Here is a 72,089-nt window from a genome sequence, read left to right on the forward strand (position 1 = left end):
TAGGCGCACTCTCCTTGCTTTACATTCCTCTCTCGTCCTGTCTAAGCTCGATTATGGTTGCCCTGCTTACTCGTCTGCTTCTCCTTCTACTCTTCGCCGTCTTGATGCTTTGCACCATACTGGGTTGCGCCTCAGTTCTGGTGCCTTTCGTTCGACTCCCATCCTTAGCTTGTATGTTGACACTGGCTTCCTGTCTCTCCAGGACCGCCGTGATCGCTACTGTCTTCGCTATCTTGCGCGGTCCTTGCAACATCCTTAATCTCGCCTCTGTCGTGCTTTAACTTTTACCACTCCTGCGGTTCCTGTTCCTCTTCACCACCTCCCTCTTTCTGTCCAGTTATCTCGCCTACAGGATTCTCTTTCCGTTCGTATTTCTGATGTTTCTCCTCGTGTTGTTCCTTCTTTGCCCCTGTGGAGGGTCCCTCTTCCACTGTTTTGTACATCCTTGACCCGTATCACTAAAGCTTTTACCCCTCCTACGGTTCTAAAACGCCTTTTCCTCGAGCACTTTTCTTCACACTCCCGCTCCGTTTCTGTCTTCACCGATGGGTCTAAGTCAGCGGACGGTGTTGGCTACTCTGTTGTTTTTCCTGATCGCACTTATATGTGTCGCTTACCTCCGGAGACTAGCGTCTTTACAGCGGAACTTTATGCTATTCTCTATGCTCTTCGTCTCCTGCTTTCTCGTTGTCAGTCTTCCTTTGTAGTTGTTGTTGACTCTCGTAGTGCCCTCATGGCTCTCGGGTCCTTTAATCCGGTTCATCCAGTAGTTGTCGAGATCCAGCATTGGATGTTTCTTGTTCACAGTAAATTTAAGTCGGTTGAGTTTTGTTGAGTTCCCAGCCATATTGGTGTGTCTTTAAATGAGCGTGTGGATGCTGCCGCCAAGGAAGCTGTCCGCTCTTGTCCCATCTCTCGTAAAGGCATTCCGTATTCCGACTTTTACCCGGTTATCCATTCCTCAGTCCTTACCCGTTGGCAGGCTTCTTGGTTGTCTGTTACTGGTAACAAGCTACGTACTCTTAAATGTTGTGTTTCCTCGTGGCCGTCCTCCTTCCACCGTAACCGGCGGTGGGAAACAGCTCTGGCGAGGTTGCGTATTGGCCATACTCGCTTAACCCATGGTCACTTGATGGAGCGCCGCCCTGCTCCTTATTGTCCTAGTTGCATTGTCCCTCTTACGGTCGTGCAGGTCCTTCTTGAATGTCTTGACTTCCAGGACAAGCGTGTGTCTTGCTTTCCGACCGCCCCTCGCGGTCGCCTGTCCCTCGATAGAATTCTTGGTGACTCGGATACTTTTGATATCGTTCGCCTTATGCGTTTTTGTTCTCGTATTGGCATCCTTGGTGATATTTAGCGCCCTCTGATTATTTTGCGTATTTGATGGTGCTACATAGCCTTCCCAGTTTGGTGCCTTCTTTTGATAATTACTTACTTACTTCAGTAAGATTTTGCCGAAGCTATCCAAGTTACACAGATGTTCCAGGTGTCTCAAACCACATAATACTAACAGCTGTGAGACCCCACTGAACACATGCAATAGGTGTAGAAGGGAACAGCATCATGCTGCACCGTGCAAATTTATTAAATCAAATTATTCAAACCCCAAGGTAAGAGATAGAAATCTTACACAAGTACAGTGCTGCAAGGTGCGAGAAGTTTACAGCATACAATCACCAGCATCTCAAGTTAATGCAACATTGCCCACTGCCCAACTCCAAGTTAAGAATAAAGGGGCCCAAGAATGCAATTCGTGGCCTATTCGATCAAGGGTGCCAGAAAACATTCATTACACAGAAAGCGGCAGAGGCACTTAAATTAAAATCAGTAACATAGGTAAAATTAAACCTGTCAGGGTTCATGATAAATAGAGAACCCCAAGAATATACAGTAGCACAACCGCTCATGCGCCTAGGTGGTTATGTCAGGCCTGTCCAGGCTATAGTAGTCGATCAAATCTCATTTGACCTAAATATTAAGGGCCTAGGGTACACAGCCAGATTCCTACTGGAAAATGTAGTTAAATTGGCTGACAACACGTTAATGCCTGACCGCTTCACCTATGCGAATCTACTAGTAGGAACAGAGTACTACTGCCAGTTTATTACTGGTCAAGATAAACAACAGGGCATGAATTTGCTCAAATCAGCAGGAGGCTATTTACTTACAGGTAAAGTTTTAAACCCGAACAAGCCTATGCCTGCTAACAATCAATGTTAATAGAAATTAATCATCAGCTGAAAATAATTCTCCAGCAACAAGCCTAAAGCCTAAAAAGGTAAACAGCTGGGTAAATAAATCCAGATTGAGTCTGGTACAATTAATATTAGCCAAGATTTTTTTATGGATCTCAGTGGATTATCAGTGGTCAGCAGCCTAAACCGGTGCAAGTCATAGCGACCAAGCCTCTGAACCCCACCGTAGACCCAGAACTATTCTCGACAGTAATAAGTGACCACACTCAGTCCCCTATATAAATCAACAAAAGTAAGCTAGAAAACTCTAGTACCCAATGAATCTCGTGGGAACATGAAGTCATCAAGAAACTTCTATACCTGCAAATTTACTGGGACCAAGGTTCAAATTAACCTGGCACCTAAGGTCTGCCATGAAAACCTTAAATTAGTCTTAAGCAGACAACCACATTTAATCAAGTTTCTCTGAACTAGGATTCTCGTAATTTACCTAATGAATTTCCACTTCCCGTGTTGCATCAGTTTTGCTTGAGCCGCTTCTGCCTTTAAGCAACTTTAGAAACGTTTTTGAAGAAGTACTAGCACAAGCAAAATTTAAAACTTGCAAATCTGTAAGTGAACATATAACAGAGAACTATAAACCGTGAAACGTATAGGTTGGGATAATCCATTAAATTTATCTTCCAGGCATGATTGGTCGTAGTAACAATTAATTTATTCTGTCCAGCAATCTTAGGTTTCCCTCAATCTAATGAATTAACATTAAACATTATATTGCTGTGCTTCGTTACATCTTACGAGGACTATAGTACTCTAACTTAACATACCTAATACGAGTAGGCATTACTGCTCGCCCATGAATCTTCAATTTATTTTGTGCTTAGTTTTCCCTCAAGAAGGATCTTGCACTAATTTAACCTGAATAAAACGAGCAGACTCAACGGCTCACCTATGAATTAACGTGATAATTAGAGCACATTATTGTACACATGATAATTAGAGCACATTATTGTTCACATGATAATTAGAGCACATTATCGTTCACATGATAATTAGAGCACATTATTGTACACATGATAATTAGAGCACATTATTGTTCACATGATAATTAGAGCACATTATCGTTCACATGATAATTAGAGCACATTATTGTTCACCATGATAATTAGAGCACATTATTGTTCACCATGATAATTCGAGCACATTATTTCTCCCCATGATAATTCAAACACAATTTTGCTCAACATGATAATTCAAACGCATTATTGCTCACCACCATAATTTGAGCCCATTATTGCTCACCATGATAATTTGAGCACATTATTGCTCACTGTGATAATTCGAGCCCATTATTGCTCCCCACGATAATTCGAGCCCATTATTTCTCACCATGAAAGTAGGGAAGATGAGGACTACGACCGCGCGCGCCACCTGCCAGGTGGCACTCAGGTGAGTGCCACCCGACAGGTGGCGCGCAGGGGTGTAGTCCTCAAGGGTTTTGGGGGATTTTCCCGGAAGTTTGGCGCGTTTCGGACGCGTATGAGCGTCTGGTGTTATGGTATGTGGTCAGGAAAGAGGGGAGATCATGTTGTTGGATGGCAGGTGGTGCGCGTCATTGCCGTCGCGGCGCGTCGTCGTCGTCGCAGAGGGTTTGGGAGGGGGATTTCCCGGAAGTTTGGCGCGTGTCGGAGGTAATTGGAGCGCGCGCGGATCAAGTCCTCGGGATAGGGTATGTGGTCAGGAAAGATGGGAGTTGTGTGAGAGTAAGTGGTAGAGTAAGTGATAGAGTAAGAAAATAGAAGGAAGAGAGGAAGGAGTAAATGAATATGTATGTGTGTTTGTCATAGACTTAATCCTGTGTGATGATGATAATAGTTTGATGATCGTGAGTAGAGGATGAGAGGGGATCCAACATAGTGGATATGTTGTTTGGGGAGGGGGGAGGGAGAGGAGAACCCCCATACCTGAGAGGAACGCCAGGAGGTCCATTAGCTTCCCCTCTACAGGAAGTCGTAAGTGTCGATGGGTAAGAGAGCGAGAGAGCACCCTCCTGTGGAAGTGGGGCCATTTGTCTAAAGGGTTTTCGTTGTCTTCAGAGTGGCGATGTTCGTCCCACGACGACTCCCCATACACTGTGGATTCGTTAAGGAGGGGCGAGGTACATACTCCTGCCGACAGACAGACCCACACCTGTCAGCCATCAATCACTCCCACCCCTCATCCCCACCCGCTCCCCATACCATCAACCATTGTTCCGTGCAACTCCCTTTAGTATTATTTCTGTTAATATGTGTAAGCTATATCGTAACGTGATCAACATGGTGAGAGCAATAACGAGGGAAAAGTAAACACATTATATAAATTTATTTCTTTATTAAACACTTAAGCGATTTACAACGATAATAATAATAATAATAATAATAAGACTTCTTCTTGGTGGTTTAGCTAGCAGACAGATGGAGAAAGGCTTTCATTCAGTTCATCGAACCTTCCCACCACGCTAGTCAACCAGTCAATCTGTAGAAAGGGTTTAGGTAGTAGACAGACCGATTGGGAGTCATTCATCCGCTCCACCGAACCTTCCCGACACGCTAGTCAATCAGTCAATCTGTAGAGAGGGGAAAAGGTTATAAGTTTTGTTGTTGTTGTCAATGTTGTAAACATAAATACAGACATTATTATGTTCATCATTCAATCCTAACATAAAGTATTACTCACCGCAGTATCATCCTAACCAACTTCGTCACACAGCGTTTCACACTCAGCATCACTACCGTTTAAGCAGAATGTTTGCTTACACACAGGCATTTTCATCTGAGCGTAATTGAATTTCAACACTTTTTCATCATTCTTGCGAAAATGACCATATTTAAACGCTTCATCAAAGTGAAGCAGGGCGGACTCTAAGCCTAGTCTGCAAAAATGATATGCAAAATAAACGGCGTAATTCCCACAGAAGTAACTATTCAAGGATTGAATCCTTTTCTTCATAATATATAGGGTATAGTCTTGGAAGTAAGACATAAACTCTTCGAAATATCTTGAATAAGATCCTATTGCAGGATTGGCATAGCTGTCTAGTATAACTATCTCGCTTCTACCTTCATCCTTATTTACATAGAATGTTATCCAAAGGCCCATTTTATTACGAGAACCCGACTCCAGAGTGTTCATTATGAACACCACAGGTCTTTTTTTATGTATTTTTATCCATATTTTCTGTACGTCATCAGCTAGGAAACATCCTAGATAGTCTCCCCTAGCACCTAAATTACTTCTGATAGCCTCATTTATTTCCAAACAATTCATATTAGTATTTTATCCTCGCGTATCGCAAATAACGCGACGATCCGCGTTAATGCTGATCACACCTGTTGTAGAGCCGTAAACTAGAATGACTTTATTTCTAGCCACTCCGCGTTTAAATTCCAAAGCGATCCGCAGATTACCACTTTTTTCAATCGGGATGGTGTCATCGATATCCTCGGGTTGTAAATTAAAGGCCAGTATGGTTCCACCATTCACATATGTGTCATAAGATAATATATTGTCTTTATCGAAGCCTAAGGCTTGTAATGCTGTGTAATACAACTTGGCGCAGTTATGAGGGAAGTCACACCCAATATTGACAATATTAGTGCTATTCTGCGATATTAATACTTTACTAAGCTCGCAGTTTTCCAAATAAAGCGGGTGGCGATTATATGCACCAGACACTGCCTCCATATCAAGGATGATCATATATAAATGTTCTGGTATAACAGTCCCCCACGGCTGGTCCATTGTTATAGAGCGCTGACCTGTGCCCAATATATACGTTTTGTATAAAGTTTTATTAAAAGTATACGTAATAGGAGAGTTGTTCTGCACCATGGCTTTATTAATGGCTACTAATCCTTCAGGGTATGGCAATACCCGATCCACCCATAGACGTGTAGACTTGATATTATATTTAAAATTAGCGTGTTCATTATCGCTGAGTATAAGCCACTTATCAGGTTGAAGTTCGAGCCTCACCCTGATGTCCACATTATCCAAAACGTATTCACTAACGGATGTGACATCCAGCATTAGTTTAAAACAAGTATTCACGCCACTCGTTTTCATATCAGTCATCCGCTGCTTCTCACCAGCCGAGGCGTTAGTGAAATAACCAGCTTCAATTTTACCAGGATCGACTCGGTTAAAAAACTGTGACAGTTTATCATAGCGGTTAGCCTTACACCCAGAAATCGTAGATAATAACTTTACGTATGACCAGAATGAGAATAATGAGCTGGTTTCAACTACTGTTTCGTTTAAATACACAATAGCGGATTTGAATAGAGTTTGCGATAATCCATTCACCAACGATGCGTTTTTAGCATCTCCTAAAGGCGTTATTCCATCTTCTTCGGTTAGATCAATAGACAACTCCAAAGCTATAGATGATAAATCCACCAGTTGGCCATTCACTCCCTTGATAATGAATTCCAGATAAGTGTCTGTAAACTTATTATTGACCCCAGAATTCACAGGTAATACATCCACCGTTTGTCTGCTGGCAATTGTTGATTCTACCAATCGAGGGGAAAATACTTTAGGAAAGGCTTCACTAACAGCAGCTGTATAATGTTCTAATGGCACCTGGAGGCCCAGAGCGTTATATCCGGCCATGTTCGCGCTTTAGACAACACCAACCGAGTGAGAAGAAGTTATGACAACACATCATTATATTTCGCTTTAGTATAACGTTTGATGTTTACTAATTTTTTTGTTTGTTTATTCTTTTTCTGCACTCTTCCGCCTATCATTTGCTTCCCTACTCCTTTCAATGTTTCAATTCCGCGTTTCTTAAGAGATTGTTTGAAAGTTTGTTTGTCATTATTAATATCGTCTAATACGTTCTGCCCCAAGCTAAGCGCAGCCGGGGCCAGAGTCCTCATGATAAAGGGCGCAGCTCGACGCGCTATCCCGCTTAAAAAGGAAAATATTCCTCCTCGCGTATAACGTCTACTGGTGTTGAAAATCCGTATATCATCAGTCCCACCACCTCTAGGAGGGGTTAACAGAATGTATAATTCCTCAACAGAGGGGGGAATAAAGTGGACACGCATTTCTCCACTTGTTTCAGACGAATGAGGAGTGGCGGGAAAGCATTGGTGTTATATACCTCCTGCAACGGGGCGTACATGCAAGACTGCTATGGTGCACCCACGTTCATCGAAATGTATTGGGTTACCATCTTGATCCCTAATAGTGATGCTGACGCTGTCTATCATGTTAGTGTTAAGACGCACATATAGTTTTTTATTGTTGCTGTTATCACTTCCATTTAGGGAGATTACATCCAAAATATTTACAGACTGGTTTCCATATCTAGTAGAAGAGATTCTATCGCAATAAACACACAGAATATCAACTCCTCCTTTAGGCATTGGCGGGAATAGGCATGTGTTAACTACACTCGAGGCATACTGCCGTTTTGCAAATATGTCATATTCTATTTCTAGAACTACGCCCAACACTTTCCCAAAAGCGGTTCCAAATGATAATGTAACTCTACTGATGTTTTTATGCCCCGTTGCAGAGCTAATATTCTCATCACTAATCACAGTAGTGAACTTGTTTCGATTGGAGGAAGAATCATATTTAATAAAATGCGTTCCATATTTAGCTGAAAATTGTTTTAATGACTTTCCTAAAAAACTCAGTTTAGCATTACTTGAAAATATGAACTCTATTTCTGTATTAATCGTGGTATTAATTTCTTTTATAGTTCTGGCTAAAACATCAGATGATAATAAATGCTTTGAATGCATGTATTTCCCCTCGCTCACTTTCTCATACGTAACGCCTACACGTATATATGCCTCGGGATTATCACGCTTAATAACGTAATGGGAAGTGGGGAGGAGTAATTTTTGTTGACACATTTCATAACTCCTCCTGGGATCTAATTCTAGTTGGTTAAACAATCGATTTTGGAAAGATGCGGGGATGTTATTGGGGAATAAATGCGTATCTGATACGCTGGTGGCGTATATCACGTGAGTGTCCATCGCTCTATCTCCTTAGACTGCTTTTTGCCTAGTAAAGCCATCTACACATTACACGCTCATTTATATACACTTACCTGTTAATATACGATCCAGGAAGCATTCCTTTTACTGTGAGGATCAATCTTGACAGTTGCCTTTCTCTTAACAGATGGAGGCTCATACACTTGACTGCTTGCCGTAGTATTACGGAATAAATCTCGCGATGTAGATGTTAGTGTGAAAAACAGTTGAGCAATGGGGAGTTTATCCGGTTAAAAAAACAGATTTAAGCACAGTCATTTTATGTATAATGTCATTAATTATATGTATGCCAGATACTGGAGCCAATACATTTCCATTCAGATCCCAACGAACGATTCCAGTAGCATCATAATGGTTTAGCAAGGATCTCGCATATTCGTGATCTCGCACTTTCAACTTCAAATCTATTAAATGTTTTATGGAAGGGTTGGTATGCAACTGAGGAGGAGGAGGTGGTGGTTTGACAGTAAGATGACGAGCAACAGCTTTCACAGTGGGGTAAGCAGGGCTGTGTGCAGCTTTCCGGTTGTCCACTATTTTACGCGATACAAGATAAAAGGCTTTCATTTTACTTACTTACTGAACAACCGTGTAATTAAACTAGCTGCTATTGGTAAAATAATGGATAAAATACTGCCTCCTCGTTTGCTGGTTAATATCCGTTTCTTAGTTGTCACAGAAGGTTTCTTACAGGCTAGTGACCGAATAAGCAATTTATATTTTTTCAACTTTTTAACGTCCTTGTCAGGCACGGGCAATTTTTTTTTTTAAAAGTTATTAAAAATTTCTGATAAACAATTTATATGTGGTTTCTTCAATTTTTCAATCAACTGCTTTCTCGAGGTATACTGAAGTTTTGATAATAGTTGGATCAATTCCTTGTATTTATAAACTAAGGGCTTCTTCATTATAAATGTAATATCTCAGCATAATCAATCCATTGATCGAATGATCGATCATAACCTGCGTACCGAACTTTATACTGGAGTTTGCCGGAGACTCTGCGTTGTCCCAATACCTTCTCAATATTAAAGGTTTGAGGCAAATGTGTTGGTGTTAATTCTTGTTTATAGAAGCCACCATCAATTTCTTCCCCATTCAGATCTTTTAGAAAGTATAAAGGGATGTGCTGTCTCCGATCAATACGTGTAACTGTAAAGATCTCTCGGGTGTTCTGCTGCTTAAACCCTTTCTTAAACTTGGAAATGCGATTAGATAGAGTGATGCGTACTGTATCACCAACACTCAATCGAGGAATGACAGCTCTCTTTGATTTGCTCGGGCTTTTATACATTAAATCAAATTGTTTGGCGTGTTCGCTGGGCGAGGATAGAGCGTGCACCTCCGCAGGTGTCTTCCCCTTCAATCCTCTGTGTGGGGTTAAATTATATGTTTTCACAATATCTGGTAGAGCCTGCGTGTATTTTAAAGTGTTGTGCGCCGTCATAAGCTTGTAAAGTTTACCTTTTAAAGTACGTATGAACCGCTCAGCGATTGAAGCTTTAGTCTCCTGAGAAAATACGCTATATAACTGTACTTTCCTTGCTGCCAGCATTTTTTTCATAGTGGCGTTATAAAATTCGCATCCTCGATCAGAATTAATTTTGCGCACTCCCTGAGAATGAGGTGAATCTAGAATTAAAGCTAGAGCATTAGTGGTGCTTTTCCCATCCTTAGCGCGTAAGGGTACTACTTGGGCGTACCTGGAGAAAATATCTACACATACGAGTAAATATTTCACTCCATCATTATGTTTGTCCAATAAACTCATCTCGGCCAAGTCTATAGCTTGAAATAGTCGTGGTTTAGGGCTTAACACCCGACGCCGAGGGAATTTATGTGGTTGTAAATAATGCAACGTATAGGAGTCAGAGCTTTTCAGATAGTCCTTTACATCGGCAAGAGTTATACTAGAGTTAATTAATTTGGCGGCCTTATACAATCTCTGTACCCCTCCAAGCCCTCCGCTAGATGAGGGGTCGTTATATACTCGTTCCAGTACATCTTTCTTGCTTACCATTGGTAAACTATCTCATAGGGCGGTTCGTGAACAATATTACCGCGTAATGTTATCGTAGATGGAGTCTTCGAGCCCAGATCTACTAGCAAATAGCCGTAGGGCTGGCTAATAACTTGCTTATATAACTCTACAAATTTCTTTGAATCCACTTTCCCAAATATTTGTCGTCCGAGTGTTTCAATTTGTGACAGGTCTCGTGATTTAACCAATATGAAATGAGAAACATTTAAACTAATATTCCTCGAATATTTACCAGGAAAAAATATATTTTGAGTAATCAATATGACAGAAACCGTGAAATGTCTGCCCCTAGTAAACATGTCTGATACGATTTTTGAATTCGCAGACTCTGTAAAAAGGTCGTCTTAGATTACTAAGATATGCGAGTCATTATCTACTCGCTCTTCCACAGGATCAATAATGGTTGAATGCTCGATCAGCTTCCCTTTAATTTGTGGATCTGATCGTAATTCAGAGTAACCTCCTCCGCATATGATTATTGAGGAGAACTTGTGTTGATACTTCCTTACAAGTTTACTGCACAAGTAGGATTTTCCGCTGTTTGAATAACCAGCAATAATAACACGAGATGGTTCTCTGAAAATATCTAGATGTTCCGCATGGATTATATCATAGGAACTGTCCATGATTAATGCTTCGTTAGGACTGCTAAAAACTAAGGAACTGAGGTGGTATTTATACAAACATAGTCATTTACAGGTGTTTATTCACATATTTTATGTACAGCAGCATCATTTTTTTTTAAAACTAAACATAGTTCTTACAGTTCACAAACAATAATATTAAACATCATATTTTTTAAAACTAATCATAGTTCTTACAGTTCACAAACAATAATATTAAACATCCTATTCATTTAGTATACAAAGTTCTAGTCATATGGGGCATCCATCTTAATACTACCTAACAATTGTACAACATAAAATCTAGCGAGGGTTGAATAGTTTCTGAGCTGTGGCATCGCGTTTGCTCCAGGGACGGAATATTGGGTAGAGTCTCTGTGCTTGCTCCACTTCCTCCTCCTCCATAAACACTTCTTCCAGCTCCTCCCCCTCTCTCACTTCTACATCCATCTCATCATCATTGTTATTGGGAATATCAGGATGCCCATACGCTAGGGACTGTGTGGGGCTTAAAATGTAGCGTTTATCGTCAAATGCTGACAATCCTCTGCAGGTACTGCAACATGTACAAATCTTTCCTTGCACGTTGCGTATAGATCTCGACACATACCTGATTGAAGTGTTTGTTTCAAGAGTGTGTTGAAATGAGTCATGTGAGAGTTTCTCTTGTAGATGGTATGGTACGCCCTTACACTTACAAGTGTACTCCCCATCATGTGTGGTGAACGAATATGTTTTAGGTCTGAGAGCAATTAACTGGTTAATAATCTTAGAGCCTATTTCAGACTTGAGCAATCCTAGTTCACCTTCTCGCGCTTTAGAGTAGGATGGATGTGTGTCATTAAAATTACTAAAATCCATACAGTCGAAGAGCGGAGACTTATTCAACTCTTCAAACACATCCTGACAGTCCAGTTTAATGATGAAAGAGTCTGTGTCTTTATATAACAGACTCGCTTTATCTCCATACGCAGGTTTGACAACATCATACCAGTACTCATAGAGTCGCCTCTTAGCAATTTGAAGTATATGATAGCCCAGATAGGTAGGAGTGTTGACTAGGAGAGACTTCTGCTTGATAGTACATATCACACGATCCTTACTTAACAAAAGACTCCGCTTGAAGAATGGGTTTCGAGCATGTTTCAGGAAATGACTACGATCTGTGACCAAATAGTGTTTGTTCCCATATTTAGATACATCTGTGAGACTCTTTCCATATATAGAGTTTGATACGAGTTTGAAAGCCTTTTTTTTTTATCGCGCATTTGGTACTGGCACGTTCACGAACATTGGTTTAAATGAAGTCTTTAAGGTAACTCTCCTGCTCGAATTCGTAGATGTCATGAACTTTAGCTACTTCTAATCCAATGCGCATGAGCAACTGTAACAAGTCCAGACTAACGAGGTAGTCTTTCTGAGGAAGGAGAGAAGCAATTAATTTAGTGTTGTTTTTAGGCAGACCGCGACTTTCTTCTGTAAGAATATTCTTACTGTAGGGTGAAATGTGTTCCTCAGTAATGCATGTATGTGAAAGAACAAGGGGCAGTTCATCTGTATACCTAGCTACCTCAGGTCGGACCTGCAGTGTATCACACAACACCCAATATCCCTTGGTCCCGTCACATGGGATATTCTCCAAGCCTTGCTCCAGCAGTACGTCACGCTCATCATGTGTCAGTTTCCGGATCCCACCCCGAGGGAGTAGTTCAGTCATACACGCCCCGTAAAGACTATTAAAATCTAAGTAAATGATGTAGCTACTATCTTCCCCTAGATCTAAGCCTGTGTGCCTGTTCTCCACATTCGTGTACTGTCTCGTTACACTGGTGAACCCACCTCGGAGATTCCGACGAAGTAAATCATATAACAATGGGTCTGACACAACATCGAGTTCAACTTTCGATTTAAGCAAGAATGCATCCCAAGCAAATGAGGGTAACGAAATGTAGTGTGAAATGTCTAATTTGTAGAGAGCAAGCATGGTATCTCGCCAGACTGTGAACACATCGGCTAGCAATCCTGTGTCCACTTTGAGGTAAAGGAGCAGATACTCCCCTATGTTGCGACATTTAGCCAAATCAAAAATTTCTAAGGCTTGTTTATAATCTGTTTCTGACAACTCTTCGTCTTTTAGTGTATTGTAAAACTTATCGCGAGAAGGAAGGTGTGGTTCATCCAACACACTCATAGAGGATAAATAATCATAGCAGAATGATTGTTTACCCGTGAGCAGTTTTGGGATGGCTGCTTTATTTACCCCTTTTAACATAGCCGAAGTGAATGTGGTAGGTTTCCCACTATCGATGTGATCCTTGGCTATTCTTCCTAGCGAGCCGTTGAGAAGGGCTAAACTATCCAAAAATCTTAAGTTGTTCACATCAACTTTCATAAATTTAAATCCATCCTTAGCTAATATATCTATTTCACTCCCTTGTCGATCTCTCATCTCGTTTAGGATTACTCCTAAATCATAGGAAGCGTTGTGGGAAAAAGTGTATAGGAACTTGTATGAATTTATACATTGCAAATTACATCTATCACAGTAAGCTGCTTGATAATTGTGGAATCTTACTGTGTGGTCGTGATGACGGACTTTGATTACATCTTCTCCGTTAAAAGGTTCATCACAGAGTTCACAGGCTGTTTTTGTCTCAAATAGCGCCTGCTGTTGCTGGGACATGTGAAGTTCATAGGATACTAACCCCTTCTTGATTCTAGCCCATGACGCTTCTAGCGTGGTTACAAAGTGATTGACCGCATCTTTACCCAAATAAGTATCTTTCTCAACAATATTCATCTGTCTGTCAATGATGATGTACGCATACGCCACTGCGTTGTGACGTGATTCTATCATTCCCTTAGGGTTCGAGCGGTCTAACATGCACTCAAAGTCATAAAAGCACATGTGACTAGGACCATATCCCCGTCCATAGTTACGGAAAGTAAGCTTCCTCTCTGGTGGGTAGAATTTGAGAGTCTGATGTACTTTGCATGTACTTTCATGACTCTGCATGCTATCTGCTGGGAGTGATATCAAACAACAGTGACAGAAGCTGTGATGACTTGGGATGCGATCTGGATTGCTGCGCATATTACGTACATATTGGTTAAAATCCTTAATTAATACTAAGTGTTGAGCTTCCAACATCAGCAACGGTATGACATCTGTATATCCCCCTCTTCCCTTCCCAGCTAGTGTAATGTAGTGTCGTTGTCGTCGTCTAGCATTTTCATCTCTTTCTAGTGAATAGATGAATATACTGACTTTATTTATTTTCTCTACCTTGTGAATATCCTCGAATGTTACTGCAGAATTGACATCTGCTGGCCAATTCGTGTTTCTGAGACACCAACTAGCATTCACAGATCTAGCGCGAATATTATCTAGATGCATCCCCTTAGCTAAACATTTATAAGCGGCAACACACTGCATAAGGCAAATATCAGCCTCTCCCTCTGGATTGAAAACCAACTGCTTTCCACGCAAGCCTTCCGGATAGTCTACATGCGAGCCTAATCTTATCGGATGTTCAATCTGACCACAGTTAATGTAAAACCCGGTGAGCCGCTCAACCAAGACATTGGAGCCTTCCTTCGCTTCCAGGTACTGGGATATTTTCTCTGTCAATTCATCAGCCCAAAAATCAATAAGAGTTTCTACTTCCTCTAGAGTAATTCTTCGCCCCTCACCTCGTATGGGAAAGCCGTCGTTATTTATAGGATACAATAGATTATCCTCCCTGTCTTGTTGTACATTTAAATTCCGCACAATTAGAGTGACGTCTGGGTAAATTAGGAGGAATGGGTGTTGTGGAGAGAAGAGGGTGCGTATCTCATTAATGAAAAAATCCCTGTATGTTCTCAGATATACTCCTGGGGAGGTATTAACATGTTCTGGTATGGAGAATGAAAGCCGGACATAACTGCCGTTATAGTTATCAATTCGATCCAGCAGCTGAGGTTGAATTTCTAGGGCATGTGGAGGAGAGGGGGAAAGAGGTGGCGGGGGTGATGGGATAGGGCTGGGAGGGGTGGGGGGTGGTGATAACCCTCCCCCTCCGAGATGAATGGGGGAGGCCGCAGGGTCAGCTATTATGCCAGACGGTGCTAACAAGTCAGAATTGACAGACGCTTGCGGGTCAAGGTCACGGTCTGCTGAGCTGTCGTCTGAGTCACTGTCTGAGATGAAAATGGTACGATTCTCACCACTGCTGCTGCTGCTGCTGCTGCTGCTGCTGATGCTGTTGCTGCTGCTGTTGCTGTCATAGCTGTCGCTGATTGATTGGGGTATGGGGCTGGGGGAGGAACGGGGGGTTGAGTGAGCGCGTGAACGAGTCCTCCCCTCCCTGTGAGAGCCGGAAGTGGGCACTGTCCGCCCTGCTGTGTCACTCTCACAACCACTGCTGCTGCTGCTGCCGCTGGATGCCAAATCTATGCACAGCAGTGTGTCGTCTGTAAAAAAAAAGAAAAACATATTATCTCTAGAAAGAATGAAGCATATATATCTCTAGAAAGAATGAAAGTGTATATATATATATATATATATATATATATATATATATATATATATATATATATATATATATATATATATATATATATATATATATATATATATATATATATATATATATATATATATATATATATATATATATATATATATATATATATATATATATATATATATTATGAGGTAAGGGAGCAGTCTAGTGGGAATTAATATGTTTAGGAAATAGACTGAAATAGGACAGTATTAACTTACTTATGTCCTGGTGAAGGGGTTTGGCAGGTGAGTGGGTATGAATTCGTAACATCGTGTTAACAGGATGAGATACGGTCTCGTAGCCCCCCATCTGTCGGGGTGGCTGACCTTGATGAAGGGGCTGTGACTCTTGGCGAGTGAGATGTGCTCTCCTTAGCTCAGTGTGTGAGGAATGGGGTATAGGCTCGATGACGTTGATCTGTTCACTCTGTCGATTGAGGTATGGATTATAACCTGAAATGGAACAAAATGATATTCAGCACGGGTGAATGGGGAAAAAATATGTTTATTATGCATGTGTGTTCGCTTGCAACGGGATGAAATACAGATACGAGAAGTATATTTTTATATGCTACCTACGTTTATGTGAAGTTTCATTCCGACGATGACCTCCTCGCGGGGCGGGTGAGCAATAAGGACACTTCACGGTTTTGTAAACTGAAATTGGAAAGAACATATTTAACTGTGTGGAATGTAATAGCCCGAATGAGAAAATATTCTCACACTATAGTAGTTTACACGCGATATTTCACCTGTGGATGCCATAAAATGAACTGTGGAATATTAAATATGAATAACACTCACGGTTATCACAGAAAATCTGCTGACATCGCTTGCATTTGATGTCGTAATGTCCTAGGGGCGGTTTTTCACAGCTTGCGCATTGCAGCCGACACAGTTGATTCGGTGATGGAATATAAAACACTCCGCATTTCATGCATGCTGTAGAGCTTCGCCTTTCCATGACATGGAGCTGTATGACGCGTGTGTAGCGGATGAAGTCTCGCAGGGAACTGGCAGTGCATTTGTGTGTGAGGGGAGTGAAACGACCCAGGTCAAATGAGAAGTGATTGATGGGTGACAGGTGTGGGTCTGTCTGTCGGCAGGAGTATGTACCTCGCCCCTCCTTAACGAATCCACAGTGTATGGGGAGTCGTCGTGGGACGAACATCGCCACTCTGAAGACAACGAAAACCCTTTAGACAAATGGCCCCACTTCCGCAGGAGGGTGCTCTCTCGCTCTCTTACCCATCGACACTTACGACTTCCTGTAGGGGGGAAGCTAATGGACCTCCTGGCGTTCCTCTCAGGTATGGGGGTTCTCCTCTCCCTCCCCCCTCCCCAAACAACATATCCACTATGTTGGATCCCCTCTCATCCTCTACTCACGATCATCAAACTATTATCATCATCACACAGGATTAAGTCTATGACAAACACACATACATATTCATTTACTCCTTCCTCTCTTCCTTCTATTTTCTTACTCTATCACTTACTCTACCACTTACTCTCACACAACTCCCATCTTTCCTGACCACATACCCTATCCCGAGGACTAGATCCGCGCGCGCTCCAATTACCTCCGACACGCGCCAAACTTCCGGGAAATCCCCCTCCCAAACCCTCTGCGATGTCGACGACGCGCCGCGACGGCAACGACGCGCACCACCTGCCATCCAACAACATGATCTCCCCTCTTTCCTGACCACATACCATAACACCAGACGCTCATACGCGTCCGAAACGCGCCAAACTTCTGGGAAAATCCCCCAAAACCCTTGTGGACTACACCCCTGCGCGCCACCTGTCGGGTGGCACTCACCTGAGTGCCACCTGGCAGGTGGCGCGCGCGGTCGTAGTCCTCATCTTCCCTACTCATGAAAACCTGAGCAACCATTATTGCTCACCATGAAAACCTGAGTAACCATTATTGCTCACCATGAAAACCTGAGTAACCATTATTGCTCACCATGAAAACCTGAGTAACCATTATTGCTCACTATGAAAACCTGAGTAACCATTATTGCTCACTATGAAAACCTGAACAACCATTATTGCTCACTATGAAATTCTTAAGGTATGTGCTTGATTAAGTCTCAAGAGGACTATAGCATTGTAGCGTAATACATATATAAACCAAATAGGCACTACTACTCATAAGTAATTCTGTTAAGCTAGGTGCTTCGTTAAGTCTCTAGAGGCCTATAGCACTGTAGCCTAACACATCAGTACACGAGCAGGTTAACTGCTCACAATTTAGCTAGGGTGACACTACCAAAGAAATAGTAAGTTGTCACAATTAGCATAGCCCTCTACATAGGTAGGATTAGGGAAATTAAACCCTCTGTTTAAGTAGATATTAGGGAAATTAGTTAGTCAACAGAGTATCAGCTGAGTCTGTGCTCACAAATAAATATAAATGACTATTAATAAAGACTGATTTAAATGAAGTTATTATTCCTCATTTAAAGTTGAGGTTGAATTAATGAGTCTTCAGTGAATTCAATTAACTACAAGTCATAATGACTAAATTATTAATCTCACTGTCGACTCAGAATCTTCCTTGATTTTAATGAATGAGCATTGAGAGAATGAGGAGGGTGGGGGAGACCGTGGGAGGAGGGTGTAGGAGATCGTGAGAGGAGAGTGTCTGAGATCGTGGGAGGAGGGTGTGTGGGACCATGGGAGGAGGGGATAGGGGACCTAAGGAGGAGGGTGTGGGTGACCGTTGGAGGAGGGTGGGAGACCGTGGGAGGAGAGTGGTGGAAACCATGGGAGGAGGGCGAGGGACTGTGGGAGGAGGGTGAGGGAGACCGTGGGAGGAGGGTGTGGTGGGACCGTGAGAAGAGGGTGTGGGTGACTATTGGAGGGTGGGAGACCCCCCTGGGAGGAGGGTGTGGAGGACCGTGGGAGGAGGGTGTGTAGGACCGTGGGAGGAGGGTGTGGGTGACCGTTGGAGGGTGGCAGACCCCCTGGGAGGAGGGTGTGGAGGACCGTGGGAGGAGGATGTGTGTTTACTAGTTGTGTTTTTGCGGGGGTTGAGCTTTGCTCTTTCGGCCCGCCTCTCAACTGTCAATCAACTGTTTACTAACTATTTTTTTTTTTTTTTTCCCACACCACACACACACACCCCAGGAAGCAGCCCGTGACAGCTGACTAACTCCCTGGTACCTATTTACTGCTAGGTAACAGGGGCACTTAGGGTGAAAGAAACTTTGCCCATTTGTTTCTGCCTCGTGCGGGAATCGAACCCGCGCCACAGAATTACGAGTCCTGCGCGCTATCCACCAGGCTACGAGGCCCCTAGCCTCGTAGTTTGGGTGACCATTGGAGGGTGGGAGACCCCCCTGGGAGCAGGGTGTGGAGGACCGTGGGAGGAGGGTGTGGGTGACCATTGGAGGGTGGGAGACCCCCCCTGGGAGCAGGGTGTGAAGGACCCTGGCAGGAGGGTGTGGAGGACCGTGGCAGGAGGGTGTGGAGGACCGTGGGTGGAGGGTGTGGGTGACCGTTGGAGGGGTGGGAGACCCCCCCTGGGAGCAGGGTGTGAGTAGTAGGGACGACCCCATACAGACGATTTTTGTTTTTTGGGGGGGGAGGGGGGGGGGAGGGGGGGGGGAAGGAAATCGCGTGTGAGTCACAGGGTTTCCGGGTCAAAAGTCGTCCATATGTCACAGGTAAAAATCGTGTTTGTGTCAGAGGGTTTCCAGGTAAACTCTACGGACAATTTTTGTTTTCAAATCAGTCAATTTCGGAGTTAAAGACTGAAATTTTCAAAGATCATTTTCAGATAAAGTATTCAAAGAAGTTTGTTAAGAGTTCTTATGGGGTAAAATAATTTCAGAATTCTTACCGAGAATAAACAGATTTTTTTAGACTTTATTCTTTTAAGTAGAAATTCTTACGTACAAACAAATATGTCTATATAACTAAAACTGTAGCATTACCCAGCTACATAAGACATCATTAATTACTCGGCCTGCCTCTCCCACATCCCCCCCCCCGGCGTCACCTGTTCCGACCTTACACCCCCCCCCTCCCTCTTTCCTGCCAACCCCAGCATCACCTGTTCTGACCTCACACACCAAGTCACCGCCGTAATCTTATCCCAGTGTCGCCGTAATATATGTACCATCCCTCCCCCTCTATTCCTGTTACCTTACCCCTCTCCTTCTTCATTATCTTGATATTGTTTGTTCATAATTCCGTACAGTTCTTTTAGACATCGTAATGTTAATTCCTTTACATTAAACGAGACAATTTTAGACAAATCAACAGAGGCATCTCAATTTAACCTTTAATACTTAAGTTGCCCCGAAGCTATCTCAGCTGCCGCCAGCTACCTGCCCTGAGGTGTTCAACACCTGATTATCTGCCTGCCATCTGTCAGTCATTGCCAGTGTTCACTACCATAATAATATATATATATATATATATATATATATATATATATATATATATATATATATATATATATATATATATATATATATATATATATATATATATATATATATATATATATATATATATATATGTCGTACCTAGTAGCCAGAACGCACTTCTCAGCCTACTATGCAAGGCTCGATTTGCTTAACAAGCCAAGTTTTCCTGAATTAATATATTTTCTCTAATTTTTTTCTTATGAAATGATAAAGCTACCCAATTTCATTACGTATGAGGTCAATTTTTTTTTATTGGAGTTAAAATTAACGTAGATATATGACCGAACCTAACCAACCCTACCTAACCTAACCTAACCTATCTTTATAGGTTAGGTTAGGTTATGTAGCCGAAAAAGTTAGGTTAGGTTAGGTTAGGTAGGTTAGGTAGTCGAAAAAACATTAATTCATGAAAACTTGGCTTATTAAGCAAATCGGGCCTTGCATAGTAGGCTGAGAAGTGCGTTCTGGCTATTAGGTACGACACATATATATATATATATATATATATATATATATATATATATATATATATATATATATATATATATATATATATATATATATATATATATATATATATATACATATATATATATATATATTAAATATGACCGAAAAAGTAAGATTAATAATTCTAACACGAATCTTCTCTATCTTTCTTACGTTTCTTTTCACTATTGATGGTAATTCAAAGATCAATTCTCCAAAATTCATTTTTATTTCTAGTCGGACGCAACACTTGAGAGCGTTTCGTAAAACTTATTACATTTTCCCTTTGGTCTCCACCTTCTCATCAGAAGTTGATCCTTGAAAAAGAAACCCGTCCCTTCCTCCAATGCATCAACATTATCAGGTGCCTCAGAAATACACTCAATTAAACTAGGATCAGTAGTCTGTATAACACTTAAGAGCAATGACTCAGACTCAGTAGCGAGCGGGCAAGAACCTAGTAGCTTGATCTCTTTTCCTGATTGATCAGAATAAAATGGAGCCATAGCTACTTCGGCTTCACACCACCTTCCTTACTCTTCACCATCTTACCTTTCCTTCACCACCTTCTCCAGTCTTCACCATCTTCCCTAACCTTCACCACCTTGCCTGCCCTTCACTAACTTCTCTACCTTTCACCCCCTTCACTACTCTTTACCACATTCCCTACCCTTCACCAGCTTCCCTACCCTTCACCACTAATCAACCCATCACTACATTCCCTACCCTTCACCACCTTCCCTACCCTTCACCACCTTCCCTACCCTTCACCACATTCCCTACCCTTCACCCCCTTCACCACCTTCCCTACCCTTCACCACATTCTCTACCCTTCACCACCTTCCCTACCCTTTACCATATTCCCTTTTCTTCACCAACATCCCTATCCTTCACCACCTTTCCTACCCTTCACAACCTTCCCTACCCCTTCACAAACTTTCCTGCTTTTCACAACCTTCCTTACTCTTAACCACAATCCCTACCCATCATAACCTACCTTTCCCTTAACTTCCTTCCCTACCCTTCACCATCTTTCCAACCCTTCACCACCTTCCCTACCTTTTACCACTTTCCCTGCCCTTCACCACCTTCCCTACCCTTCAAAACATTCTCTACCCTTCACCATCTTCCCAACCCTTCAACCCTTTCCCCTACCCTTACCAACCTTCTGTACCTTTCACCAGCTTCCCTACCAATCACTAACTTCACTACCTTTCACCATCTTCCTTGCACTTCACCACCCTACCCGTCACCACCTTCCCTACCCTTCACCACGTGCTCTACCCTTCACCACCTAATATACCCCTCACCACTTACCTTGCTCTTCACAATCTTCCCTACCTTTCACTAACTTTCCTACAATTCACCCCCTTCCCCACCCCTCACCACCTAATAAACCCTTCACCACCATCTCTATCCTTCATTACCTTCTCTACCTTTCATCACATTCCCTACACTTCACCACGTTCCCAACCCATCACCATCTTCCCTACTCTTCACCACCTAATCAACCCTTCACCACCTTACTTACTCCTCACCATCTTACCTTCCCTTCACTACCTTCTCTAGTCTTCATCATCTTCCCTAACCTTCACCATCTTGCCTACTCTTCACCACGTTCCCAACCCTTCACCATCTTCCCTATCCTTCATCACCTTCCCAACTCTTCACCATATTCCCTACCCTCACTACCTTCCTTACACTTCACCACCTTTCCTATCCCTCACTAACTTCCCTACCCAATGCCATCTTCCCTTCCCTTCACCATCTTCCCTACCCTTCACCACCTTCTTTAAACTTCACTACAATCTCTACCCTTCACCATCTTCCCTACCCTTCACCACCTTCCATACCCTTCATATCATTCACTACCCTTCATCACCTTCCCTTCCCTTCATCAACTTCCCTTCCCTTCACCATCTTCTCTACCCTTCTCCACCTACCTCACCCTTCACCACCTTCTCTACCCTTCAACACCTTCCCTTCCCTTCACCACCTAATCAACCCTTCACCACCTAATCAACCCTTCACCATCTTCCTTACTCTTCAGTATCTTACCTTCCCTTCACCACCTTCTGTAGTCTTCACTATCTTCACTTATCTTCACCACCTTGCCTACCCTTCACCACCTTCTCTAGTCTTCACCATCTTCCCTAACCATCACTATATTACCTACCCTTCACCACCATCCCAACACTTCACCACCTTACGTACCATTCACCACCTAATCAACCGTTCAATACCTTTCCTACCTTTCACCACCTGCACTACACTTCACCACCTTCTCTATCCTTCACTACCTTCCCTACCCTTAACCACCTTCCCTATTCTTCGCCATCTTCCCTACCCTTCACAACCTTCCCTACTCTTCACTGCTTTCCCTTCCATTCAACTCCTTCCCTACCCTTCACCACCTTCCCTATTCTTCGCCATCTTCCCTACCCTTCACAACCTTCCCTACTCTTCACTGCTTTCCCTTCCATTCAACTCCTTCCCTACCCTTCAACATCTTCCCTAACCTTCACAACTTTCCCTACCCTTCACAACCTTCCCTACTCCTCACTACCTTCCCTTCCCTTCAACTCCTTCCCTACCCTTCACATTCTCCCCTACCCTTTATCATCTTCCCTACCCCTACTACATTCCCTACAGTCACTACCATCTCTTCCCTTTGCAACCATCCCTACCCTCCACCACCTTCCCAACTTTCCCTATCTTTCAGAATCAGCCCTACCCATCACTACCTTCCCAACCCATGACCACCTATCCTAACCTTCACAACCTTCCCATCTCTACACGACCTTCCTTCTCTGCCCTTCAAAACTTTCCCTCCCATTCTCCACCTTCCCTACCCTTCACATGCTTTCCCACCAATCACCACCTATAATTCCCTTCACAATACCTACCCTTCATCATCTTCCTCACCCTTCGCCACCTTCCCTACACTTCACCACCTTGTCTACCCCTCAACACCTTTCCAACCCATCACTTTTTTATGAACCCTTCACCACCTTCCCTGCCCTTTACCATAGGCCCAATTGGGTCGACTTCGTCCAGTCTATGTCTGTCTCTTTCCCCATACCCAGGCGACTGCCCTTCAACCGTGAATAGATAAAGAGATACAGACATCCTTATGAATAAAGATATTTCACTCAGCAGTAATAGGAATCTTCCTTGACTTTGTAGGTGATGAACATGTCCAAGTTTCACAAAGCACTTGTGCCGTGCATCAACACGTCCAACCCAACTATGAAACACTGCCAACCTCGCTATATTTTATCCATCTGTGATATTGACTTTATTTTAATTTGTTCACCCTTCACGGTATTTATAATTGTTTCTATATTTTGGTGTATTATAATTTATTTATTCAAAAGTTTCTGATTCAAAATGAAATAGAAAATGAATAAGATCGTTAATTTATTGATGTTGATGACTGGGTTGGTGATGGTAGGGATGGTGCAAGTGTGGATGACAAGCCAGGAAGCGGAGAGACATACCCACCTGCATCTCCTTCGGCTACAAGTTATTGAGTGGCACAAGAACTAATATAGCCTCCTTCACCTGCTGAGGCAGCTGGCCGTCTTCCTCCACCTCCTCCCGCCTGCGATTGGCTGTGATGAATCGCTGCTCGACGGTGACGTGGAGCTGGAGCCTTTCTGGGATAGTGTGCCCTTCGTGGGCACATTTCTGCGGCACCAGCAGACTCTCCGGCTGGTGAGGGGTCTGAAGGACTTCCTGGTGCAGGTTGGAGAGGTGCCTGCAGCGCAGCCTATTGCAATCTGGAGTCGTTGGGAAATTCTGCCAATTTCTTTGGGTATCTTAATATTTTTGTTTATTAATGCCTGGCCGCGACATGTGCCCCGTCGTCGGGACCGTGACTGCATCGGTGTACAGCACAAATTGGCTCTCACTGCTCCTACAACCCTCTGAGCCACGACATGATGCCACAACCCTGGGAACAACCCTCTGAGCCACGACATGATGCCACAACCCTGGAAACAACCCTCTGAGCCACGATCTTAGGAGAGAGAACCATCAGGAGAAAGTGCCAAGTAATTAGGACAATATAGCATTGAAAGGAATCAGGATAAGAATTTGGGATGGGACTGAAGGATGGAATGGTGCCCAACCTCTTGGGGGGTCGGGGATTGAACGCCGACCTGCATGAAAGGAGACCGTCGCTCTACCGTCCATCCCAAGTGGTTGGGCATGCAGCGAGGAAGAAGCACGAGTGATTGACAATGAGTGGAGCAGCGGTGACGGCTGCCTCGGTGCTGTGTCATGATGAAAAGTGATGTTGTCGATGGTTTCATTTGGCCAAAGTGGACTGTGTGTGTGTGTGTGTGTGTGTGTACTCATCTAGTTGTGCTTGCGGGGGATGAACTCTGGGTCTTTGGACCCGCATCTCAACTGTCACTCAACTGGTGAACAGGTTCCTGGGCCTACAGGGCTCTATCAAATCTACATTTGAAACTGTGTATGGAGTCAGCCTCCACCACATCACTGCCAGCATATCACTCTTGGGTCCTCAGCTTCGACCTGTGTCCCCTTGATCGTGTTCCACCCGTGCTAATTAGTTTGTCTTTAACCACCCTATCAATTCCTCTGAGAATTTTGTTGGTGTTGATCACGTCTCCCCTTACTCTTCTGTCTTCTAGGGACGTGTGGTTTAGCTTCCGTAGCCTTTCCTCGTAGATCATTCCTCTCAGTTCTGGGACTAATCTGGAGGCATATCTCTGAACCTTTTCTCTCTTTGTCTTGAGTTTAACTAGGTATGGACTCCAGGCTGAAGCTGCCTATTCCAAGATTCGTCTGACATGTGTGGTATACAAGGTCCTGAACAAATTCATTGCACTTGTTTCTAAAAGCAGTTCTTATATTTGCTAACCAGCATATGCCGCTGATGATATCCTTTTGATGTGGGCTTCTGGGGACAGGTTCGGTGTGATATCATCTCGACAACTGGTTTAGTGGAGACAAGCGGGCAAGGTACAGATAGTTCAGCCTCCTCACCTTCACTTTCCTTGTGGTTTAGGTTCGGCGGGGCTTCTACTACTGCCTCACTCTCATCATCCTGTCGAGTCATAAAAGAATCTTCAAGATCCACCTTCCACTCCTTTACTGAAGGGGTCCTGGTCTCGAGAACCTTAGTGAAGACAGGATTACTCTCACCTGTTTTTCTCATTGATCTAGTTACAACACAAGCAGGGTAAATAATGCCATCATCTGCTTCTGGTTGATCTAGTACATTATTGGGACTAATAAACATTATGGGGCACTTGGTCCCTTCAACCTTTCGGTTGCCAAAATCATTACCAAGAATAACATCTACCCCTGGAATGGGCAATTGTTTACTTACACCATCCTAAAGTAAAATTAGAATCAAGGTTAATTTGCATTAAAGACACCTGTTGCACACTACCTGCTAATACCTTGGAGAAGCACAACTTCACCAAGATCTCGGGTGTCAACATCAGCAAGTACATTCTGGGCAATAAGAGACTGTGAAGCTCCAGTATCACGGAGTAATTGAACAGTCTTACTACTACCATCTTTACTCAATAATGCACCTGTAGAAATGTAGGGTTTAAATTCAGCCATCCAATGGGGATTGACTGTAGTACATGGATAATTATTAGTTTGCAATCCTCTACTCATAATAAGACCAGTTGGCCGTAATTCAGGATGCAAACTATAGCAAGAAGCAATCACATGTCCTCTTCTCTTACAATGTGTACAATGCCTGACAGTGGACACACCTGTGGAACCAACTGCAGGTTTAGAATTAGCATTACTAGGATTAGATGGTTCTGGCAATGGAGTAACAACTTTAGGTTTAATAAGAGAAGAGTTCATGGGAGTAACTGGAGCACTAGGATTGGATTGATACTGATAAGGAGTTCGGTGAGCATTATAATTTACTCTACAGTTAAACTTAGGTGGTTGGGCCTTAAACTGGGTCTTAGTCAACAACTCTTTCTCATCCGCGAGCTTAGACAGCTCATAAATGTCTGTTATATTTTTCTGTTCTGCCATAAAAGTAGACAATTTGTCTGGGAGACATGACATCACTTCTTCTGTTATAAAAAAAATTCTTAAGAGCATCATACTCGGTTATTGAAAGTGATTTTAGCCATCTGTTGCAGTAATTAACTTTTAGACGGGTGAAGTCTGCTATTGTCTGATCACTTACCCTCTTTAGGTTCCTAAACTTTTGTCTGTGTGCTTCTGGATTTAATTGGAAAGCATTTAAGATGTTTTTCTTAACAAACTCAGTCAAAATTATTCTCATCAGGCAAGGATGCAAAAACCTCCTGACTACGTCCTTTTAACTGACTTTGCATGATTGCGACCCATTGATCCCTTGGCCAGTTCATACTGACTGCAATCTTAGAAAAATGTGAGAAAAAACCTCAGGATCCTACCTTGAGGCTACCTTGAGGTGCTTCCGGGGCTTAGTGTCCCTGCAGCCCGGTCGTCGACCAGGCCTCCTGGTTGCTGGACTGATCAACCAGGCTGTTAGACGCGGCTGCTCGCAGCCTGACGTATGAGTCACAGCCTGGTTGATCAGGTATCCTTTGGAGGTGCTTATCCAGTTCTCTCTTGAACACTGTGAGGGGTTTGCCAGTTATGCCCCTTATGTGTAGTGGAAGCGTGTTGAACAGTCTCGGGCCTCTGATGTTGATAGAGTTCTCTCTCAGAGTACCTGTTGCACCTCTGCTTTTCAACGGGGGTATTCTGCACATCCTGCCATGTCTTCTGGTCTCATGTGGTGTTATTTCTGTGTGCAGGTTTGGGACCAGCCCCTCAATTATTTTCCACGTGTAAATTATTATGTATCTCTCCCGCCTGCGCTCAAGGGAGTACAGATTTAGGCTCCTTAGTCGGTCCCAGTAATTTAGATGTTTTACTGAGTGGATTCTAGCAGTATAGGATCTCTGCACGCTCTCTAGGTCAGCAATTTCTCCAGCTTTGAAAGGGGCTGTCATTGTGCAGCAGTACTCCACTCTAGAGAGCACAAGCGTTTTGAAAAGTATCATCATCGGTATAGCATCTCTAGTGTGAAAAGTTCTTGTTATCCAACCTGTCATTTTTCTTGCAGTTGTGACGGCTACTTTATTGTGTTCTTTAAAGGTAAGGTCTTCCGACATGAGTACACCCAGGTCCTTTACATTGCCTTTTCGTTCTATGTTATGATTTGCCTGAGTTTTGTACGTGGTTTCTGTTTTTATATTTTCAATTTTTCCGTAGCGCATGAGCTGAAACTTATCCTCGTTGAACAGCATATTATTTTCTGTAGCCCATAGAAAGACCTGATCTACATCTGATTGGAGGTTTGCCGTGTCCTCTATGTTGCCAACTCTCATGAAAATCCTAGTGTCATCTGCAAAGGATGATATAGTGCTATAGGTTGTGTTCTGGTCTATGTCCGATATGAGGATGAGAAAAAGTACTGGAGCAAGCACAGTACCCTGGGGGACTGAGCTCTTCACGGTTGATGGGCTGGATTTTATTTTGTTGACTATTACACATTGGGTTCTGTCAGTCAGGAAATTGTAGATCCATCTGACTATTTTCTCGGTAATTCCTTTTGAACGCATTTTATGTGCAATAACACCATGGTCACATTTATCAAAAGCTTTTGCGAAATCTGTGTAAATTACATCAGCGTTTTGTTTGTCTTCCATAACATCTAATGCCATATCATAGTGGTCCAGCAACTGCGACAGGCAAGAGCGCCCTGTTCTGAAACCATGTTGTCCGGGGTTATGGAGATGCTGTGATTCCATGTATTTTGTGATCTTACTTCTTAGCACTCTCTCAAAAAAATTTATGATGTGCGATGTTAGTGCTATCGGTCTGTAATTTTTTGCCTCTGCCTTATTTCCTCCTTTATGGAGTGGTGCTATCTCTGCTGTTTTTAGTATGTCAGGGATAACGCCAGTATCTAGGCTTTGTCTCCACAGAATGTGAAAGGCCTGCGATAGTGGTTTTTTACAGTTCTTGATGAATATGGAGTTCCAAGAATCCGGGCCTGGTGCAGAGTGCATAGGCATACTGTTTATGGCTTCTTCAAAATCTAGTGGGGATAGGGCGACGTCTGATATATGATTTGATGTTGGTATCATATCCATGAAAAATTCATTTGGGTTATCAATCTTTAGTGCATTTAATGGCTCACTGAAAACAGAGTCGTACTGCTTCCTCAGTAACTCGCTCATTTCTTTGTTGTCATCTGTGAAAGTTCCATCTCCCTTTTGCAGGGGTCCGATACTAGATGTGGTTTTTGATCTTGATTTTGCATAGGAGAAAAAATATTTCGGATTTCTCTCTCGATTTCACTGATGGCCTTTTGCTCTCTTTGCCTCTCCTGGGTTTTGTATGATTCTTGTAGCTTGAGTTCAATTGTTTCTATTTCTCTACCTAACCTTCTTCGCCGTTCTTGAGATAGGGTGCGACTCTCAAGTTGTTCCGCGATTCGTTTTCTTCGCCTATATAGGGAACGATGTTCCCGTTCCAATCTGCATCTCTTTCTCTTTTTTCTTAGGGGTATGCGGTTTGAACATATTTCTAGTGCTACTGAGCTTATTTTTTTCCAGGCACTGGTTCAGGTTTGCATTTCCTAGCTGTTCTACCCAGTTTATTTCTGTGAAGTCCTGGTTTATTTGCTCCCAGTTTATCCGTTTATTATTGAAGTTGAATTTGCTGAAATCTCCTCCACCGGGAATCTGGACTGGTTTTGAAGGTCCATTCCCCATGGTTGTCAGAACTTCAATTAAGTTGTGATCTGAATAACAGGTATTTGTAATCATTATGTTCCCGATCAACTCATCATTATTAGTGAAAATGAGGTCCAGCGTGTTCTCCTTCCTAGTTGGTTCTACTATTTGCTGGTTTAAGGCAAACCTATCGCACATCCGTAGCAGGTCATTTGCATGTGCCTCCTCATTTAGGCTACTTCCTGGTATTCTTTCTGATATTACTGTATTAGCCAGGTGCTTCCATTTCAGGTGCCGTAGGTTGAAGTCCCCAAGCAGGATGATGTTCGGAGCTGGATTTGTGAGGTTTTCCAAGCAGTGCTCTATTTTCATTAGTTGGTCTTTAAACTGCTGAGGGTTTGCCTCCGGTGACTTATATACAAGGACAACAACTACATTTAGGATCTCTATTTTGACTATCAGCACTTCCACCATATCATTTGAGGTGTTTAGCAGCTCAGTACAGATGAGTGTGTCTTTGATGTAGAGGCTGACCCCACCCTGAAGCCGGTGTTTCCTATCACATCTGAAGAGATTGTATTCTGAGATCCATATTTCACCATCAAGGTAGTCCTTTGTGTGAGTTTCCGTTAGGGCTGCAAACACTGCATTTGCCTCATGAAGGAGACCATCTATAAAATGAACTTTGTTGCATTTGCGTGTTTTTATACCCTGGATGTTGGCAAATATAAATGATGTTATCGTGTTAGTGGAAGTGCTGGATGCTTTAATTGGTGTTAATATCTGAGGCTCTGGTAAGGAGGCCACTGTGTTTGCGTCCTCTCTAGCATTTGACCGAGTTGGTGGTAGAGTCTGGTCATTTTTAGCCATTCTTCTCCTCCTCCTCTTGCTAAAAAATTATCCCGGTTGATGGAGTAGTGGCTGTTTTCATAGTGGTAGTCTGTCGGTTTTATTCGCCTGGTACCTCTTATATGAAAAGCTGGGCATTCAGCATTGAAGCACTCTTTCCTGTCCAAAGAGTTCTTGCAAATTTCTGGGTGAAAGAATTCACAGCTTTTGGTACATTTACCTGTATTGAGGAGGTTTCTGCACTTTCTAGGGTGATCGTGTGTACATGTTCCATTTATTCTTCCCGATTCCCCATGCTTACAGGTAGCCCATCTGTAATACCAACAGATTTTGGGGCCTTGTTTTGTTTGTGTCCCTCTGCCAGGGACCGCACTCTGCTGCGGCGCCCCCGACACTGTGCCCTGCTCCGGTGCCTGTGTGTTATGATCTCAGCCTGCAGGAGAAACGAGTCTCCCTTCTTGAGAGTTATTCAGCAAGCCTGACCTAACTAGAAGGTCTAGCAAATATTGAGGTGATAACCCATATGAAAAATGGCTGGTTGGATATGTAAAACAATTTAAGATTATGGGCAGTAAGTAAGGAAATAGATAAATGACTGGCTAGGAGATGTGGACATTTTGCTGGAGGCGTGAGGCTCGCTTCCGGAGGACCTTGACCTCACTTGAGTGCCAGACATCGCAGGGGGAAGCCGCGCTCCGTTTGAGCTCCCGCCAGAAGGGAACCCCTAGTGATATATCTCTAAGAGAAGAGAAGTGTGCAGACGTACCAGCTGTGGAATCGAGCTGGGAACGTTGTGGTCTCAAGTCCGGGTCGACGAGCAGATATTAAATCGCCCAGAAGCATTATTGTGGGCCGTGGGAGCGCCCTGACCAAGCCTCGTCAGAGGAAGAAGCGCCCTCGACCAGACGTTCTGTGGTAAGCACGATATACGCCAGTTCATAGTGATTGCATTGTAGTTGGTCGTGTGCCCAGCGACAGTAGCGATGTTTATTTATAAGTTAGACATGTTTTAATAAGGCAGAAGGCCTGAAATAGGAGAGTGAAGAGGGAGGAACACGGAGCGACGTCCGTCCTCTCTGAGCGCTGGCGGACGACTGAGGGAGCCTGGCTCCGGATGGAGGAAGACCCTCCCAGCGAGTGAGGACGCCGCCAGGCGAGGTGGAGTATGGACCCGCCCAAAACGGGGGAGTCCACTCTCACTGTATGTAGAGGACAGATAGAGGTTTGAGGCAAGCATATTGTGTGGTTATTTTTGTTTATGTGTTAAAGGGGAACATTTTATTGGAACGTCGATGGGTTGCAGGTTTGTCTTTGGGGAAGAAGTTGCTGAGAACTTCGAAGCCAGCAGATGATGTAGCTGATGAGACTCCAAGGTAGTGGAGCAGAGGACCTCGAGCTGTGAGGAGAAGCAGCAGTGAAGAGGAGTGTCACGCGCTTCTGTAGAGGTGGTGTAGCAGCCAAGAGAGCTGTGGAAGAACCTAACAGAAGGGTGAAGCACCGTAGTTGCACAAGGAAACTTCATGATAGCAGCCTGGAGGAGCTGCAGAGGATCCTGGTAGTGAAGCCTGGAAGAACCTAAGGATATTAGGGTTGTGAACTTCCAGAGGTGGAAGGGGAAGTTCTGGTGGATTACTAGTAGGGAGTTGATAGTGTTTGGTTGTCATTAGCGTGCAAGACGCAGTGAGAGGTGAGTGACTGTTGGCATTCTTATGTCAAGGAGTTTTTTATACTGAAGTATCAATGAACATTTATACTGGTATATGTTATTGCATTCAAATGCTGATTTTCTATATATATATGTTATCTTGCTGATGGTGCAACAGTGTGTAGGCTTGACCAACTTGAGGAAGTTAATAGTATCAGGTGGTGAACCAGGAGGTAGGATACCACTTGATAAGCTGATAATAGAGCTCTGATGGTGTTGGAGTGCAACCTGATTGTGATATTATAGAGTATAGGATTCATTATTATTATATGTGTGTATGTATCGTGTATGTGCTTTGTTCAGTAAATGTGTCTCTCCCGGACAGGCCCCCGGATTGAGGAGATCATATCTCATAAGGAGAGAGTGGGGAGTCACAGCGGCTCGAGTGGGTGTGTGCACGTGACAACGAGGCTAAGTGTTGGAGCCGCATCCCCTAAGCGTGTGACGTTGAGCCCCTCTCCAAGAGCCAGAAGCGCCAAGGGTGATCTCCTAGTATAAGCACTCTACCGAGTTGTGGGTGGGGTTGTCCGTAGAGAAGGATCGACGACGACAACACCAACCAACCCACAGTCTATAATAAATTGGGGGCCTGTGTCCGGGAGAGTGAACTGACACACCCACACCCTGTCCAAAAGTGGATTTGTACACCCTTGCTGAAATAGATAAACTGTGTGACCGCAGGTGTATATTCTCTCTCTTGGGAAGACTCACAGGACAAAGATGGATAAGGTGCAAACGTTTGTGGAGTCAGGCAAGCCCGAGGACTTGGAAGGTTGCACGAGGGATCAATTGAAACAAATAGCAGAAAAATGTGGCATCAGGTTGAAAGCATCTAAAGTAGCTGGGATGAAGGATGAGATCCTGAGGCAGTTAAGAGCCAAAAGTGAAGCGGCAGAGCAAGGAGCCCAAAAAGGAGCTGAAAGTGGAAAGGAGGATGATGGGCAGGATGACGTGAGATCCCAGGGATCGAGTAGGAGCAGCAAGAGTAGCCGCAGTAGTAGGAGTAGCCGGAATAGGAGCTTGGAGAGATTCCAGTTAGAGCTCCAGATGCAGCGTGAGGACAAGGAGAGACAGTTCCAGCTGGAAAAGATGAAATTAGAACTGCAGATGAAAAATGAAGCCGAGAAGGAAAAAGAGAAAACCAGACTGGAAGTAGAAAAAGAGAAAACCAAACTGGAAGTAGAAAAAGAGAAAACCAGAGTAAGGGAACTGGAGTTGGAACAAGAGAAAGAAAAAGAGAAAGCAAGACTAGAGGTCGAAAAAGAAAAAGAGAGAACAAAACAAATGCAGATAGAAGCGAACAGAACCTTGGCTGAGCAAAGGATTGAACATGGGTTGCCAGAGAGCACCACCCAGGTATCACACCCACCAGATGTTAGGGTTAGGGAGAAGGACATTCCCTTGTTTGTTCCCGAAGAGGCAGAGAGCTTTTTCGAGCACTTTGAAAAAGTAGCCAGCATCAAGGAGTGGCCACAGGAGGAATGGGCCCAGCTGGTCCAGTTAAGATTGACCGGTGCAGCCAGGGAGGCATACACCCAATTGTCACTGGAAGAGTGCCAGGATTATGCCACGGTAAAGAGCAGCATATTGCGCTCGTTTCAGTTAACCCCAGAAGCTTATAGAAAGCGTTTCAGAGAAATGATCAAAGTTGGAGCATGTACGTTTGCTGAGACAGCAAGAGATCTGGAAAGACGATTCCAGAAGTGGATTGAGGCTGCTGGAGTTGGATCTTACGCTGACCTGAAGCAACTGATGGTCATGGAGAAGTTCTTGGAGATGATGCATCCCGAAACAAAGTTCAAGATCCAAGAAGCAGGGATATTGGAGGTGAAAGATGCCGCAGATAGGGCGGATATGATTACTGAAGCATATAAGAGCTTAAGGGAGAACAGAGTGAGAAGTGAGGCGAGATGCAGCAATGGCAGATCCAATGGAGTCTGGGGAGGAAGAAATTATGAGAAACCCAGAAGAGTCTGGGGTGAGAAAAATTTTGATAAATGGGCAGATAAAAGTAAGTACCCTAAAGCTCAGAAGAGTAGGTCGCGCACTTCATCTGAAAGTGAAGATGGAGGAGCTAAACGAGAAACTGATCGGTATCCGGGAAATCAAGAGTCCAGTAAAGCTCTACAGAGTACGAGTAGTACGTCTGGCCCGAGGAACTCCAATACGAGTGGGCAGAGTCAGAGCTACTCTGGTACGTATAGGAGAGATTTCTCCCAGATGAGATGTTACAATTGTAACGGATTGGGTCACGTGATGCGATATTGTCGGCAGGGCAAGAGAGTTGTGACCCTGGCCATGTGTGACCCCCGAAGCAAATATACTAATGTGTTCCGAGACAAACCACAGAGAGCGAACTTAGTGAACGAGAGGTATAGGCCGTTCATGAGCAAAGGTTGGATCAGTGTAGGAGGCCAACCTGAGGTAGAAGTTGGTATCTTAAGAGATACCGGAGCTAATCAGAGCTTGATTACGAGAAGCCTGATTGGGAATGATCGACGGTTAGCTGGCAGGAGTAAGATGAGAGTATATGGGTTATTGTCTGAGAGTGACATGCCCGTATGTACTGTCCAGCTAAGGTCGGAATATGTGTCGGCGGAGGTGATGTTGGGAGTGTGCCCCGACATACCCGTTCCAGGAGTCCAAGTGATCCTGGGAAATGACTTGTGCGGGACAAAGGTGTTGCCAAGAGTCATAGCGGAGACTGTGCCAGAGGAGTGCCCAGAAGGCCATGGCACGGGTGGGACACCTGAGAGTGTGAACCTGACTGACATCCGAGGGGATGAGTCAGGAGACCGCCAAGCCATTGAATACCCTGTCTCGGTAGTGACGAAGGCAGAAGTGGCCGACGAGGAAGACACTGGAGAAGGTACTGTGACACTGTGCCCTGCTCCGGGGCCTGTGACACCGCGCTCTGCTCCGGTGCCTGTGACACCACGCTCTGCTCTGGGGCCTGTGACACCGCGCTCTGCTCCGGTGCCTGTGACACCGCGCACTGCTCAGGGGTCCCCGACTCCGTGCCCTGCTCAGGCATCCCCGACTCCGCGCCCTGCTCAGGCATCCCCGACTCCGCGCCCTGCTCAGGCATCCCCGACTCCGCGCCCTGCTCAGGCATCCCCGACTCCGTGCCCTGCTCAGGCATCCCCGACTCCGCGCCCTGCTCAGGCATCCCCGACTCCGTGCCCTGCTCAGGCATCCCCGACTCCGTGCCCTGCTCAGGCATCCCCGACTCCGTGCCCTGCTCAGGCATCCCCGACTCCGCGCCCTGCTCAGGCGCCGCTGCCACAGAGCTCTGTGCTACAGCTGTTTGTACCTTGGTGTCATGTACAGTTTGTTTGAAGACATTAGAAATTGCTATGCAGGCATTAATTAGTAATTCTCTGTTTTCGGCGGGTGTTTTATCCAGGATTTCCATCAATGTCAAAAAAGTTACATAATCCTTTTTGCAGAGCCAGTACACAGAGTGGTCACTGGGACCATTTCTCCTTGAATTGTTAGTCATGTTGGCACATTTTTTGTGTATGGCTGCTGAACAGAGTTGGCATTGAAAGCTCTGATGGTAATCTACCTTCATGTTGCATTCTATGCACGTTTTTATCAAAGCCATTTTTTGAACACTTCTGTTCAGTGGTGATGGTCTTACAATGTAAGGTGGGGTGTTGACCGGTGGGGGAGTCCTCATTGAACTTGGGTAACTCTATGTATTTATTCATCCTTATGGGATTATTATCACTACTATTAGAAACATTGCTCGTATTACCATGCCCAGCTGCCTAACACTGTGTTTCAAGTCTGTGGTTAACCTCTGCTATTTTCTATTGAATTTCTAACTGTTGCTTCTTTGAGGCTTCCAGCTGCAATTGCACTTCAATTCTACTATTTTATGCCTCAATCTCTAATCGTCTAGTGTCAGGCTACCTCTGCTGAGCTTCAAGTTCTAATATTAATATTTTCTGTTGCCTTGCAAATTCAATTTCTTTTTCATGAGCCTCAAGTTTAGCATACGTTACTTGTGCATCTAACTCAAGACGCCTTAAAGCAATTTGCTCACTAGTCTCCTCCTTTACTTTCTCCAGAAATTCTTCTCCTAACTCCTCATTTTCTACCAAATGTATCACTATGACTCTCAGAATTTGTGCTTTAGTCATGTTATATTTTACTGTTAATTCTAACTTATTTGCCATATTTATTAAGGCAGACTTTTTTAGATTTTTAATTCCCTCAAAGTCTGGATTTTCCAACAGCGACAACACTTGATCCTCCATGGTTAATTAACACGGCACTTGACTGACAAAAATAATTAACAGACTGGCACGGCACTACACTTCACTTTAAATTGTCACGACACTGAAAATTTGCATGGCCTCACTGCACAAACAAATTATTGGATGACTTACCTCCAAAATCGTGAAACGTAGGTTACTTGTTACACAGGCTGACTCTGGCATGGCATATTGCAAGTTTCTTAAACACACAGATTTCTAAGTACACTGGTATCTAGGAAGGCAAGGTTAGATTAGCAAAAGTTAAATATAAGTGGGAACAATATCTCCCGGCCAGACCCCCAAAATCACTGTTACAAACTGTTCATTAATGCTCGTGACCTGTACAGCAAAAAAAAATCTTGTAGTCTAGGGGCATTTACTTATACAGCAATCTAAGGTGGGTCACCAGTATAATCCCATGGTTTGTACAGGCAAGATTCAAAATTAATCACCCCCTTTAGGACTAAATATTCACTAAATTAAAATAAATATATATTATAAATATATTCAGTTAATTATCAATATTATATGTTAAGCAACAAATGGGTAATCACATGTAAATCAAAATAAAATTTTGTCTTCACAGACTAACATATTTCAACAGAACAGAATAGATATAATGTTACAGACTTTACTCCTAGATGTGATCCTTATGGTGTCCAAACAGTTACTGAATAATGTTCTCATGGCAGGAGCCGATGTCGCTTCTGCACAACATTTTATGTGACAGTTTTTACTTAATATAAATCTTACTTACATGGAGCCATATAATGGGAATTACTTAATTAAATTAAGGAATGATCAGATTTACATGTATAAACAGAAATAATGTAGTTACAAATATAATAGTCACATATTTATAAAATAAAAGAATGTGTTATCAACTGCCAACATGGCAGGAAATAATATCCCACAAATATTGCCAACTAGGTGAAACAATAATAACGGTTTCCCACAGTCTTGCCAATTAGTGATCAGCACAAAATATAACTTTCACACGGGAAGCTGACACAAAAAAATATAATAACGGTTTTCCCATGTGAACAAAGTTCGCGAAAAAGTTCTCACTCAATTGGAAATGCCATCACCGAATCGATCTGCTGCTGCTTCATTCGATGTAGAATTTCGTCGTGAACAAAGTTACAACATGGGTGATCTGATGTTGTGTGTGCAATCAAATATTCCTAATCTAACGGTTAAGCGAAAAGGCATTTACAATCAAATAATTCCAACTGCCAATAACGGGCTTGAGAAATTTTCTTAGATGCGCCAGGAAGAACTGGTAAAACCTTTCTAATTAGATTGATTCTAGCAGCATTTCGATCCCAAAATGACATAGCCTTAGCTCTTGCATCGTCCGGAATAGCTGCGACATTGCTACTGGTAAAACCTTTCTAATTAGATTGATTCTAGCAGCATTTCGATCCCAAAATGGCATAGCCTTAGCTCTTGCATCGTCCGGAATAGCTGCGACATTGCTACTGGTAAAACCTTTCTAATTAGATTGATTCTAGCAGCATTTCGATCCCAAAATGGCATAGCCTTAGCTCTTGCATCGTCCGGAATAGCTGCGACATTGCTACCAAGTGGAAGAACTGGTACCTCGGCATTGAAATTGCCATTGAACATACAATTCATACAATTGAACATACAATACATACAATTGAAACTCCCGCGTGCAACATTTCCAAAGCATCCGGCACACGAACTTAAAAATATTATTCAGTCTAACATTCAAAGCGAGGCAGTCAAATATAAGTCCGTCGACACTGTTGAGGAAGTAGACGAAGCGGTTAATTATCCAACAGAATTTTTTAATTCACTCGATCTGTCAGGGATACCATCACATGTACGGCAATCAACAGTAGACATTGCTACCAAGTGGAAGAACTGGTACCTCGGCTTTGAAATTGCCATTGAACATACAATTCATTGAAACTCCCGCGTGCAACATTTCCAAAGCATCCGTCACACGAACTTAAAAATATTATTCAGTTTAACATTCAAAGCGAGGCAGTCAAATATAAGTCCGTCGACACTGTTGAGGAAGTAGACGAAGCGGTTAATTATCCAACAGAATTTTTTAATTCACTCGATCTGTCAGGGATACCTTCACATGTACGGCAATTGAAAATCGGCGTGCCAATTATCATGTTGCAAAATATCAACCAGCCAAAACTTTGCAAAGCCACGCGCCTTGCAGTAAACAAATTAATCAGCGACGTCGTAGAAGCAACAATCTTGACAGGACCTTTCAAAGGTGAAGATGTCCTCATTCCCCGCATTCCTGCGATTCCCACGGATATACCATTTCAATTTAAGAAATTGTAATTTCCATTTCGATTAACGTTTGCGATCACCATCAACAAAGCTCAGAGCCAATCTTCAGTCTTGTGCAGTTTATATCTAGACACGGATTGCTTCTCACATGGACAATTATATTTTGCGTGTTCAAGAATTGGCAAACCAGACAGTCTCTGGAACAACAAAAAATATTATATACCCACAAGCATTGTAAAATTAAACATATTAGAAACGTGTGCGTTCTCTTTTCTTTCTTTCCCCCTTACCCAGACTGAGCCACAGCAACGCGTATATTTTTATTTTCCATAACTCTGTTGGAGATGAAGGAGAGTTGGTGGTCAACATGATTGCAAACAATGCACAATTTTGATTTGGATGTGACGTGTTGGACGCGTCATTAATGCATACATCCTAGTGTCGGTCTTTCTATAATTAATTCAGAGGTTGACATGCACTATGGAAAGTGGCATGTGTAACGCCGTTGACAAATCTCAATTGCTGGAAGACGTTGATCCAGGCACATTTCCCAACAGCATGCGAAGAAAGAAGCATTCATCTTGATTGGGATGCACGGTGGATGTCTGTCTATTGTAGTTTATTTCAATATGCCAAGTTGTCCGTCGACTCACTCTCCTCATTTGCGTCGTTCAAATGATTTTCTACTGGCATTCCGCGTGTAATACGTAGGCACTTCTGAATACAGCAGTCTATTTGCAAACGCGTCATTTAGACATAACATGAAGAAAGCAGTAACCGTTGTAGCCGGTGGATTCATAGCTGTTTGTTGCACATTTGCAGCTGTGAAATAAAAGTATTTTCCATTTTCTTATTTTCAAAAGAAAACCAAAAAATACTAACGAAATATTTCAATTCAAACGTAGATCAATAGACACAGCTCGATTTCACCGCCAATTGCACTGAAAAATAAGAACAGTTAAAAAAACGAAATGAAAAAAGAAACAAAATAAACTATACTCAGGAAATGAACACTATGGTAAACAACGCAGCTCAATTCCATGGCAATGTCACACAAAATAATTAAATAAAAATAAAAATAAATCAAAGTCTATGAAAAATCAATTTATCAATGCAATCGGAAACATTGAAATGAAATCGTAATGTATTTTAAAAAGTGTGTTTTACTCTTACATGCAACAAATGGCACTGTTTTTCCAAAAAAACATGTTTTTACCTGTCACAGGTGTGACATCTAGATAGTAGGCATATAAAACATGCAAGTAATTGAATGGAACGTTGTGACCAAATTTCAAAGCAATCGGAGAACTTTCAGAGTTTACAGCATGTGTTGCTCTTACGTCCTACAGATGGTGCTGATTTAAAAAAAAACATGTTTTCCTGTCACAGGTGAGGCATGTATCTAGTAGGTTTATAAAAACACTCGTCTATTCGAATGCAACGTTGTGTCAAAAATTCAAAGCAATCGGTAAAGAGGTTTCGAAGATTTCTCTGACATGAATAATACATGAAAAACACATTTATTTAAAAAAACATTTTTTTCCGTTACTGACATGACATCTATATAGTATGTATATAAAAACCTGTTCGGATGCGAATGGAATGTTGTGTGAAAATTTCAAAGCTATAGGTGAAGAACTTTCGGAGATTAGCGATTTTCAACAAACGAACATTTCCATTTTTATTTATATAGATATTACTGTCCTGACAATGCAGGATATATTTGCAGGTATGCGTATTGTAGTAAATTGTAGTAAATAATAAACAAGCAATCCAGGCACTTAATGCCTATACAGAATCAACAGAAACAGTACCCACATTAAATTCTTTAATTGAAACTCCTAAATTGACACTGTCATTCGGTAATAAGGGTACTAATAATCAATGTAAAATTAACAGGTCAAACACTGATTTATCAGTGAGACCTAAGAGTACCATAAGTACTCCCAAGAGTCCGATAAGTGCACCCAAGAGCCCAATAATTACTACCAAGAGTACAACAGGTACTCTCAAGAAGCAAACTAATTAATACACGCAAACAGCAAAGCCTTCAAAACCTGTAGACAGTGTTTCACCTAAACCGGTGAACCTTAAGCATGCTGTAGGCTTGGGGTTTTGTTGAATTGAAATTGAAATCGGGTTTTGTTTGTTTTGCCATCAAACCCATTCTCTATACAATTTTATAAATTACCCTAAAAGTCAGACGACTCAAACAGTTACACAGATTTTTTTCAGGGATATTCCTGCGCGGGGTCCTAAGCCTCTGGCTGGCCCACTAAGTGTTGCTGTTTCTCTTTTACTTGGGCGGAGTATGAGTATTTATAACTCGTAAGGTCGCTTCAGTAAGATTTTGCCGAAGCTATCCAAGTTACACAGATGTTCCAGATGTTCTCAAACCACATAATACTAACAGCTGTGAGACCCCACTGAACACATGCAATAGGTGTAGAAGGGAACAGCATCATGCTGCACCGTGCAAATTTATTAAATCAAATTATTCAAACCCCGAGGTAAGAGATAGAAATCTTACGCAAGTACAGTGCTGCAAGGTGCGAGAAGTTTACAGCATACAATCACCAGCATCTCAAGTTAATGCAACATTGCCCACTGCCCAACTCCAAGTTAAGAATAAAGGGGCCCAAGAATGCAATTCGTGGCCTATTCGATCAAGGGTGCCAGAAAACATTCATTACACAGAAAGCGGCAGAGGCACTTAAATTAAAATCAGTAACATAGGTAAAATTAAACCTGTCAGGGTTCATGATAAATAGAGAACCCCAAGAATATACAGTAGCACAACCGCTCATGCGCCTAGGTGGTTATGTCAGGCCTGTCCAGGCCCCAGTAGTCGATCAAATCTCATTTGACCTAAATATTAAGGATCTAGGGTACACAGCCAGAGTCCTACTGGAAAATGGAGTTAAATTGGCTGACAACACGTTAATGCCTGACCGCTTCACCAATGCGAATCTACTAGTAGGAACAGAGTACTACTGCCAGTTTTTTACTGGTCAAGATAAACAACAGGGCATGAATTTGCTCAAATCAGCAGGAGGCTATTTACTTACAGGTAAAGTTTTAAACCCGAACAAGCCTATGCCTGCTAACAATCAATGTTAATAGAAATTAATCATCAGCTGAAAATAATTCTCCAGCAACAAGCCTAAAAAAGTAAACAGCTGGGTAAATAAATCCAGATTGAGTCTGGTACAATTAATATTAGCCAAGATTTTTTTATGGATCTCAGTGGATTATCAGTGGTCAGCAGCCTAAACCGGTGCAAGTCATAGCGACCAAGCCTCTGAACCCTACCGTAGACCCAGAACTATTCTCGACAGTAATAAGTGACCACACTCAGTCCCCTATATAAATCAACAAAAGTAAGCTAGAAAACTCTAGTACCCAATGAATCTCGTGGGAACATGAAGTCATCAAGAAACTTCTATACCTGCAAATTTACTGGGACCAAGGTTCAAATTAACCTGGCACCTAAGGTCTGCCATGAAAACCTTAAATTAGTCTTAAGCAGACAACCACATTTAATCAAGTTTCTCTGAACTAGGATTCTCGTAATTTACCTAATGAATTTCCACTTCCCGTGTTGCATCAGTTTTGCTTGGGCCGCTTCTTCTTTCCCGCTTATGCCTTTAAGCAACTTTAGAAACGTTTTTGAACAAGTACTAGCACAAGCAAAATTTAAAACTTGCAAATCTGTAAGTGAACATATAACAGAGAACTATAAACCGTGAAACGTATAGGTTGGAATAATCCATTACAATTTATCTTCCAGGCATGATTGGTCGTAGTAACAATGAATTTATTCTGTCCAGCAATCTTAGGTTTCCCTCAATCTAATGAATTAACATTAAATATTATATTGCTGTGCTTCGCTACATCTTACGAGGACTATAGTACTGTAACTTAACCTGCCTAATACGAGTAGGCATTACTGCTCGCCCATGAATCTTCAATTTATTTTGTGCTTAGTTTTCCCTCAAGAAGGATCTTGCACTAATTTAACCTGAATAAAACGAGCAGACTCAACTGCTCACTTATGAATTAACGTGATAATTAGAGCACATTATTGTTCACATGATAATTAGGGCACATTATTGTTCACATGATAATTAGGGCACATTATTGTTCACATGATAATTAGGGCACATTATTGTTCACCATGATAATTCGAGCACATTATTTCTCCCCATGATAATTCGAGCACATTATTTCTCCCCATGATAATTCGAGCACATTATTTCTCCCCATAATAATTCGAACACATTTTTGCTCAACATGATAATTCGAGCACATTGTTGCTCACCCCAATAATTCGAGCCCGTTATTGCTCACCATGATAATTTGAACACATTATTGCTCACCGTGATAATTCGAGCCCATTATTTCTCCCCACGATAATTCGAGCCCATTATTGCTCACCATGATAATTCGAGCACATTGTTGCTCACCCCAATAATTCTAGCCCATTATTGCTCCCCACGTTAATTTGAGCCAATTATTGCTCACCGTAAAAACCTGAGCAACCATTATTGCTCACCATGAAAACTTGAGCAACCATTTTTGCTCACCATGAAAACCTGAGCAACCATTATTGCTCACCATGAAAACCTGAGCAACCATTATTGCTCCAAATGAAAACCTGAGCAACCATTATTGCTCACCATAAAAACCTGAGCAACCATTATTGCTCACCATGAAAACCTGAGCAACTATTATTGCTCACCATGAAAACCTGAGCAGCCATTATTGCTCACCATGAAATTCTTAAGCTATGTGCTTCGTTAAGTCTCAAGAGGACTATAGCATTGTAGCGTAATACATATATAAACCAAATAGGCACTACTACTCATAAGTAATTCTGTTAAGCTAGGTGCTTCGTTAAGTCTCTAGAGGCCTATAGCACTGTAGCCTAACACATCAGTACACGAGCAGGTTAACTGCTCACAATTTAGCTAGGGTGACACTACCAAAGAAATAGTAAGTTGTCACAATTAGCATAGCCCTCTACATAGGTAGGATTAGGGAAATTAAACCCTCTGTTTAGGTAGATATTAGGGAAATTAGTTAGTCAACAGAGTATCAGCTGAGTCTGTGCTCACAAATAAATATAAATGACTATTAATAAAGACTGATTTAAATAAAGTTATTATTCCTCATTTAAAGTTGAGGTTGAATTAATGAGTCTTCAGTGAATTCAATTAACTACAAGTCATAATGACTAAATTATTAATCTCACTTTCGATAAATGTGACCATGGCGTGATAGCACACAAAATGAAGTCAATGGGAATAACCGGTAAAGTAGGACGCTGGATACTCAGTTTTCTGTCAAACAGGACTCACCGAGTAACTGTCAATCATATAAAATCTAGTCCAAGTGCAGTGAAAAGCTCTGTACCTCAGGGTACAGTCCTTGCACCGCTGCTTTTCCTTATTCTCATATCAGATATAGACAAAAATACAAGTCACAGCTTCGTATCATCCTTTGCAGATGACACAAAAATCAGTATGAAAATTACCTCGGCTGAGGACATTGAAAAACTTCAAGCTGATATTAATAAAGTTTTCGACTGGACATCAGAAAATAACATGATGTTTAACAGTGATAAATTCCAGGTACTCAGGTACGGTAAAAATGATTACCTTAAACATAATACAGAGTACAAAACACAATCAAATGTACCCATAGTAGGAAAACAGCATGTAAAGGATTTGGGAATAATAATGTCTGACGACCTAACGTTTAAGGAGCATAACCAAGCAAATATTGCGACAGCCAGAAAAATGATAGGATGGATTACGAGAACTTTCAAATCCAGGGATCTCATCACAATGGTTGTACTCTTCAAGTCACTTGTGTTGTCCCGTCTTGAGTACTGCTCAGTACTCACTTCCCCCTTCAGAGCAGGAGAGATTGCTGAAATAGAGGGAATACAGAGAACATATACGGCACGCATAAACGCAATAAAGCACCTAAATTATTGGGATCGTCTCAAAGCCCTCCAAATGTACTCACTAGAAAGAAGACGAGAGAGATATCAAATAATATACACCTGGAAGATACTGGAGGGCTAAGTACCAAATCTACACAGTAAAATAACAACGTACTGGAGTGAACGACATGGAAGAAGATGTAGAATAGAACCAGTGAAGAGCAGAGGTGCCATAGGCACAATCAGAAAACAGTATAAACATCAGAGGTCCGCGGTTGTTCAACGTCCTCCCAGCAAGCATAAGAGATATTGCCGGAACAACCGTGGACATTTTCAAGAGGAAACTAGATTTATTCCTCCAAGGAGTGCCGGACCAACCGGGCTGTGGTGGGTATGTGGGCCTGCGGGCCGCTCCAAGCAACAGCCTGGTGGACCAAACTCTCACAAGTCGAGCCTGGCCTCGGGCCGGGCTTGGGGAGTAGAAGAACTCCCAGAACCCCATCAACCAGGTATCAACCAGGTATCACTGTCGATTCAGAATCTTCCTTGATTTTAATGAATGAGCATTGAGAGAATGAGGGTGGGGGAGACCGTGGGAGGAGGGTGTAATAGATCGTGAGAGGAGAGTGTCTGAGATCGTGGGAGGAGGGTGTGTGGGACCATGGAAGGAGGGGATGGGGGACCTAAGGAGGAGGGTGTGGGTGACCATTGGAGGGTGGGAGACCCCCCTGGGAGGAGGGTGTGGAGGACCGTGGGAGGAGGGTGTGGAGGACCGTGGGAGGAGGGTGTGGAGGACCGTGGGAGGAGGGTGTGGAGGACCGTGGGAGGAGGGTGTGGAGGACCGTGGGAGGAGGGTGTGGAGGACCGTGGGTGGAGGGTGTGGGTGACCGTTGGAGGGGTGGGAGACCCCCCTGGGAGCAGGGTGTGGAGGACCGTGGGAGGAGGGTGTGGGTGACCGTTGGAGGGTGGCAGACCCCCTGGGAGGAGGGTGTGGAGGACCGTGGGAGGAGGGTGTGGGTGACCGTTGGAGGGTGGGAGACTTCCCCTGGGAGGGGTGTGGAGGACCGTGGGAGGAGGGTGTGGAGGACCGTGGGAGGAGGGTGTGGAGGACCGTGGGAGGAGGGTGTGGGTGACCGTTACAGGGTGGCAGACCCCATGGGAGCAGGGTGTGAGTAGTAGGGACGACCCCATACAGACGATTTTTGTTTTTTTGGGGGGGGGGAGGGGGGGTAGGGAAATCGTGTTTGTGTCAGAGGGTTTCCAGGTAAACTCTACGGACAATTTTTTTTTTCAAATCAGTCAATTTCGGAGTTAAAGACTGAAATTTTCAAAGATCATTTTCAGATAAAGTATTCATAGAAGTTTGTTAAGGGGTAAAAAAATGTCAGAATTCTTACCGAGAATAAACATATTTTTTTAGACTTTATTCTTTTAAGTAGAAATTCTTACCTACAAACGAATATGTCTATATAACTAAAACTGTAGCATTACCCAGCTACATAAGACATCATTAATTACTCGGCCTGCCTCTCCCACATCCCCCCCCCCCCCCCGCGTCGCCTGTTCCGACCTTACACCCCCCCCCTCCCTCTTCCCTGCCAACCCCAGCATCACCTGTTCTGACCTCACACCCCAAGTCACCGCCGTAATCTTATCCCAGTGTCGCCGTAATATCTGTACCATCCCTCCCCCTCTATTCCTGTTACCTTACCCCTCTCCTTCATTATCTTGATATTGTTTGTTCATAATTCCGTACAGCTCTTTTAGACATCATAATGTTAATTCCTTTACATTAAACGAGACAATTTTACACAAATCAACCGAGGCATCTCAATTTAACCTGTAATACTTAAGTTGCCCCGAAGCTATCTAAGCTGCCGCCAGCTACCTGCCCTGAGGTGTTCATCACCTGATTATCTGTCTGCCATCTGTCAGTCATTGCCAGTGTTCACTACCATAAATATATATATATATATATATATATATATATATATATATATATATATATATATATATATATATATATATATATATATATATATATGTATATATATATATATATATATATATATATATATATATATATATATATATATATATATATATATATATATTGGTGTATACTGGCAGCAGGTTTTCTTTCAAACATGTTTCATTGAATATGACCGCATATTCTGTATTTATTATTTTCTGGTTTAGGGCTTCTATCCCTCTAACTATTTTCTTAGCATCAGGGCTTAATTGAAATAGGAGTTCTCCAAAACTCATTTTCGTACTTTTAAGGTGAAGAAAAGAAGTGATTTACTATAGAGTGTATTACACTTATTTGTATAATTTGCACGACGTTTCGAACCTCCATGGTTCATTCTCAAGTGAACAGATCTTACAATACTAGTTGATTTTATACCCGCATTAGGTCAGGTGATAATACAATGAAGGTGAAAACATGGGGGGATACATAAGGGATAAACATAGGGGCTGCAGAAGGCTTATTGGCCCATACGAGGCATCTCCTATCTAAACACAAAGATTAATCCAGTGTAATTGGCCTGTTATGTTGGACATTGTCTTCTGTGTTGGCATCGATATGTTCTTGTCTTGTCCTTACTCTCATGGTGGGTAGAGTAAATAGTTCCGTGATTTGGGTGTTCATGGTAGGTCGCTCTATTCTTATGTGAATTATATATATATATATATATATATATATATATATATATATATATATATATATATATATGTATATTAATAAATATGACCGAAAAAGTAAGATAAATAATTCTAACACGAATTTTCTCTATCTTTCTTACGTTTCTTTTCACTGTTGATGGTAATTCAAAGATCAATTCTCCAAAATTCATTTTTATTTCTAGTCGGACGCAACACTTGAGCGCGTTTCGTAAAACTTATTACATTTTTCCCTTTGGTCTCCACCTTCTCATCAGAAGTCGATCCTTGAAAAAGAAACCCGTCCCTTCCTCCAATGCATCAACATTATCAGGTGCCTCAGAAATACACTCAATTAAACTAGGATCAATAGTCTGTATAACACTTTAGGGCAATGACTCAGACTCAGTTGCGAGCGGGCAAGAACCTAGTAGCTTGATCTCTTTTCCTGATTGATCAGAATAAAATGGAGCCATAGCTACTTCGGCTTCACACCACCTTCCTTACTCTTCACCATCTTACCTTCCCTTCACCATCTTACCTTCCCTTCACCACCTTCTCCAGTCTTCACCATCTTCCTTAACCTTCACCACCTTGCCTACCCTTCACTAACTTCTCTACCTTTCACCCCCTTCACTACTCTTTACCACATTCCCTACCCTTCACCAGCTTCCCTACCCTTCACCGCTAATCAACCCATCACTACATTCCCTACCCTTCACCACCTTCCCTACCCTTCACCACCTTCCCTACCCTTCACCACGTTCCCTACCCTTCACCCCCTTCACCACCTTCCCTACCCTTCACCACCTTCCCTACCCTTCACCACATTCCCTACCCTTCACCACCTTCCCTACCCTTTACCATATTCCCTTTTCTTCACCAACATCCCTGTCCTTCACCACCTTTCCTACCCTTCACAACCTTCCCTACCCTTCACAAACTTCCCTGCCTTTCACAACCTTCCTTACTCTTAACCACGTTCCCTACCCTTCATAACCTTCCTTTCCCTTAACTTCCTTCCCTACCCTTCACCATCTTTCCAACCCTTCACCACCTTCCCTACCTTTTACCACTTTCCCTGCCCTTCATAACCTTCCCTACCCTTCACAACATTCTCTACCCTTCACCATCTTCCCAACCCTTTCCCCTACCCTTAACAACCTTCTGTACCTTTCACAAGCTTCCCTACCCATCACTAACTTCACTACCTTTCACCATCTTCCCAGCACTTCACCACCCTAGCCGTCACCACCTTCCCTACCCTTCACCACGTGCCCTACCCTTCACCACATAATATACCCCTCACCACTTACCTTGCTCTTCACAATCTTCCCTACCTTTCACTAACTTTCCTACAATTCACCCCCTTCCCCACCCCTCACCACCTAATAAACCCTTCACCACCATCTCTATCCTTCATTACCTTCTCTACCTTTCATCACATTCCCTACACTTCAAAACGTTCCCAACCCATCACCATCTTCCCTACCCTTCACCTCCTAATAAACCCTTCACCACCTTACTTACTCCTCACCATCTTACCTTCCCTTCACTACCTTCTCTAGTCTTCATCATCTTCCCTAACCTTCACCATCTTGCCTACTCTTCACCACGTTCCCAACCCTTCACCATCTTCCCTATCCTTTATCGTCTTCCCAACTCTTCACCATATTCCCTACCCTCACTACCTTCCTTACACTTCACCACCTTTCCTACCCCTCACTAACTTCCCTACCCAATGCCATCGTCCCTTCCCTTCACCATCTTCCCTACCCTTCACCACCTTCTTTAAACTTCACTACCATCTCTACCCTTCACCGTCTTCCCTACCCTTCACCACCTTCCATACCCTTCATATCATTCACTACCCTTCATCACCTTCCCTTCCCTTCATCAACTTTCCTTCCCTTCACCATCTTCCCTACCTTTCACCACCTTCCCTACCCTTCACTAACTTCCCTACCTTTCAAAATCTTCCTTACCAATTACCACCCTACCCGTCACCACCTTCTCTGTCCTCTACCACCTTCCCTACCTATCACCACCTAATCATCTGTTCAGCATTTTTCCTACCCTTCACCACCTCTACCCTTCACCATCTTCTCTACCCTTCACCACATACCTCACACTTCACCACCTTCTCTACCCTTCACCACCTTCCCTACCCTTTACCACCTAATCAACCTTTCACCATCTTCCCTACCCTTCTCCACCTACCTCACCCTTCACCACCTTCTCTACCCTTCAACACCTTCCCTTCCCTTCACCACCTAATCAACCATTCACAACCTAATCAACTCTTCACCATCTTCCTTACTCTTCAGCATCTTACCTTCCCTTCACCACCTTCTGTAGTCTTCACCACCTTGCCTACCCTTCACCACCTTCTCTAGTGTTCACCATCTTCCCTAACCTTCACTATATTACCTACCCTTCACCACCATCCCTACCCTTCACCACCTTACGTACCATTCACCACCTAATCAACCCTTCAATACCTTTCCTACCTTTCACCACCTGCCCTACACTTCACCACCTTCTCTATCCTTCACTACCTTCCCTACCCTTCACCACCTTCCCTATTCTTCGCCATCTTCCCTACCCTTCACAACCTTCCCTACTCTTCACTGCTTTCCCTTCCATTCAACTCCTTCCCTACCCTTCAACATCTTCCCTAACCTTCACAACTTTCCCTACCCTTCACAACCTTCCGTACTCCTCACTACCTTCCCTTCCCTTCAACTCCTTCCCTACCCTTCACATTCTCCCCTACCCTTTATCATCTTCCCTACCCTTACTACATTCCCTACAGTCACTACCATCTCTTCCCTTTGCAACCATCCCTACCCTCCACCACCTTCCCAACTTTCCCTATCTTTCAGAATCTGCCCTACCCATCACTACCTTCCCAACCCATGACCACCTATCCTAACCTTCACAACCTTCCCATCTCTACACGACCTTCCTTCTTTGCCCTTCAAAACTTTCCCTCCCATTCTCCATCTTCCCTACCCTTCACATGCTTTCCCACCAATCACCACCTATAATTCCCTTCACAATACCTACCCTTCATCATCTTTCTCACCCTTCGCCACCTTCCCTACACTTCACCACCTTGTCTACCCCTCAAAACCTTTCCAACCCATCAATTTTATGAACCCTTCACCACCTTCCCTGCCCTTTACCATTGGCCCAATTGGGTCGACTTCGTCCAGTCTATGTCTGTCTCTTTCCCCATACCCAGGCGACTGCCCTTCAACCGTGAATAGATAAAGAGATACAGACATCCTTATGAATAAAGATATTTCACTCTGCAGTAATAGGAATCTTCCTTGACTTTGTAGGTGATGAACATGTCCAGGTTTCTCAAAGCACTTGTGCCGTGCATCAACACGTCCAACCCAACTATGAAACACTGCCAACCTCGCTATATTTTATCCATCTGTGATATTGACTTTATTTTAATTTGTTCATCCTTCACGGTATTTATAATTGTTTCTATATTTTGGTGTATTATAATTTATTTATTCAAAAGTTTCTGATTCAAAATGAAATAGAAAATGAATAAGATCGTTAATTTATTGATGTTGATGACTGGGTTGGTGATGGTAGGGATGGTGCAAGTGTGGATGACAAGCCAGGAAGCGGAGAGACATACCCACCTGCATCTCCTTCGGCTACAGGTTATTGAGTGGCACAAGAACTAATATAGCCTCCTTCACCTGCTGAGGCAGCTGGCCGTCTTCCTCCACCTCCTCCCGCCTGCGATTGGCTGTGATGACTCGCTGCTCGACGGTGACGTGGAGCTGGAGCCTTTCTGGGATAGTGTGCCCTTCGTGGGCACATTCCTGCGGCACCAGCAGACTCTCCGGCTGGTGAGGGGTCTGAAGGACTTCCTGGTGCAGGTCGGAGAGGTGCCTGCAGCGCAGCCTATTGCAATCTGGAGTCGTTGGGAAATTCTGCCAATTTCTTTGGGTATCTTAATATTTTTGTTTATTAATGCCTGGTCGCGACGTGTGCCCCGTCCTCGGGACCGTGATTGCATCGGTGTACAGCACAAATTGGCTCTCACCGCTCCTACAACCCTCTGAGCCACGACATGATGCCACAACCCTGGGAACAACCCTCTGAGCCACGACGTGATGCCACAACCCTGGGAACAACCCTCTGAGCCACGACATGATGCAACAACCCTGGGAACAACCCTCTGAGCCACGACATGATGCCACAACCTTGGGAACAACTCTCTGAGCCACGACATGATGCCACAACTCAGGGAACAACCCGCTGAGCCACGATCTTAGGAGAGAGAACCATCAGGAGAAAGTGCCAAGTAATTAGGACAATATAGCATTGAAAGGAATCAGGATAAGAATTTGGGATGGGACTGAAGGATGGAATGGTGCCCAACCTCTTCGGGGGTCGGGAATTGAACGCCGACCTGCATTAAAGGAGACCGTCGCTCTACCGTCCATCCCAAGTGGTTGGGCATGCAGCGAGGAAGAAGCACGAGTGATTGACAATGAGTGGAGCAGCGGTGACGGCTGCCTCGGTGCTGTGTCATGATGAAAAGTGATGTTGTCTATGGTTTCATTTGGCCAAAGTGGACTGTGTGTGTGTGTGTGTGTACTCATCTAGTTGTGTTTGCGGGGGATGAACTCTGGGTCTTTGGACCCGCCTCTCAACTGGTGAACAGGTTCCTGGGCCTACAGGGCTCTATCAAATCTACATTTGAAACTGTGTATGGAGTCAGCCTCCACCACATCACTGCCAGCATATCACTCTTGGGTCCTCAGCTTCGACCTGTGTCCCCTTGTTCGTGTTCCACCCGTGCTAAGTAGTTTGTCTTTAACCACCCTATCAATACCTCTGAGAATTTTGTTGGTGTTGATCACATCTCCTCTTACTCTTCTGTCTTCTAGGGACGTGAGGTTTAGCTTCCGTAGCCTTTCCTCGTAACTCATTCCTCTCAGTTCTGGGACTAATCTGGAGGCATTTCTCTGAATCTTTTCTCTCTTTGTCTTGAGTTTAACTACGTATGGACTCCAGGCTGAAGCTGCCTATTCCAAGATTCGTCTGACATGTGTGGTATACAAGGTCCTGAACAAACTCATTGCACTTGTTTCTAAAAGCAGTTCTTATATTTGCTAACCAGCATATGCCGTTGATGATATCCTTTTGATGTGGGCTTCTGGGGACAGGTTCGGTGTGATATCTCGACAACTGGTTTAGTGGAGACAAGCGGGCAAGGAACAGATAGTTCAGCCTCCTCACCTTCACTTTCCTTATGGTTTAGGTTCGGCGGGGCTTCTACTACTGCCTCACTCTCATCATCCTGTCGAGTCATAAAAGAATCTTCAAGATCCACCTCCCACTCCTTTACTGAAGGGGTCCTGGTCTCGAGAACCTTAGTGAAGACAGGATTACTCTCACCTGTTTTTCTCATTGATCTAGTTACAACACAAGCAGGGTAAATAATGCCATCATCTGCTTCTGGTTGATCTAGTACATTATTGGGACTAATTAACATTATGGGGCACTTGGTCCCTTCAACCTTTCGGTTGTCAAAATCATTACCAAGAATAACATCTACCCCTGGAATGGGCAATTGTTTACTTACACCAACATTACACCATCCTAAAGTAAAATTAGAATCAAGGTTAATTTGCATTAAAGACACCTGTTGCACACTACCTGCAATACCTTGGAGAAGCACAACTTCACCAAGATTTTGGGTGTCAACATCAGCAAGTACATTCTGGGCAATAAGAGACTATGAAGCTCCAGTATCACGGAGTAATTGAACAGTCTTACTACTACCATCTTTACACAATAATGTACCTGTAGAAATGTAGGGTTTAAATTCAGCCATCCAATGGGGATTGACTGTAGTACATGGATAATTATTAGTTTGCAATCCTCTACTCATAATAAGACCAGTTGGCCGTAATTCAGGATGCAAACTATAGCAAGAAGCAATCACATGTCCTCTTCTCTTACAATGTGTACAATGCCTGACAGTGGACACCTGTGGAACCAACTGCAGGTTTAGAATTAACATTACTAGGATTAGATGGTCCTGGCAATGGAGTAACAACTTTAAATTTAATAAGAGAAGAGTTCATGGGAGTAACTGGAGCACTAGGATTGGATTGATACTGATAAGGAGTTCGGTGAGCATTATAATTTACTCTACGGTTAAACTTAGGTGGTTGGGCCTTAAACTGGGCCTTAGTCAACAACTCTCTCATCCGCGAGCTTAGACAGCTCATAAATGTCTGTTATATTTTTCTGTTCTGCCATAAAAGTAGACAATTTGTCTGGGAGACATGACATCACTTCTTCTGTTATAAAAAAAATTCTTAAGAGCATCTTACTCGGTTATTGAAAGTGATTTTAGCCATCTGTTGCAGTAATTAACTTTTAGACGGGTGAAGTCTGCTATTGTCTGATCACTTACCCTCTTTAGGTTCCTAAACTTTTGTCTGTGTGTTTCTGGATTTAATTGGAAAGCATTTAAGATGTTTTTCTTAACAAACTCAGTCAAAATTATTCTCATCAGGCAAGGATGCAAAAACCTCCTGACTACGTCCTTTTAACTGACTTTGCATGATTGCGACCCATTGATCCCTTGGCCAGTTCATACTGACTGCAATCTTAGAAAAATGTGAGAAAAAACCTCGGGATCCCTCTCATTGAACTTGGGTAACTATGTATTTATTCATCCTTATGGGATTATTATCACTGCTCTTAGAAACATTGCTCGTATTACCATGCCCAGCTGCCTAACACTGTTTCAAGTCTGTGGTTAGCCTCTGCCATTTTCTATTGAATTTCTAACTGTTGCTTCTTTGAGGCTTCCAGCTGCAATTGCACTTCAATTCTACTATTTTATGCCTCAATCTCTAAATGTCTAGTGTCAAGCTACCTCTGCTGAGCTTCATGTTCTAATATTAATATTTTCTGTTGCCTTGCAAATTCAATTTCTTTTTCATGAGCCTCAAGTTTAGCATACGTTACTTGTGCATCTAACTCAAGAAGCCTTAAAGCAATTTGCTCACTAGTCTCCTCGTTTACTTTCTCCAGAAATTCTTCTCCTAACTCCTCATTTTCTACCAAATGTATCACTATGACTCTCAGAATTTGTGCTTTAGTCATGTTATTTTTTACTGTTAATTCTAACTTATTTGCCATATTTATTAAGGCAGACTTTTTTAGATTTTTAATTCCCTCAAAGTCTGGATTTTCCAACAGCGACAACACTTGATCCTCCATAGTTAAATAACACTTGGCACTTGACTGACAAAAATAATTAACAGACTGGCACGGCACTACACTTCACTTTAAATTGTCACGACACTGAAAAATTGCATGGCCTCACTGCACAAACAAATTATTGGATGACTTACCTCCAAAATCGTGAAACGTAGGTTACTTGTTACACAGGCTGACTCTGGCATGGCATATTGCAAGTGTCTTAAACACACAGATTTCTAAGCACACTGGTATCTAGGAAGGCAAGGTTAGATTAGCAAAAGTTAAATATAAGTGGGAACAATATCTCTAGGCCAGACCCCCAAAATCACTGTTACAAACCGTTCATTAATGCTCGTGACCTGTACAGCAAAAAAAATCTTGTAGTCTAGGGGCATTTACTTATACAGCAATCTAAGGTGGGTCACCAGTATAATCCCATGGTTTGTACAGGCAAGATTTAAAATTAATCACCCCCTTTAGGACTAAATATTCACTAAATTAAAATAAATATATATTATAAATAAATTCAGTTAATTATCAATATTATATGTTAAGCAACAAATGGGTAATCACATGTAAATCAAAAAAAATTTTGTCTTCACAGACTAACATATTACAACAGAACAGAATAGATATAATGTTACAGACTTTACTCCTAGATGTGATCCTTGCGGTGTCCAAACAGTTACTGAATAGTTCTCACGGCAGGAGCCGATGTCGCTTCTGCACAACATTTTAAGTGACAGTTTTTACTTAATATAAATCTTACTTACATGGAGCCATATAATGGGAATTACTTAACTAAATTAAGGAATGATCAGATTTACATGTATAAACAGAAATAATGTAGTTACAAATATAATAGTCACATATTTATAAAATAAAAGAATGTGTTGTCAACTGCCAACATGGCAGGAAATAATATCCGACAAATATTGCCAACTAGGTGAAACAATAATAACGGTTTCCCACAGTCTTGCCAATAAGTGATCAGCACAAAATATAACTTTCACACGGGAAGCTGACACAAAAAAAAATAATAACGGTTTCTCCCTGTGAACAAAGTTCGCGAACAAAGTTCTCACTCAATTGGAAATGCCATCACCGAATCGATCTGCTGCTGCTTCATTCGATGTAGAATTGCGTCATGAACAAAGTTACAACATGGGTGATCTGATGTCGTGTGTGCAATCAAATATTCCTAATCTAATGGTTAAGCGAAAAGGCATTTACAATCAAATAATTCCAACTGTCAATAACGGGCTTGAGAAGTTTTCTTAGATGCGCCAGGAAGAACTAGTAAAACCTTTCTAATTAGATTGATTCTAGCATCATTTCGATCCCAAAATGGCATAGCCTTAGCTCTTGCATCGTCCGGAATAGGTGCGACATTGCTACCAAGTGGAAGAACTGGTACCTCGGCTTTGAAATTGCCATTGAACATACAATTCATTGAAACTCTCACGTGCAACATTTCCAAAGCATCCGGCACACGAACTTAAAAATATTATTCAGTCTAACATTCAAAGCGAGGTAGTCACATATAAGTCCGTCGACACTGTTGAGGAAGCAGACGAAGCGGTTAATTATCCAACAGAATTTTTGAATTCACTCGATCTGTCAGGGATACCATCACACGAACGGCAATTGAAAATCGGCGTGCCAATTATCATGTTGCAAAGTATCAACCAGCCAAAACTTTGCAACGCCACGCGCCTTGCAGTAAACAAAATAATCAGCGACGTCGTAGAAGCAACAATCCTGACAGGACCTTTCAAAGGTGAAGATGTCCTCATTCCCCGCATTCCTGTGATTCCCACAGATATGCCATTTCAATTTAAGAGATTGTAATTTCCATTTCGATTAACGTTTGCAATCACCATCAACAAAGCTCAGAGCCAATCTTTAGACTTGTGCAGTTTATATCTAGACACGGATTGCTTCTCACATGGACAATTATATTTTGCGTGTTCAAGAATTGGCCAACCAGACAGTCTCTGGAACAACAAAAAATATTATATACCCACAAGCATTGTAAAATTAAACATATTAGAAACGTGTGTGTTACGGACCCGAGTCCAGCGTCCGAGCCCGGAGCAGTGACGACCACGCCATCTGTGGGTCAGCTCCCGAAACCTCCTCCAAATGGACGACGCCATCTAGTGAGGATGAGATATACGGGCCACAAGGTCTAGTTTCCCGTCCTAACCAGCTCATGACATAGCCGTTGCTAACCTCTGGTGAGGTGACGCTTAGACAGCAACGCCATCTATGGAGTGGATAGGTGGGCGTTTGTGTCTAAACCTGTAAGTGAGGTGCCCTAGAGTACTGATGTAGTACTGATGATCACTAGTACTGATGACGTGTCTGATTACAGAGTCGACCTGGGACTGCTGTAATGAACGTTGGATCAGTCTACCCAAGGCAGCCGTAGAACCTCCACGCATTTGCTGCTGAAGCTGTGAGTCAAAGGATGAACACTATTGTGTTAGCCTGCCTCTGAGGTGGCAGAACCAGGGATTGTCATGCCCGGGGCTGACTGGTGGAGAAGACTAACCACTGGGGTGTTGTGGTGAGGAGATTGATCTGTGAAATCACACGAGGCTCCTGCCTAGGGGTCGCAACCCTAGTATCGGTCGTGTAGTGGCCTAATCAGCGGAACTGATTGGAACCTGCCAGTTACAGGCTGGATTTGTGGTTGAAGGCCTCCACGACGGTGCCCCTAGTGGAACTGATTTGGCTGGCCTGTGGCCAGGGTAGACTCGAGAGAATCGAAAGATTCGTCGAGATGCCACAAGAAGAGAACCAGGGCTACTCGTCTTGAGCATCCTGTGTCTTCGGAGGAAGACAAGTGATTGTGAATAAGTGTAGTTATAGTAACAGCGTGCGACTGTTTATATATTTATTTATTGGTGGTGGTGGTAAATATATATTTAATTCTGAGCAGTTTTATCCCTTCCCCTTTAATTTACTTGCGTTATGGAACACACCCCTTGAAAGCCACTACTAGCTTGGGGCCGGATACCCTAACTCTACTAACATCAGAGAAAGAACCCAGTTGCGACCCAATAGGGCCGTAACAGTGTGCGTTCTTTTTTCTTTCTTTCCCCCTTACCCAGACTGAGCCACAGCAACGCGTATATTTTTATTTTCCATAACTCTGTTGGAGATGAAGGAGAGCCGGTGGTCAACATGATTGCAAACAATGCACAATTTTGATTTGGATTTGACGTGTTGGACACATCATTAATGCATACATCCTACTGTTGGTCTTTCTATAATTAATTCAGAGGTTGACATGCACTATGGAAAGTGGCATGTGTAACGCCGTTGACAAATCTCAATTGCTGGAAGACGTTGATCCAGGCACATTAGCCAACAGCATGCGAAGAAAGAAGCATTCATCTTGATTGGGATGCATGGTGGATGTCTGTCTATTGTAGTTTATTTCATTATGCCAAGTTGTCCGTCGACTCACTCTCCTCATTTGCGTCGTTCAAATGATTTTCTACTGGCATTCCGCGTGTAATACGTAGGCACTTCTGAATACAGCAGTCTATTTGCAAATGCGTCATTTTGACATAACATGAAGAAAGCAGTAACCGTTGTAGCCGGTGGATTCATAGCTGTTTGTTGCACATTTGCAGCTGTGAAATAAAAGTATTTTCCATTTTCTTATTTTCAAAAGAAAACCAAAAAATACTAACAAAATATTTCAATTCAAACGTAGATCAATAGACACAGCTCAATTTCATCGCCAATTGCACTGAAAAATAAGAACAGTTAAAAAAACGAAATGAAAAAAGAAACAAAATAAACTATACTCAGGAAATGAACACTATGGTAAACAACGCAGCTCAATTCCAAGGCAATGTCACACAAAATAATTAAATAAAAATAAAAATAAATCAAAGTCTATGAAAAATCAATTTATCAATGCAATTGGAAACATTGAAATGAAATCGTAATGTATTTTAAAAAGTGTGTGTTACTCTTACATACAACAAATGGCACTGGTTTAAAAAAAAAAACTGTTTTTACCTGTCACAGGTGTGACATCTAGATAGTAGGTATATAAAACATGCAAGTAATTGAATGGAACGTTGTGACCAAATTTCAAAGCAATCGGAGAAGAACTTTCAGAGTTTACAGCATGTGTTGCTCTTACGTCCTACAGATGGTGCTGATTTTCAAAAAAAGCATGTTTTCCTGTCACAGGTGAGGCATGTATCTAGTAGGTTTATAAAAACACTCGTCTATTCGAATGCAACGTTGTGTCAAAAATTCAAAGCAATCGGTAAAGAGGTTTCGAATTTTTCTGACATGAATAATACATGAAAAACACATTTATTTAAAAAAAAACATTTTTTTCCGTTACTGACATGACATCTATATAGTATGTATATAAAAACCTGTTCGGATGCGAATGGAATGTTGTGTGAAAATTTCAAAGCTATAGGTGAAGAACTTTCGGAAATTAGCGATTTTCAACAAACGAACATTTCCATTTTTATTTATATAGATATTACCGTCCTGACAATGCAGGATATATTTGCAGGTATGCGTATTGTAGTAAATTGTAGTAAATAATAAACAAGCAATCCAGGCACTTAATGCCTATACAGAATCAACAGAAACAGTACCCACATTAAATTCTTTAATTGAAACTCCTAAATTGACACTGTCATTCGGTAATAAGGTTACTAATGTAAAATTAACAGGTCGAACACTGATTTATGAGTGAGACCTAAGAGTACCATAAGTACTCCCAAGAGTCCGATAAGTGCACCCAAGAGCCCAATAATTACTACCAAGAGTACAACAGGTACTCTCAAGAAACAAACTAATAAATACACGCAACCAGCAAAGCCTTCAAAACCTGTAGACAGTGTTTAACCTAAACCGGTGAACCTTAAGCATGCTGTAGGCTTGGGGTTTTGTTGAATTGAAATGGGGTTTTGTTTGTTTTGCCATCAAACCCATTCTCTATACAATTTTATAAATTACCCTAAAAGTCAGAAGACTCAAGCAGTTACACAGATTTTTTTTTCAGGGTTATTCCTGCGCGGGGTCCTAAGCCTCTGGTTGGCCCACTAAGTGTTGCTTGTTTCTGTTTTACTTGGGCGGAGTATGAGTATTTATAACTCGTAAGGTCGCTTCAGTAAGATTCCCCCTCCCCGCTCAGCTCGTTGTCGCCGTGTGGGGGCTTAGTGGGCGGCTGCCGGAGTGTGATGCTCCTTGGGACAGTCCTCTGTCCTTTTCTAGCCTTGAGCTCCTGCTGCCGTCCTCTCCAATTCTGCTGGGCATCTTTTCCTTTTCCTTCTGTTTCGTTTTTCTCCCCCCTCTTCTCCTATCTGCTTGCCGTTTCCTGCCGACCTTTTGCTCATTCTGGTTCTTCCCTTGGACTTCTTCTATTTTGACGCCCGGGTGCTTGAGGAGGCATACTCTTGCACTCGTAGAACTGTAGTACCCGACGTCGAGAGCGAGGGGAACCTTTTATTGTCAATCCCCCTTTCGTCACTGAACCCGATCTCGACGGACTGTCGGTTTCTTAAGGTGGCGTTTGTGGGGCGTATACTCAAGACGCACCCCTAGGAGGCCCCGGCAAGATCGGCGATAGCTTCTTGTTGGGTGTCCTGCCTCTAATTGTGGCTCCATGGTGGGTGTGGGGGCACATTCGTGAATGAAATCTTCTTTTCGTAATGATGATAACCCCTGTTTTGGCTGCTTCTGGTTTACCTTCTCAGGCTCGTGGGGTGGGCGACCAAGCCCCCGAGTCGGTCCGTATTGGAAGACCGGGCTCTGTAGCCTCCGCTGCATTGGGCCCCGACCTTGCTCCTCCTTTGGCCTCTCTGACTCCTTCCCCTGGCTCCCCTCTCTCCTCTGTGGTTGGGTCGAGCCTCAAGCCCCCGGTGGTGACTACCTCGTCCCCTGGCGCGGCTCCTTCTCTAGTTGTAACTACTGCGCCTTTTAACCCCTCTCTCTCTGGGGGTTCTCACCGCCGTCCTCGTTACGGCCGCCTTCGCTCGATTCCTTCCAGTTCTGTTACCTATCAAGCCTTGTTTGGTCCCGCTTCGTGGGCCAAATATCTCCTCCCTCTTGATTCTGTGCCTCCTGACGATTTCTCCCTCCATCGACATCTCGTTGATTCCGTGGATGCCTCCATTACTTTCAACCTCACTCGTCTCGGCACACGTGTCGTTGCTGCTCCTTCTCAGGATGCTGCTTCCCGCTTGGCTGCCTTATCCTGCCTTGGCGAGACCCCTGTTCAGGTCTCGAAGAACGTTCAGTTGAATGCCAGTGTTGGCACTATTTTGCTCCCGCCCCATGTTGCGACCGATGTTCGGGACCTGCGCGACTGCCACGACGATATTCGACATATCCTTGCTGCCCAGGGCCATTCTATTCTCCAGGTGGACACGTTTACTCGTCCCCCTCGTGGTAGTCGCCGTCAACCCCTCCGGGTTGTAAAGATTACCTTTGATGGTAGGACCCTTCCACCCTCTGTCATTCTTGCTGGTGCCAGGTGCTCTGTCCAGGAGTACATTCCTTCTCCCCGGCTCTGCAACAAGTGCTGGAGGTTTGGGCATGGTGCCCTCCACTGCTCCGGGACTGTCTCTCTCTGTCCTTTGTGTGGTGGTGAAGGTCACTCTAAGTCGGAGTGCACTTCTCCCCAGGCTCGTTGCCTCAACTGTGGTGAGGCCCATCCTGCCTTCTCCCGTGCGTGTGTCCATCACAAGCTTGAGGCAGCCGTCCTCAACTTGAAGCACAGGGAGCGTTTATCTTTTCTTGAGGCGAGACGCCAGGTTCGCCGGCTCCCGCCTTATGCTAATATCTCTTATGCTCGCGTGTTGCGCTCTTCCTCTCCTCGTCCGTCCCGCCTTCCTCAGACTCGCAACCGTTTCCGGGCCTTGGACCCTGATGCGCCCACTGCCCCCTCCTCTGTTCCTTTGGGTTCTCTCCCGAAGGATCCTCCTCCTGGTCCTCTGTCTGGGGTTCCCCTTCCTTCTACCCGGTCTGTCGTGTCTCCTGTGTCTTCTTCCTCGTCTCCCTCCGTTCCTCCTTCCCATCCTTCCCCTCCGTCTCTTGACTCTCCCCGCCGCCTGTCGGTGCGGGCTGATGTCCATCGCTCTCCAAACGGCCGTCTTGTGTGCTCTCGTTCAGCTTCTCCTGTTGAGACACTACAATCCGTTGCCCAGTACGTGGTTGCTGGAACACCTGTCTCTTTATGTCAGAAGCGTAAACCTGGCTCCTCTCCTTCCTCCTCCCCGGCGGGTAAGAAGGTTTCGCTTTCTTCCTCGGCCCCTACTTCTGCCTCTCTCGCTCCTTCCCCTCCCATTTCGGTGGTTGCGCCCCCTGTTCCTGCTATGGAGGTTTCTTTAGCCCCCGCTTCCCTCTCAGTTGCTGCCCTTGCTGAGGTACGCTCCCCTCTTTCTACCCCTCCTCTTCCTGCTGCTGTCCTTGCCTGCTCCTCTCCGTTGTCTCCTCCTCTTCCTCCTCCTTCTCCGGACCCCGCCCGCCCACCTCTGATCTGTTCTCCCGTTTCCTTCCCTCCGTCTTTGCTCAGTTTACCCATGCCCCCTAACCCTGACTTTGCTGACCCTGATCCCGACCCTGATATTCTTTAACGTGCTCTGTTGCTCTTTCGCCTTTGTTTCTTCCTTGTTCTCTGTTTTTGTCCTTTCTCTTCTCGTCGTTGTCCATTCTTCAATGGAACGTTCGAGGTTATTACGCCAATTTCCTCGAACTCCAACTTCTGATTTCGCGGTTTTCGCCCCTTTGTGTCTGTCTCCAGGAGCCGATGCTTGGTGCTCGTCCTGGTCGTTTTCATGGCTATTCCTTTCTCTCCCCCCCCCCAGCTGTTGCTGGGGCTTCTAATTCTTCTCCTCTCTTGATTCGTGCTGATGTTCCCTTTGTTCCTTTACTTTTTCCTTCGCCTCTCCATTGTTCTGCTGCTCGTATCTTTGTGGGGAAATGGTACACAGTTTGTTCCATTTATCTCCCCCCGAGTGTCCCGCTTTCTCTTCCTGATTTGAGACACCTCCTAGACTCCTTGCCGGAGCCTGTGCTCCTGCTGGGTGACTTCAATTGTCGTCATTCTCTTTGGGGTGACGTTCTGACGAATACCCGGGGTCGCCTCCTTGAGCCGTTTCTCCTCTCTTCTTCCCTGTCTCTTCTGAATTCTGGTGAGCCCACTCATTTCCCAGCAAACACAAATCATCTACACAACGTTCGCCTATCTCTTCCCATAGGTGTGGGAATGATTTGCATTGAGAATGGTGCAGGAGAGCCTTTGAGAAACTTTTACTCAAAAAATCCAAACACAAAGGTTTAATTATAAATTGTTTTTCTACAATTATTTTCTTCCAAATGTAAAACAAATAGTTTTTACATGTTTAAATATAAAATTTATGGTGTTTTTTTGTAAAATTCATTAATAAATTGTGAATGATATATATTGGCTGAGTGAAACCTTTAAAATCCATTTAGTTATAATATGAACAGAAAAAAGTAGTTTTCCAAATTTTCTAAAAATCGCTCTTTTTAACATAATTTGACTCCTTATGCATTCCACTAAACACTAATATCATGTATAAATATATAATTTATGTATAATTCCCTAAGATAATTTTTATAAATTATAAAAGTTGCTGGAAAGTGGTGAGAAAGAATCTGAAAACGTTTTGTTGTCTTATATTGGCGTGTTCTTATTAACTAGAGTGAGTAAGAGTGAGCGAGAGTGGGTAAGAGTGAGTAAGAGTGACTGAAGGTGAGTGAGAGTGCCAGAGAGTGTGTAAGTGTGAGTAAGAGTGAGTATAAGTAAGAGTGACTGAGAGTGAGTAAGAGTGACAGAGTGAGTAAGAGTGAGAGTAAGGGTGACAGAATGAGTAAGAGTGAGAGTAAAGTGATTGAGAGTAAGGGTGAGTATGAGAGTAAGAGTGATTGAGAGTTAGAGTAAGAGTGATTGAGAGTTAGTGAGAGTAAGAGTGATTCAGAGTAAGAGTGATTGAGAGTAAGAGTGATTGAGAGTAAGAGTGATTGAGAGTAAGAGTGATTGAGAGTAAGAGTGATTGGGAGTAAGAGTGATTGAGAGTAGGAGTTAGAGTAAGAGTAGGAGTAAGAATGAGAATAAGAGTGATTGAGAGTAAGAGTGAGTAAGAGTAAGAATGAGAGTAAGAGTGATTGGGAGTAAGAGTGATTGAGAGTAAGAGTGATTGAGAGTAAGAGTGATTGAGAGTAAGAGTGATTGAGAGTAAGAGTGATTGGGAGTAAGAGTGATTGGGAGTAAGAGTAAGAGTGAGAGTAAGAGTAAGAATGAGAATAAGAGTGATTGAGAGTAAGAGTGATTGGGAGTAAGAGTAAGAGTAAGAATGAGAGTAGGAGTGATTGAGAGTAGGAGTGATTGGGAGTAGGAGTGATTGGGAGTAAGAGTGATTGAGAGTAAGAGTAATTGAGAGTAAGAGTATGAGAGTAAGAGTGAGAGAGTGAGTATGAATGGGTGAGGGTGACTGAGAGTGAGTAAGAGTGACAGAGTAAGAATGACAGAGTAAGAGTGATAGAGAGTAAGAGTGACAGAGAGTAAGAGTGACAGAGTAAGAGTGACAGAGAGTAAGAGTGACAGAGAGTAAGAGTGACAGAGAGTAAGAGTGACAGAGTAAGAGTGACAGAGAGTAAGAGTGACAGAGTAAGAGTGAGTATGAGAGTGAGTAAGGATGACTGAGAGAAAGAGTGAGTAATAGTGCGTAAGAGTGATTGAGAGTTAGAGTGAGAGTAAGAGTGATTGAGAGTTAGTGAGAGTAAGAGTGATTGAGAGTAAGAGTGATTGAGAGTAAAAGTGATTGAGAGTAAGAGTGATTGAGAGTAAGAGTGATTGGGAGTAAGAGTGATTGAGAGTAAGAGTGATTGGGAGTAAGAGTGATTGGGAGTAGGAGTAAGAATGAGAATAAGAGTGATTGAGAGTAAGAGTGAGTAAGAGTAAGAATGAGAGTAAGAGTGATTGAGAGTAAGAGTGATTGATAGTAAGAGTGATTGAGAGTAGGAGTGATTGGGAGTAAGAGTGATTGGGAGTAAGAGTAAGAATGAGAATATGAGTGATTGAGAGTAAGAGTGATTGGGAGTAAGAGTAAGAATGAGAGTAGGAGTGATTGAGAGTAGGAGTGATTGGGAGTAGGAGTGATTGGGAGTAAGAGTGATTGAGAGTAAGAGTAATTGAGAGTAAGAGTATGAGAGTGAGAGAGTGAGTATGAATGGGTAAGGGTGACTGAGAGTGAGTAAGAATGACAGAGTAAGAGTGACAGAGAGTAAGAGTGACAGAGAGTAAGAGTGACAGAGAGTAAGAGTGACAGAGTAAGAGTGACAGAGTAAGAGTGACAGAGAGTAAGAGTGACAGAGAGTAAGAGTGACAGAGAGTAAGAGTGACAGAGAGTAAGAGTGACAGAGTAAGAGTGAGTATGAGAGTGAGTAAGGATGACTGAGAGTAAGAGTGAGTAATAGTGCGTAAGAGTGATTGAGAGTAAGAGTGAGTAATAGTGTGTAAGAGTGATTGAGAGTAAGAGTGAGTAATAGTGCGTAAGAGTGATTGAGAGTGAGAGTGATTATGAGAGAGTTAAGAGTGTGAGGTGTGAGAGGGTAGCAGGCCAGGGAGGCAGGATGTGTGGTCACAGGCGAGGCCTAGGCCTCGTGATCTCTAATGTTGGTTTTTATATATATGTTGGATTTTTTGTCCTGTTTCAAATTATAATTATTTAGCAGGAATGTAATAAGATATTGCACAGTATTAATGTGACAATAATATATGCATTATTTCCTTGATAATCAAACTTGTTGTTCAAAGATAATATACAATCTTTGAAGGAAACATTTTGAGAGCGCGAGCTGGCAACACTGGGCTGGTGGTGAGTGAGGCACATGGTTAGTTGTGCTCAGACCTTCAGTGGTGAAGGGTGTGTCCCAGCTGGCCGCCACCAGCCGCCACCCGCCACCAGCCGCCACCACCCACCACCAGCCGCCACCCGCCATCACCAGCCGCCACCCGCCACCAGCCACCGCTACCCACCACCGCCACCCGCCGCAGTAGTGGGATTGACGCCTACGACGTGCGATTTTCATTTTTTCCTAAGCACGTCGTAGGCGTCAGGGGTTTTTGATAGCTACGACCGGCTTTTTTCATTTTTTCCAAAGCCGGTCGTAGGCGTAGGGGGTTTTTCCTGTTTTTTTCCCTATGTCGGTCGTAGCATCTGGGGTTTTTCCTGTTTTTTTTTTCCTATGCCGGTCGTAGCTTCAGGGGTTTTTCTGAATTTTTTTGTTCCTATGCCGGTCGTAGCATCATGGGTTTTCTCTATTCAACTTGCCTAGGGATTAAAAAGCCGGTCCCTGGCATCCCCAAATTTCGTTGGCTCAGTGACCCTGCACAGACATTGCTAATGGTCAATGACGTCACCAGGTAGCCGCTCAGCATTCCTGCACAGGCATGTTCAAGGGGATTAAAAAGCCGGTCGTAGCATCATGGGTTTTTGTGAATTTTTTTGTTCCTATGCCGGTCGTAGCATCATAGTTTTTGTTCCTATGCCGGTCGTAGCATCATAGTTTTTGTTCCTATGTCGGTCGTAGCATCATAGTTTTTTGTTCCTATGCCGGTCGTAGCATCATAGTTTTTGTTCCTATGCCGGTCGTAGCATCATAGTTTTTTGTTCCTATGCCGGTCGTAGCATCATAGTTTTTGTTCCTATGCCGGTCGTAGCATCATAGTTTTTTGGTCAATGACGTCACCTGCTAGCCGCTCAGCATTCCTGCACCGGCATGTTCAAGGGGATTAAAAAGCCGGTCGTAGCATGTGGGGTTTTTCCTGTTTTTTCCCTATGTCGGTCGTAGCGTCATGGGTTTTTGTGAATTTTTTGTTCCTATGCCGGTCGTAGCATCATAGTTTTTTGTTCCTAGGAATTAAAAAGCCGGTCCCTGGCATCCCCAAATTTCGTTGGCTTAGTGACCCTGCACAGACATTGCTAATGGTCAATGACGTCACCAGGTAGCCGCTCAGCATTCCTGCACCGGCATGTTCGAGGAGATTAAAAAGCCGGTCGTAGCATCATGGGTTTTGCGATACAACAGTATCCTTGAAACCTAATATAAAATACCATCATCCCTAGTCTATTTTTAATTTCATATTTACTTCCAACCATCGCCCATTACATTTATCAAAGGGGATCATGTATGTGAGGGAAGAACATAACTTCAGCACTGCAAGAAGTTATGTGTGTATTTTCAAGTTCGTCCCCTGCTGCCTGTATTTACCCAGGTCTTTTTCCTAAATATAAATCTTATCCAATTCATTTCTATTCTGTTTCATGTTGATACGTATAATAGGTTATAAATATTCCCCTTTAGTATGACCATTCAGTCACACCTCTATCATGTCACCCCTATTTCTTCTTCTTCGTCGTCGTTCTAGAGAATGTAATTTGAGTTATGACAATCTTTCTTGAAGGATCGTTTATTATGCATAGGGCAAAAAACAGTAACCCTGAAACCTAATGTAAAATACCATCAACCCTAGACTATTTTAAATTTCCTATTTACTTCCAACCATCGGTCATTGCATGAAACAAAAGGGGAGCAGCACTGCAAGAAGTTATTTGTGTATTTTTCGAGTTCTTCCCTTGTTACCTATATTGACCCAGGTCGTTTTCCTAAATATATAAGTTATCCAATTCATTCCTGTTCTGTTTCATGTTGATACGTATAATGGATCATTAATATTCCCCTTTACTATGACCGTTCAGTCACACGTCTATCATGTCACCCCTATTTCTTCTTCATCATCGTCGTTCTAGAGAAGCACTGCAAGAAGTTATGTATGTATTTTCAAGTTCGTCCCCTATTACCTATATTTACCCAGGTCTTTTTCCTAAATATAAAACTTATTCAATTCATGCCTATTCTGTTTCATGTTGATACGTATAATAGGTTATTAATATTCCCCTTTACTATGACCATTCAGTCGCACCTCTATCATGTCACCCCTATTTCTTCTTCTTCATCTTCATTCTAGAGAATGTAATTTGAGCTTTGACAATCTTTCTTGAAGGATCGTTTATTATGCATAGGGCAAAAAATAAAATGAAAAAACTGCTATCATTCATTTATATGAAAAAACAGAGCCCTGGGCATTGGCGATTTCAATGCGTTTTCAGTAGTAACCAATATTGTCCTTAACTTCACACACGTCTCACATTCGCTCAAAACATACCTCCCACACCTTGCTATGGCATATAACAAATAAAAAATCTCATTCAGTAAAAGGAAGCCTCTCATATTTTAAAATAAGGCCTTCTGCGGCGCAAGGCGCGCTAAATGCGGATCCCAGGAGGTTCACACATAAGTGTGAACTCTTAATCTAGCTTATTACCTCACCTATACTCTGTGCTTCATCAAAGTTGATATTCAGCTACAATAGCTCATATTTTGGCTCATTGCTTATATTTTCTGTTATTCATAAACCCGATCAAACCTTCCTAACCTAACCTATCCTAACTTATTATATATAACAAACAAATACATTCTACAGAACAGTTATTGTTGTTGTTTAGTGACATCGTGAAAAGTGACCTCAGGTATAGGGATAAGGTATTGATGGCCATTAGCATATAGGTGTGAAGGTACTACAGTACCTTACTGGTCAACTATGTATGACGTCACCAGACAACCAATGCGGCCTTTGGCGTCCTACTGGCATGAGTATTTGATGTTATTATTAAAAAATGACTAGACTATCCATCCCCACCTAACCTAATCAGAGGTATAAGAATATACATTTTAGTCATCCACAACTGTAATCATTATTCAGTGATAAGTTCAAAAGTATAACAGAATGCCAAATGTCATACTGCAATTTAAGCAGAATCGTACATCTGGCAGCATAGCAGGTGAGCTGAACATAAGAATAAAGGTGACTGCAGAGGTCCTATTGGCCCATACGAGGCAGCTCCTATATATTTCCACCCAATCTCATTCATGTCCACCCTATGCTTAAAACAACCAAGGGATCCCACTTAAAGTATTAGTTTACAATAATAGTTTTATTAAATAGCTCTTATTCTAGTTTTATACACAACAGCAATTATGAAAACCCTATATCTAGATATTCTACTATAATCCACAAGTAGTTACCACACATCTGGCAGTACAGCGGATTAGTGGCTGTGTTCATAGGCTAGTCAACTGTCCTCACATCCATCAAATAGATATCCAAATGTCGCACCTCAATTCATCCATCTAGCAACTCAGCTGGATGCTAGCCACTATATTCATAGGCTAATCATTTCTACACCTCAAAAAATCCTAGTCTTGCTGCGCAAATCAGCTAACTTGTTTCTAAACCAACACTCGCAAATACAATCATGCATACCTACACATACTTCAAAACCTATGCATTCATAGAGAATAGCCTAGTTTTTGCCACCATTTCCCCATTAATCAGATGTAATTTATGCCATTCACACAGAAAATACAGCATTTACACACCAAATATGCTATTTATGCACAAAATATATTATTTACACTCAAAATATACCATCACATAAAAAAATATGAGATTTTCATACAAAATATGTCAGTTGCAAACAAAAATATACCATTTACACAATATTGCATGTACACTCAGAGTATGACATTTACACAAAGTACGGTATTTTGCACAAATATATCAAAATGCTTATGCATTTAGACAATAAAAAATGCACTTTAACTAAAATTACACAATTTCACAAACGTAATTTTCACAAAATACCCACACATTGTCTCATAAACCAAAATACACTTACACCATAGAGATCTATTTTATCAAATTACAGAGCTTACACAAAATACACAATTTTCACACACAAATACAGTTTCACCAGTTACACTTCAACATATTAAAAACACAACTTGCATAAATGCACTATTATCACAAAAATTATTACACAGTTTGTGTAATTATTTTACATCTTTGCACAATTAATACAAGAAAACTTGCTATATAATTACTCAGCTTGCACAATGACAATCAATACCCAAAGATATAAATAAACAATTCGTCCATATGCAATTACACAACATGCGCAATTAATACACAACTTATACAATATTACACATCTTTCATATTTATTACACACAACTTGCACAAATGCATATCTAGCACAAATACGTGCAATACATAACTACCCCAAATATGAAAATACACAACTAGCATAAATACACGATTTACACAAATACAATTGCGACATTTACACAACTAGCTCAAAAATATAATCAATACACAACTTACCAAAATATGAACAATACATAACTAGCACATATTCATTAAATCCACAACTATGCAATTTCCGCAAATACACATACAAAAACATATACAATTAATACATACAACTTGCACAAAACAATACACAATTTATAGAAATATAATCAATACGTAATTTCAATAATCATACAACATATGCAAAATACATAATCTGCACAATTAATACACAAGTATATTAATTGTGCTATATATGTACAAACACAACCAACTGGGTCAAACAATACACAATTTGCATGATATTTTTCTGGGTATATTTAGGACATTAATTATAATATGCTGAGTTTAACCAACTCCCCAAAAGTTAGAATTTCACATATAAAAATGTTTCTTATAACTTCCAATGAGCTCAATATATAACACATTCTTTTCCATTAAGATATCAACATTATTAGTGCTAACTATTCATCTAACATATGTCCACTGTTTTTATGTCTTATTAATACCTTCCTTGTTACATTCTCTCCAATCAGACCACCATATTTATGTATTTATTCAAACCATCTAACAGACTTATTTGTTCTAGCCTTAGTTATGTTAGGGCAGGTGGGTTAGGTAGAGTCAGTATTTTCTATGATAATTTTAGACAAATTTGCTATATCTTATCAAAATGCATCCTGTTAAAACTTAAATTCATCTAAATCTATCAAAAATATACTTATACTACGCAAATTTGACTAAATTCTACCTAGCTAAACTTACTAAATATGAGCATCCCATATCCTCACATACAAGCCTATGTCCATACATTATATGAGTCTGCCATATAGCACGAACCCCAAATAGGGAAATTTACACTATTTCATAAACATACTAGTTCATTACCCTAAGATATTATATATGTCCTTCCCTACACGACCTCACCAAACCTGACCTAGCATATCCAACCCTGGATTTGGTTAAAGTTGGCGAAATGTATGCTATGCCACCTAAATTTCACCAAATTTAAGGCAATTTCCACCAAATATACCCAAATGTTGTGTATCATAGCATCGCCAAAGCCCATTTTCTCCTATTCCATACTACCCTACACTACCTCACCCAACCTGACCTAGCATATCCAAACCTGGATGTGGTTAAAGTCGGCGAAATTCATGCTATGCCACCTAAATCTGACCAAATATACCCAATGTTTCATATCACAGCACTGCCAAAGCCCATTTTTACCTACATTTTCTCCTATTCCATCCCACCCTATGCAACCTTACCTAACCTATCCTACCATATCAAAACAAAGATTTGGTTAAAGTCTGCGAAATTTAAGCTATCCCACCTAAATTCTATCTAATTTAAGGCAATTCCCACCAAATATATCCAAAATGTTCTGTATCACAGCACTGCCAAAGCCCATTTTTACCTACATTTTCTCCTATTCCATCCTACCCTACGCAACCTTACCTAACCTATCCTACCATATCAAAACAAAGATTTGGTTAAAGTCTGCGAAATTTAAGCTATCCCACCTAAATTCTATCTAATTTAAGGCAATTCCCACCAAATATATCCAAAATGTTCTGTATCACAGCACTGCCAAAGCCCATTTTTACCTACATTTTCTCCTATTCCATCCTACCCTACGCAACCTTACCTAACCTATCCTAGCATATCCAAACCTAGATTTGGTTAAAGTAGGCAAAATTTAAGTTATCCCATATAAATTTGACCTAATTTAAGACAATTCCCACCAAATATACCCAGAAATGTTTTGGAACGTAGCACGGCCAAAGCTCATTTTAGCTGAGTTTTCACCTATTCCAACCTGCCCTAGACAACCCTACCCAGCCTCTCCTGGCATATCCAAAGTCAGATTTGATTATAGTTGGCGAAATTTATGCCTTTCCAACCTAAATTTTACCTAATTTAAGACAATTTCTACCCAATATACCCAAAATGTTTTGTTACATAGCTCAGCAAAAGACCATTTTAGCCGAGTTTTCACATATTCCAACCTACCCTACATAGCCTTACCTATCCCTGACCTAGCAGATTTGATTTAAGTTGGGAAAATTTAAGCTATCGCCATGAAATTGGAGACAATTTCCACCAAATATGCCTAAATGTTGTGTATCATAGCACAGCCAAAACCCATTTTACCCACATTTTCACCCATTCCATCTAAACCTGGACCTAACCTCTGATACTCAGAGAAGTGATGTTTTGGATATGAACCTAAATGCCCGTGCCTAACCTGCAAGAGTCTTGGAGCTTTGTTGAATATTTCTTCGAAAACTGAAGTTTTGGATATGAACCTATCCGCACTGTGCCTAACCTGCTAGGATCTTTGTTGAACATTGTAACCATATTCATAGAAAAGTGATGTTTTGGATATGGACCTAACAGCCCCTCTCCTTTAAAACTTGGAACTGTGTTCAATATTGTAGATATAGTGTTGGGTGTGTATTTTGTTTTTACACATCAACCCAACCGACCTGGATGCTCGATGAAGAGTTCACACTTATGTGTGAACCTCCTGGGATCCGCATTTAGCGCGCCTTGCGCCGCAGAAGGCCTTATTTTAAAATATGAGAGGCTTGCTTTTACTGAATGAGATTTTTTATTTGTTATATGCCATAGCAAGGTGTGGGAGGTATGTTTTGAGCGAATGTGAGACGTGTGTGAAGTTAAGGACAATATTGGTTACTACTGAAAACGCAT

This window comes from Procambarus clarkii, chromosome 21 (genome assembly GCF_040958095.1).
Source record: "Procambarus clarkii isolate CNS0578487 chromosome 21, FALCON_Pclarkii_2.0, whole genome shotgun sequence".
Classification (NCBI taxonomy): Eukaryota; Metazoa; Arthropoda; class Malacostraca; order Decapoda; family Cambaridae; genus Procambarus; species Procambarus clarkii.